Source organism: Pristiophorus japonicus, chromosome 6 (genome assembly GCF_044704955.1).
Source record: "Pristiophorus japonicus isolate sPriJap1 chromosome 6, sPriJap1.hap1, whole genome shotgun sequence".
Taxonomy (NCBI): Eukaryota; Metazoa; Chordata; class Chondrichthyes; family Pristiophoridae; genus Pristiophorus; species Pristiophorus japonicus.
In genome coordinates, this window is record NC_091982.1 from 122674667 (window position 1) to 122746755 (window position 72089).

The 72089-nt window shown below is 48.1% G+C and overlaps 2 protein-coding genes across 2 annotated transcripts in view; both read left to right on the plus strand.

Moving 5' to 3' along the window:
• Positions 1-2377, plus strand: part of LOC139265232 (interferon-inducible GTPase 5-like) — a 13887-nt gene extending 11510 nt beyond the window's left edge. The window contains exon 2 of the mRNA XM_070882159.1: positions 1-2377. This exon is cut by the window's left edge and continues 1567 nt beyond it. The gene's annotated coding sequence lies outside the window, so the exon portion shown is untranslated.
• Positions 2378-38639: 36262 nt separating this feature from the next.
• On the plus strand, positions 38640-52550 carry LOC139265233 (interferon-inducible GTPase 5-like). Its single transcript, XM_070882160.1, has 2 exons — positions 38640-38877; positions 48578-52550. The coding sequence occupies exon 2, from the start codon at positions 48585-48587 to the stop codon at positions 49773-49775; it is 1191 nt and encodes a 396-aa protein (XP_070738261.1). The 5' UTR covers positions 38640-38877; positions 48578-48584; the 3' UTR covers positions 49776-52550.
• The last annotated feature ends 19539 nt before the right edge of the window (positions 52551-72089 follow it).

Here is a 72089-nt window from a genome sequence, read left to right on the forward strand (position 1 = left end):
GATTCCACAGCCTCACAACGCTCTGTGTAAAGATGTTTCTCTTGGTCACTGTTCCAAATATCTCACATTTATACTTGTATCACTGGCTCCTCACCTTGACCCTTCAACCCCTGGAAACAGCCTGCTTCTATCTACCTAACCCATCTTTCACCATTTTAAACATTTCTATCATATCGCCCTGCAATATGTGTTGAATATGAGTAGGACGAGTCCCAATAGAAAGGGCACCAAGTCAGAATGGGCCTGAGACTGAGCCACCCACCTATCTGGACAGGTATACACCTGTCTTGTGTGACTTCCTGTATTCCTAACCTGTTGTACAACCACACCTGGCTGTCTCAGTGATTATTAGCGATAAACCACAGGCACATCACACTCTCTGCTGCACACACCTTGTCAGCATTATTTCTGCATCCTGCACACTGGGAGGAGAAAACTGCAAGAAGAGGGGAAAAGAGGAGCCCTTCCTCCCCCCGTCAATCTGTGTGCTTCACTCTAACTTCACTTTTCAAATAAAGTCTCTCCCTTCTGGCCTTTATCACGGTTACTTTGGAGGACATTTTGGCCCCTCCGTTCTGAGTGACTATTGACAATGCAACCAACCTGCATCATCGGTAACCTCACAATGACTATTGACACCACCGCATGGTCCTACTTCACCATAGAAAGATAGAAATTTACAGTGCAGGAGGAGGCCATTTCGGCCCATTGTGTCCACGCCGGCCGACAAAGAGCCGCACGGCCCTTGGTCAGCAGCCCTGAAGGTTACATATAAAACTATGAACAATGAACAATGGCGGAAAGGCAAAGAGCACCCAGTCCAACCAGTCCGCCTCACACAACTGCGACACCCCTTACACTGAAACATTCTACACTCCATTCCAACCGGAGCCATGTGATCTCCTGGGAGAGGTAAAAACAAGATTAAAAACCCAGACCAATTTAGGGAGAAAAAAATCTCGGAAAAATCCTCTCTGAACCATCTAGGTGACCGAAACTAGTCCAGGAAATCACCTTGGCCGTATTTGATTCCCTGTAATACTTACCATTATATCTGCACCGGCCAACAAAAGATTATCCAGTCTAATCCCAATTACCAGCTCCCTGTAACCCTGCAGGTTACTGCACTTTAAGTGCCCATCCAACCATCTCTTAAAAGTGGTGAAGGTGTCTGCATCCACCACTCTTCCAGGCAGCGAGTTCCAGATCCCAACAACCCATTGCATAAAGAAGCCCCCTCAAATCCTCTCTAAACCTTCCACAAACCACCTTAAAACTATGCCCCCTCATAATAGACCCCTCCACCAATGGAAATAGGGCCTTACTATCCACTATGTCCAGGCTTCTTGTACACCTCAATGAGGTCTCCTCTCAACCTCCTCTTCCAATGAGAACAAACCCAGCCTATCCAATCTGTCCTCATAACTAAGATTCTCTATTCCAGGCAGCATCCTAGTAAATCTCTTCTGCACCCTCTGTAGTGCAATCACATCCTTCCTATAATATGGTGGCCAGAACTGCACACAGTACTCCATCTGTGGCCTAACCAAAGTATACAATTTAAGCGTAACCTCCCTGCTCTTATATTCTGTGCCTCGGCCAATAAAGGAAAGCATTCCGTATGCCTTCTGTAAGGTTTACACATTTTCACAAAAGGAACAGGAAGAGGCCATGAACTAGAAATGTTTTAAGGAAACTTTTGGGACTCCCTGGGTGGGAAAAAGTGTGCCAGCCTGGTGCAGGTGGTGACTCATCACCGATCGATACAGTTTCTGCAATCAGGAGATAGACCTGATTGTATATCGGGACAAAGGGTTTGATACAATCGTGCAGAGGAGCCCCTGGATTGATTGGCCAGAGGGGGAAAAACAGTTCCCTCGGGAGACTACAAGTCTATGAAAAACCAGGACAACAAAGGATCCCACAAGGCGCATATTTTTGGATAACGTGGCACTAAAGATAAGGAGTTATCTTTTGCCCTGTCGACTCCGTATGCAAATTGTGGCCACCCAAACCCATCACCACAGCCAGTCAAACTGATCACCACAAACATCGAAACTGATCCAGACGCGTTAATGGAAAACCCAGCCCAGCAGGAGATTTATTCATAAAATGGATATATATATATATGCGAGCTAAGAGCAGCTCAATGGAACGGAAGGAAGAAAACAATGGAAGGAGAAGGAAGGGGTAGATCAGAAGGACAAGCAGGATGAGAAAGAGGGAACATCGAAGGGGAACAACCGTTCAAGGAACAAACAATCAGGAGCCGACAATTGACAAAATTAACTGGATGGGTGATTGTATGTCTTTGGTCAATTCTTGCAGAAGTCTTGTTCTGTAATTTTTAGTTGATTTTTGCATAATAAAACTAACAGTTGGGTTAAGCCTAAACTTTGCATTATGTGGAGTCCTTTCCTGGAATTCCCGAGATCTATGAATCAAAGTAGAGTGGAAAATGAACACCCTACACTTCTTAACCACCTTATCCACCTGGCCTGCTACTTTCAGGGATCTGTGGACATGTACTCCAAGGTCCCTTTGTTCATCAACATTATTAAGTGGCCTACACATAATGTGTATATCCTTTTCTTATTTGCCCTCTCAAAGTACATTACCTCACACTTCTCTGAATTAAATTCCATTTTCCACTGCTCTGCCCACCTGACCAATAGATTGATATCCTCCTGCAGCCCATGACTTTCTTCTTCATTCATCATAGGCAGTCCCTCAAACGAGGATGACTTGCTTCCACATGAGTTCACAGATGTTTCAATGAAGGACCGATGTTCCAGTCCTGAACTCCAATTGAGGGGGTGGAAGATGCCTGTGCGTGGATTTTTTTAACATGTGGTGACCGTTGCACACCACACGGGTTTGACAGAGCTCGGCCTTTATCCAGTGGCAAGGGTTAACCAGGACGACTGGAGACCTGCTCTGCTTCACGGACCTAGTGCGCACACATATCGCAGTGTGGGCAGGCCTGTGCTGCCCCTGAGCCATCGGCTCTTCTGGGCCCCGTACCCTCATTCGCCGCACCTCTGCCACAATTTCTCGCTGCTCCTCCGCCACAAATATTTGCCACACCACCGCCACGATCTCTTGCCGCTCATTCGCCACAAAAACACTCGCACCTCCGCCACGATCTCCTGCTGCAATTTCACACCAAACATTCGTCGAACCTCCGTCACGATCATCCATCAAATCTCTACCACGATCCCTCATCGCTCCTCCGCCCCAATCGCTCGTCGCAAGTCTGCCACGACCTTCCATGCTCCTCTGCCTTACCAGGGCCCAGCCGATTTCTCTGCCAATGTTCCAAACGGCGACCTGGGTCCTGGTCATTATCAACCACACAGCCAATTTTAGTGTCGTCTATAAACTTCTTAATCATACTCCTTATATTCAAATCTAATATATACCACAAAAAGCAAGGGACCCAGTACTGAGCCCTGCGGAACCCCACTGGAAACATTCTTCCAGTCACAAAAACATCCATCAAACATGACCCTTTGCTTCCTACCTCCAAGCCAATTTTGGATCCAACTTGCCACTTTGCCCTGGATCCCATGGGCTTTAACCTTCGTGACCAGTCTAACATGTAGGATCTTATCAAAAGCTTTGCTAAAGTCCATTCATATACACTACATCGTAAGCACTACCCTCATCAACCCTCCTCAAAAAATCAGATTAGTCAAACACGATCTTCCCTTAACAATTCCGTGCTGACTGTCCCGAATTAATCCTTGCCTTTCCAAATGTAGATTTATCCTGTCTTTCAGGACTTTTTCCAATAATTTTGCCACCACTGAGGTTAGGCTGACAGGTCTGTAATTATTCGGCCTATCCCTTTCTCCCTTCTTAAAAAGGGTACCACATTAGCAGTCCTCCAATTCTCCGACACCATGCCTAGATCCAAAGAGGACTGGAAAATGATGGTCAAGGCCTCTGCTATTTCCTCTTTCACTTCGCTCAACAGCCTCGGATGCATTTCATCCAGCTCTGGGGACTTATCTACTTTCAAAGCTGCTACACCCCTTAATAGTTCCTCTGTCACTATATTTATTGTATCCAGAATATCACACCCCTCCGATAGCAGTATCTGCATTGCCCCTTTCCTTTGTAAAAACAGATGCAAAGTATTCGTTAAGAACCTTACCAACACCTCATGGTCTCTAATAGGCCCTACCCTATCTTTAGTTACCCTCTTACTCTTAATATATTTATGGAACATCTTAGGGTTTTCCTTAATTTTACTAGCCAAGAACTTTTCGTGCTCTCTCTTAGTATTCCTAATATCCTTTTTAATTTTGCCTCTTACTTTTCTATATTCCTCTAAAGATTCTATAGTATTTAGCCATTGGTATATGACATGTGTCCCTTTTTTTCTTTATCCTCCCCTGTAAGTCCCTCGACATCCAGGGGGCTTTAGAATTATTATTCCCACCCTTTTTCTTTAAGGGCACATGTTTGGCCTGAGCCCTCCGGATCGCCTCCTTGAATGCCTCCCACTGTTCCGACACTGATTTACCCACAAGTAGCTGTTCCCAGTCCACTGTGGCCAAATCACTCCTTAACTTAGCAAAATTAGCTTTTCCCCACTTCGGGACTTTTATTCCAGGTCTATCCTTGTCCTTATACATAACCAACTTGAATCTGACTGAATTATGGTCACTGGCGCCCAAGTGCTCTCCCACTAATACCCCTTCAACCTGCCCAGCTTCATTCCCCAAAACTAAATCCAAAACTGCCCCCTCTCGAGTTGGGCTTGCTACATACTGACTAAAAAAGTTCTCTTAAAAACATTTCAAGAATTCCGCACCCTCTATACCCTTCACACTATATATATCCCTGTCATGTATGTATGCTTGGGTTTACTAGCCACCAGGTGGCGCCACTGTCGGAGGTCATTGGGTTGCGCGTATATGTCTGTGGGCCAGGTATAAAAGGCCAACCATCTTATAATGTAATCACATTGGACCCTAATAAAGTAGAGCCAGGTTTGTACCTGTTCGGAGTTTACAGTATTCAGTCTATTGAATTATTGCATACACAGCATTTTGCGACAAGGTAACAAGAACCTTCATATGCAAAAATGAGCACAATAGGAATTCTGGAGCGATTCGTGGAGGGAGAAGATTGGGCAGACTTTGTAGCCCACTTGAACCAGTACTTTGTGGCCAACATAATGGAGAAAGAGGCAGACGCAGTTTGGCGCAGGGCGGTCCTCCTCACGGTTTGCGGTCCGAAAATCTATGGACTCATTAAAGAATCTCCTCTCGGCTTTAAGTCCAATGGGCAAGGACTATGAAACATTGTGTATTCTGGTACATGACAATCTCAAACCAGATGAAGGCATCATCATCTCAAGATATCGATTCTGAGGGCCAGGGTCGGAATTCGTTGCTGACCTAAGATGTCGAGTTGGACCATGTAAGTTCGAAACTGCATTGGCAGACATGCTGCGGGACTTCTTTGTAATCGGCATCAACCACGAGGTGATCCTGTGTAAGCTACTGGTGGCGCAGACGCTGGATTTGAGCAAGGCCATCACGATTGTCCAATCATGCATGATGACGGACAAAAGCTTAAAGCAGATATCATTGAAAAATCGGAACTCGGCAACTACTGTAAACAAGATAGTATCGTCATTTGGCAGAGCTGCATATGGCAGGGCCTACCCGACTGCTACGCGAAACCTGTGGCTGCTCAAAGTCCGCCAATGAATCCGATATCACTGTGTTGGCGTTGTGGGGAAAATCATCGGCATCATCAGTGTCGATTTAAACAGTATATTTGTAAAGGCTGTTCGAGAGTAGGGCATCTCCAGCGCATGTGTCCGCAACTGCGTAAGTGTGCTGCGACACACCACATGGAGGATGATGACCAGTCTAGCATGGATTCGGTTATGTAATCCGAGTTACCAGAGGAGGAAGTGTATGGACTGTATTTGTTCCTAACAAAGAGCCAACCGATAATGATTAACGTAAAACTTAATGGTGTGCCGGTATCGATGGAATTGGACACGGGTTCGAGTCAATCAATAATGATGAGCCATTCGACAGGCTGTGGGATACGAAGGCTGTGAGACCTAAGCTGAGCCCAGTCAATGCCAATTGCGTACATACACGAAAGAAATAACGGTGATTGGCAGTGCAGTAATCAAGGTGTTGTATGATGGTGTGGTTCACGATTTACCATTATGGATTGTTCCAGGCAATGGTCCAACGCTGTTCGGCAGGAACTGGTTGGAAAAAATCAAATGGAACTGGAACGATATCAAAGCGTTGTCATCGGAGGAGGATACTCCATGTGCTCAAGTGCTGAGCAAGTTTCTCTCGCTGTTTGAACCAGGCATCAGCAATTTCACAGGAGCCAAGGTGCAGATCCACGTAGACTCAAATGCAAGACCCGTCCATGATAAAGCTAAGGCAGTTCCGCACATGATGAGGGAGAAGGTCGAAATCGAACTGCACAGACTCCAGCGTGAAGGGATCATATCACCGGTCGAAGTTAACAAATGGGCCAGCCCCATTATTCCCATGTTGAAAAGTGATGGCACTGTCAGGATTTGTGGCGACTACAAAGTTACGATTGACCGAGTTTCGAAACAGGGTCAATACCCATTATCGAAGGCTGATGACCTGTTCGCAACGCTAGCCAGGGAGATGTTGTTCACAAAACTAGATCTGACATCTGTAGTGTATGAATAAAGATTCTGACCAGATACTGTGAGCTCAAAGTAAAGTGTGACTGTAGTCTTTTATTGCAGGTCTCCAGAATGCCTCTCCACCCTATGAAGCCTCCTTAAGTACAGGTGCTCCCAAGGGATTGTGGGATCCCTTGGGACTCCAGGGGATGAGCCCTCTGGTGGTTAAACAAGGTATTTACAGGTTTACATACATAACAAAACTCCCCCCCCCCCGTCCCACCCCCTGCAAAGTCAGTAGCGTAACTATTTACAAGGTGAGTCGATCTGGGGCCTTTCTTTCCCTGGTTGATCGTCTCAGTGCAAATGCTGGTTTTGGTGAGTGGTTTGTTGGGCCCTTGCTGGGCTGCTGTGCAGCTGGCCTTGCTGGGGTGCCTGGAGTGGTGAGTTCTGCTGGGCTGCTGCGGGTGATGGGTTCTGCTTCCTGGTCAACCGCTGTGTCGGTTGCCACTGGTGTGTGTGTTGGGGGGTCAAAAAAGGTAAGGTCTAATGTGGGTTGCTCTGGATAGTACGTGAATCTGAGTTTGGTTTGGTCCAAGTGATTCCTGTAGATGACTCCATTTGAAAGTTTGACCCGAAACATCCTACACCCCTCTTTGGCCATGACAGTGTCGGGAAGCCGGGAAGCCACTTGGGACCTTGTCCATAGTTCAACACAAATATAGGATCATTAATCTCAATTTCGCATGACATATTTATGCTATCATGATATGTACTTTGTTGAAGCCGCCTGCTCTCTACCTGTTCGTGTAGATCAGGGTGGACTAACGAGAGCCTTGTCTTAAGTGCCCTTTTCATGAGCAGTTCAGCGGGTAGAATCCCAGTGAGCGAGTGGGCTCTCATGCGGTAACTAAGCAGGACTCGGGATAGGCGAGTTTGCAGTGAACTTTCAGTTACCCTCTTCAAGCTCTGCTTGATAGTTTGCACTGCTCTCTCTGCCTGACCATTGGATGTTGGTTTGAACGGGACAGATGTGACATGTTTGATCCCATTATGGGTCATGAACTCTTTGAACTCGGCAGTGGTGAAGCACGGCCCATTGTCACTCACAAGGACATCAGGCAGGCCGTGCGTGACAAACATGGCCTGCAGGCTTTCAGTGGTGGCAGCGGACGTGCTTGCCGACATTATCTCACATTCAATTTGGAGTACGCATCTACAACCACAAGGAATATTTTACCTAAGAACGGGCCTGCATGGTCAACATGGTCCCTAGACCACGGTTTGGAGGGTCAAGACCATAAACTTAGTGGCTCCTCCCTGGGTGCATTGCTTAATTGTGAACATGTGTTACATTTGTGCACGCAGGAATCTAAGTCCGCATCGATATCGGGCCACCACACGTGGGATCTGGCTATCGCTTTCATCATTACAATGCCTGGGTGGTTACTGTGGAGGTCACTAATGAAAGTGTCCCTGCCCTTTTTTGGTACCACTACGCGATTGCCCCACAGAAGGCAGTCTGCCTGTGAAGACATTTCATCTTTGCGCCGCTGGTACGGCTTTATTTCTTCCTGTATTTCTAATGGGACACTGGACCAGCTCCCGTGAAGCACACAGTTTTTTTACTAAGGACAGTAAGGGGTCCTGGCTCATCCATGTTCTAATCTGTCCGGCAGTAACAGGTGATTGCTCACTCTCGAATGCTTCCATTACCGTAACTAAATCTGCGGGCTGTGCCATTTCCACCTCCGTAGTGGGCAATGGCAGCCTACTGAGAGCATCGGTACAGTTTTCTGTGCCTGGCCTGTGGCAGATGCCGTAGTTGTATGCGGACAACGTGAGCACCCATCTCTGTATGTGGGCCGATGCATTTGTATTTATCCCCTTGCCTTCCGAAAAGAGGGATATTAGTGGCTTATGGTCAGTTTCCAATTCAAATTTGAGCACAGACAGATACTGATGCATTTTCTTTACCCCATAAACACACGCTAATGCATCTTTTTCAATCATGCTGTAGGCCCTCTCAGCCTTAGACAGACTTCTGGATGCATAAGCAACCGGTTGCAATTTCCCAAAATCATTAGCTTGTTGCAATACACATTCGACGCCGTATGACAACACATCACATGCTAGTACCAAACGCTTACATGGATCATACAACACAAGCAATTTGTTTGAGCATAACAATTTTCTTGCTTTTACAAAGGCATTTTCTTGGCTTTTACCCCATACCCATTCATCTCCTTTACGCAGTAAGGCGTGCAGTGGTTCTAACAGTGTGCTGAGACCCAGTAAGAAGTTACCAAAGTAGTTCAGGAGTCCTAGAAACGACCGCAGCTCCCTCACGTTCTGTGGCCTCGGTGCGTTCTCGATTACCTCCGTCTTCGAATCGGTGGGCCTGATGCCGTCTGCCGCGATTCTTCTCCCCAGGAACTCCATTTCAGGTGCCAGAAAAACACACTTTGAGCGTTTTAACCTGAGCCTCACGTGATTGAGCCGACTAAGAACCTCCTCCACATTCTGAAGATGCTCGATGGTGTCTCGACCTGTGACCAAGATGTCGTCCTGGTGCGCAGGACTGACTTCAGTAAGCTTTCCATGTTTCTCTGGAATATCGCCGCGGCTGATTGAATCCCAAACAAGCATCTGTTGTAAATGAAGAGACATTTGTGCATGTTGATGCAGGTGAGGCCCTTCGATGATTCCTCCAGCTCCTACGTCATGTAGGCCGAGGTGAAGTCCAGCTTCTTGAACGTCTTTCCTCCTGCCAACGTCGCAAATAAGTCATCTTTCTTTGGTAGCGGGTGTTGATCCTGCAGGGAGAAACGATTGCTAGTTACTTTGTAATCATTACAGATTCTGACGGTCCTCTGATAATGCTTGAGGACTGGAACAATCGGACTGGTCCACTCATTGAATTCGATCGGCGAAATGGTGCCCTCTCGTTGTAGCCGGTCCAGCTCAATTCAACCCTCGCTCTCATCATGTATGGTACTGCCCTCGCTTTGTGATGGATGGGTTGCGTCCCCGGAATTAGTTGGATCTGCACTTTTGCTCCTTGGAACTTCCCGACGCCTGGTTCGAACAGCGAGGGGAACTTATTTGGGACCTGGGCACACGAAGTGTCATCGACAGGCGAGAGCGCTCGGAGGTCGTCCCAGTTCCAGCGTATCTTCCCCAGCCAGCTCCAGACGAGCAGCGTGGGGCCATCGCCCGGTACCACCCAGTAACTTGTGCACCGCTCCATCGTTGGAGACCTTTACGGTAGCACTGCCAATTATGGAAATCAGTTCCTTTGTATAAGTTCTCAGTTTAGTGCGAATGGGAATCAGGACTGGCCTTGAGGCCTTGCTGCACCACAATTTAGCGAAAGTCTTTTTGCTCATAATGGACTGGCTCGCGCCCGTGTCCAGCTCCATTGACACCGGGAGTACATTTAATTCAACCTTCAGCATTATCGGGGGACACTTTGTGGTAAATGTGTGTACCCCATATATCTCTACCTCCTCGGTCTGAGGCTCTGGTTCGTTGTGATACACCGTGGATCTATCCTCCTCTGCAACATGGTGGTATGCAGGATTAGCAGGGTTTGCAGCTCGCCTGCACATACGTTGGAGGTGTCCCATTGTTCCACAGCCCTTGCAAACATATCTTTTGAAGCGGCATGAATGAAAACGATGATCACCCCCACAGCGCCAACAAGGTGTTAATGGCCTAGTATTCATCACCCTTGATGGTGGACTCTGAGTCATCCGCGGACGTGCAGCTGCAGGCATGTGAGGTCTACCCTGTATATTACGATTCGAAAACAACATTACTTTGTTCACTATACTTGTAGCAGCATTCGTATGCTGAGAGATTTGCTTGGTATTATCACTGGTGGTGATGAACGCCTGGGCTATTGCTATGGCTTTACTAAAGGTTGGAGTTTCTACAGTCAAGAGTTTGCGAAGTATTACTTCATGGCCAATGCCAAGTACAAAGAAGTCCCTGAGCATGTGCTCCAAATGTCCTTCAAATTCGCAATGTCCTGCAAGGCGTCTTAGCTCGTCAACATAACTTCCTGGCCTTCAGACCTCTTGCACGTGTAGAACCGATACCTCGCCATCAGAACGCTTTCCTTCGGGTTAAGATGCTCCCGCACTAGTGTGCACAAATCATCATATGATTTCTCTGTGGGTTTCGCTGGAGCAAGCAGATTTTTCACAAGGCCATACGTTGGTGCCCCGCAAACGGTGAGGAGAATTGCCCTTCATTTGGCAGAGTTTGCTTCTCCTTCCAGTTCATTGGCCATGAAGTATTGGTCGAGTCGCTCCACAAAGGTTTCCCAATCATCTCCCTCCAAAAATTTTTCCAGAATGCCCACTGTTCTCTGCATTGTTGCAGTGGGGTTTGTCATCTGTAACTCGTCGCCAGTTGCAGTGTATGAATAAAGATTCTGACCTGATACTGTGAGCTCAAAGTAAAGACCTTCGTCTTTTATTGCAGGTCTCCAGAGTGTCTCTCCACCCTGTGAGGCCTTCTTAAGTACAGGTGCTCCCAAGGGATTGTGGGATCCCTTGGGACTCCAGGGGGTGAGCCCTCTGGTGGTTAAACAAGATATTTACAGGTTTACATATATAACAACGTCGGCCTATATGACACAGAAGCTGGTCGACACTTCGAAGAAACTTACGTGCATCAACACTCACAAAGGACTGTTTATCTACAACAGGTGTCATTTTGGAATTCGCTCAGCTGCAGCCATATTTCAGAGGAACATGGAAAGTTTACTGAAGTCCGTCCCCAGAACCATCGTGTTCCAATATGACATCCTCATCACAGGTCGTGACTCCGCCGAACATCTGAACAACCTAGAAGAGGTTCTACATCGTCTGGACAAAGTGGGACTCAGACTGAAATGCTCGAAGTGCATCTTCATGGCACCAGAAGTCAAATTCCTGCGGAGGAAAATTGCTGCTGATTGTATCAGGCGTATGGACTCGAAAACCAACGCCATCAAAAATGCACCCAAGCCTCAGAATGTGACAGAGCTGCCTTCGTTCCTTGGTCTACTCAACTACTTTGGTAATTTCTTATCTAGATTGAGCACCTTATTAGAGCCACTGCACATGCTGCTAAGAAAAGGCGGCAACTCGATTTGGGGTGTGTCTCAAGATAGAGCTTTGGAGAAAGCTACTAATCTGCTTTGCTCTAACAAGCTGCTGATACATTATGATCCGTGTAAGCATCTAGTATTGGCCTGTGATGCTTCGTCATATGGAGTTGGTTGCATGCTCCATCAAGCTAATGAGTCGGGTAAATTACAACTTGTTGCATATGCTTCAAAAAGTTTGTCAAAGGCGGAAAGAGCCTACAGCATAGTAGAGAAAGAAGCACTAGCCTGTGTGTATGGGGTTAAAAAGATGCATCAGTACCTGTTTGGTCTTCAATTTGAACTGGAAACAGATCACAAGCCACTCATGTCATTGTTTTTGGTAAGCAAAGGTATCAATGCCAATGCATCGTCCCACAACCAGAGGTGGGCGCTGACATTATCTGCCTATGATTATGTCATTCGCCATAGACCTGGTACTGAGAATTGTGCCGATGCATTGAGCCGTCTGCCGTTGCCCACACCGGAGGTGGAAACGCCCCAACCGGCAGACTTACTGTTAGTCATGGATGCCTTTGAAATTGAAGGAACCCCTGTCACGGCCCAACAAGTTAAGGCCTGGATCAGCCAGGACCCGATATTATCGGTTGTGAAAAGTTTTATCCTTAGTGGTGATTGGTCTACCATATCCAAGCAAATGTGTGAGGAGACCAAACTTTACATTCGTCGCAAAGATGAACTATCCATTCAATCAGATTAAATACTGTGGGGTAATTGTGTTGTTATGCCCAAGAAAGGCAGAGAGAAATTTGTGCATGATCTACATAATACGCATTCCGGTATTGTCAAGATGAAAGCCATTGCCAGGCTTCATGTATGGTGGCCTAGAATTGACTCTGATCTGGAATCATGTGTGCATCAGTGCAACACTTGCATGCAGCTTAGTAAAGCACCAGCGGAATCGCCGCTGAGTCTGTGATCATGGCCATCTAAACCATGGTCCAGGATCCACATCGACTTTGCAGGTCCCTTCCTGGGAAAGATGTTCTTCGTTGTGGTGGATGCTTATTCCAAGTGGATAGAGTGTACAATCATGTCATCCAGCACATCCACAGTTACCATTGAGAGCTTTCGTGTCATGTTTGCTACACATGGTCTGCCTGACATCGTTGTAAGTGACAACGGATCTTGCTTCACCAGTATGGAGTTTCAAGAGTTCATGAAACTCAATGGTCTCAAACATGTGAGATCAGTACCATTCAAACCCGCAACTAATGGACAAGCAGAGCGCGTGGTCCAAACCATTAAGCAGAGTATGAAACGTGTAACTCAAGGTTCACTGCAAACTCACTTGTCACGCATATTGCTTAGTTACAGGAAAAGACCCCATACGCTTACCGGGGCACCCCCTGCTGAATTATTGATGAAGAGAGGTCTCAAGACCAAGCTCTCTCTTGTCCACCCTGACTTGAATAATCGTGTCGAATACAGACGTCAAAGTCAGCAAGAATATCATGATCGCGCTGCTGTGTCAGGCGACATATCGAACAAAGATCCTGTGTATGTACTGAATTATGGTCAAGGTCCCAAATGGATCGCTGATACTGTTACGACCAAGGAGGGTAACGGAGTGTTTATCGTTAAGCTCAAGAATGGGCAGACATGCAGGAAACATGTCGATCAGATAAACCTGCAGCACACGGATGAACTGGAACAGTCTGAGGAAGACACAATCAGTGACCAACCAACCTACCCTCAGTCATCAGAGGACTCCGCTATCATCAATGAATCTGGATTTTCAATTACTGACATGGTCAATGACTCTGGACTTTCAATCCCTGATGTGGTCATTGCCACTCCCATCAGATCGGCTACCCAGGCCCCAGTCATAACAGACATAGAACGCGCACCCAAGGCTAGAGTTGAACTGAGACGTTCAACTCGGGAGCGGAAAGCCCCGGACCATCTCAATTTGTAAAAAGACCATTGCTATATCTTAAAGGGGGATATTGTCATGTATGTATGCCTGGGTTTACTAGCCACCAGGTAGCGCCACTGTCGGAGGTCATTGGGCTGTGCGCACGTGTGTGCGGCCCAGGTATAAAAGGCCAGCCATCTTGTAATGTGATCACTTCAGGCCCCAATAAAGTAGAGCCAGGTTTGAACCTGTTCAGAGTTTACAGTATTCAGTCTATTGAATTATTGCATACACAACAGTCCCAATCAATATTTGGATAGTAAAATCCCCTACTATGACTATCCTATGGTTTTTGGACTTCATAGCAATTTGCCTACATATTTGCTCCTCGATCTCCCTCCCAGTGTTTGAGGATCTATAATACACGCCCAACATTGTGATTGCCCCTTTCTTATTTTTCAATTCGACGCATATGGCCTCATTTAATGATCCCTCTAACATATCATCCCTCCTCACTGCTGTAATAGTTTATTTAAACAGAACTGCGATGCCCCCCACCCCCCACCTTTTACCCCCCTCTCTGTCTTGTCGAAAAATCCTGTAACCAGGAATATTGATCTGCCAAACCTGCCCCTCTTTCTGCCATCTTTCTGTAATGGCTATAATGTCATACTTTCAAGTGTCAAATTGTGCTCTTAGCTTACTGTAAAGTATATACCATTTAGCACAGGAAGACCTCCTTGCTTATTATATACTAAGCCCTGTTTCCTCTGTCTTACAGATTCGCTTTCTAGATTCTTGCTATCCAACTTCTGCTTTACTTCCTTCCCTTTTGAATTTGTTCTCAGGTTCTCATCGCCCTGTCAAGCTAGTTTAAACTCTCCCCAACAGCACCAGCAAAACTCCCCGCGAGGATATTGGTTCCGGCGCCGTTGAGGTGCAACCTGTCCGGTTTGTACAGGTCCCATCTCCCCCAGAAGTGGTCCCAATGCCTCAAGAATTGAAAGCCCTCCCTCCTACACCAACTCTCCAGCTACGTTTTCATCCTCTCTATCCTTCTATTCTTGTACTCATTAGTACGTGGCACCGGAGATTACTACCTTTGAGGTCCTACCCTTTAATTTTTCTCCTAAGTCCCTAAATTCTGCCTGCAGGACCTCATCTCTCGTTTTATCTATGTCATTGGTTCCGATATGGACCATGACCTCTGGCTGGTCACCCTCTCCCCCCCCCCCCCCCCCGAATGCCCTGCATCCGTTCTATCAAATCCTTGACCCTGGCACCAGGGAGGCAATATACCATCCTGGAGTCACATCTACGGTCGCAGAAACGCCTGTCTGCTCCCCTAACTATTGAATCCCCTACCACTAAAGCTCTTTTATTCTTTGTTCCTCCCCCCTGTGTAGCCGAGCCACCCGTGTTACTCCCCAGAGGTATCATCGCCCTCACCGATGCTCAGAACAGAATATTGGTTGGAAAGGAAGATGGGCTCAGGGGGGAACTCCTGCAATACCTTCCTCTGTCTGGTAGTCGCCCACTTCCGCTCTGCCTGCATGGCTGGTGACCACCTCCTGAAACGTGCTATCCATGTGGCTCCCAACCTCGAGTCTCCTCACCATGAGCACACGACAATTTAAGCACCCCACCCACCCGCCCCTACAACCACCCATCTGCCCAACCTGTGACAGAGACTGTAGTTCCTGCATTGGACTCATGAGTCACCTGAGAACTCATTTTATTGTAGAAGCAAGTCACCCTCGACCCCGAGGGACTACCTAAGAAGAAGTATTATGCAGACTGTTCTCAAGTTCAATACTGGTAAATCGCTACCATTATTTTATTTGCTACGGAGGTAAGACTGCTTGGCCGGTGGGCCAGTTTCTATTTAAATACATCCTACATTAGCCCATTTCTAATTTAGCAGGATCTTCCCAACATTTATCACTCACTCCATCATCAGGATCACCAAGAGCTCCAGAATCTCATCCCTTGCCTCTCCTCGTGCTCGAGGGTATGTGCCATCCATCCTTGGAGATTGATTTATTTTTGCATCTGATGAATCATAGAATCATAGACATTTACAGCATGGAAGGAGGCCATTTTGGCCTATCGTATCCGCACTGGCCAACAAAGAGCTATCCAGCCTAATCCCACTTTCCAGCTCTACGTCCGTAGCCCTGTAGGTTACGGCACTTCATATGCTCATCCAAGTACTTTTTAAATGTAGTGAGGGTTTCTGCCACGACCACTCTTTTAGGCAGTGAGTTCCAGACCTCCACCACCCTCTGGGTGAAGAAATGTCCTCTAAAATCCCCTGTAAACCTCCTACCAATTACTTTAAATCTATGCCCCCTGGTTGTTGACCCCTCAGCGAAGGGAACTAGGTCCTTCCTATCCATTCTCTCCAGGCCCCTCATAATTTTATACACCTCAATCAGGTGTCCCCTCAGTCTCCTCTGTTCCAAAAAGAACAATCCCAGCCTATCCAATCTTTCCTCATAACTAACATTCTCCAGTCCAGGTCGTATCCTCGTACATCTCCTCTGTACCCTCTCTAGTGCAATCACATCCCTCCTGTAATGTGGTGACCAGAATTGCATGCAGTTCTCTCTACTCTAGCCTGTTTAAGATTTCCATCTCATTTAAGTCCATGTCATTAATTCTACTTTCATTACCGCTAGTTACAGAGGGTGTGTTTGTCTCATGCCTTCCCCGATATGTTGACTCTTTATGTTCATTCTCTTAAGATCATTCTGTGGTCACTTTTCCTCTGGTATGGCATGCCTTCCTCTTATCTTCTTCGAGGCTTCTCATCTGTTCTCTCATTTGTTCGTGACGGTTCTGTAATTGCACTGAAAGAATTTCTCACTGTTGAAGGCTTTGTTTGTTTTCTTGGTATATTGGCTGCCCATGTCCTAACTCGCACCAAGTCCCGCTCACCCATCAACCCCTGTGCTCACTGACCTACATTGGTTCCCGGTTAAGCAAAGCCTTGATTTCATCATTCTTATTTACAAATCCCTCCATGGCCTCGCCCTTCCCTATCTCTGTAATCTCCTCCAGCCCCACAACCCCCCGAGATGTCTGCACTCCTCGAATTCTGCTCTCCTGAGCATCCCTGATTATCCATTGGTGGGCATGTCCTTAGTTGCCTAGGCACCAAGCTCTGGAACTCCCTGCCTAAATCTCTCTGCCTCTCTTTTCTCCTTCAAGATGCTCCTTAAAACATACCTCTTGACCAAGCTTTTGGTCACCTGTGCTAATTTCTACTATTACGGTTCGGTGTCAAATTTTTATCGCACAATACTCCTGTGAAGCACCTTGGGTCGTTTCATCACGTCAAAGGCACTATATAAATGCAAGTTGTTATTGTATTTGCAAGTTAACCTTTGTAAAATTCTTTACTCGGTCGTTGATCCTTGGTATTCATGAATCCCAGATCTGTGGTCACTTTCATCACGGATGCCCCGGGCATGTAACGTTAGCCGGTCCACTCACCATGATAATGTCGCAATTTGGGCTTTCTCCCAACATGTTAGTTTCCCTCAACAGACCTGTACGGGCCGAAGCTTGCACCCTCAAGCATGACATGAGTGGGACCGCGCACCATAGAATTATACACATACTCCCCATTGCAGAATCCCGCCCAATCCAAAATGTAGTAAATATCACCATCAGGCTAAGTTAATAGATTTATTTACAAGTAAGATAATTTCACAGACGCAGAGACGCACAGCAAGAAGCCAGCAGCATAATACTTTGACTTACACAACAGATAAACTGTTTCAAACACAATAAAGAGTGTGGCACATTTATTGGTTCATTGAAGAACTTTGAACTGAGCCTGTGTGAGCTGTTGCATGGAGCACACGCCATGAGAAAGATGCAAGGCCTGGGGGAATTATTCCTCCTCCCTCTGGCTCGCAAAGAGTTCTGACAAAAGTAATGTTTTACAATTTACTGTCCTATTCTGTCAAGTCGGCACCTCTCCGTGGTTCTGCTGCCGGGCCCCCAGACCGGGTGGGACTCTCCCTGTTCAGGATATATTGCGGTGCCTATGACATCATCAGCAATATAAAGAAATAAGAAAGAAAGACATGCATTTACATAATGCCTTTCACTACCACTGGGTGACTCAAAACACTTTACAGCCAATGAAGTACTTTTGGAGTGTAGTCACTGTTACAATGTAGGAAATGCAGCAGCCAATTTGTAAACAGCAAGCTCCCACAAACAGCAATGTGATAACGACCAGATAATCTGTTTTTTGTTAAAACCTAAAGAGAGCATCCTCACAGCCAGACCCCGGTTCTATACACTGGCGGCCCGAAGGCCAAGAAATCGCAAAATATGCTGCAGACCTGAGACGATTGGCTGCACCGTGTGATTTTGGCGACCACCTCACCGAAGCACTGAGGGACATCTTTGTTATTGGAATTGGCCACGAGGGCCTCTGTAAGGGATAAATTTTAAGGTTGCAAATAGGGGGTCAGAATTATGCTGAAGGTAATGAACTTATAAATTGCCTATGTATGTACCACTTGCTTGTGTAGGTATAGCACACTTATACACATTAAACTATAGCTTAACCTTAGCAACACTTTAACAGCTGAAGTCAGCAGTTTTGTTTAAAAGTCCCTGAGGAAGAGATACAGAAGCCAGTACAACCACACTAGGCGTCGGATAGACTGGGGTCGAGGGCAAAATGGAACAAAACAATGATGAGAGATGGACAGTTGCATTTACCACTCAGAGCCCGTCGGAGAAGAGTCAACAAATCAATGTAACTTCACTGATAGCAATAGACCTTTCGATGATTTTGTAGGAGGTTAGCTCCTCTCCAGTTACTGTACGAGAGACGTAGCTCAGTTACTGTACGGGAGACGTAGCTCAGTTACTGTACGAGAGACGTGGCTCAGTTACTGTACGAGAGACGTAGCTCAGTTACTGTACGGAGACGTAGCTCAGTTACTGTACGGGAGACGTGGCTCAGTTGCTGTACGAGAGACGTAGCTCAGTTGCTGTATAGGAGACGTAGCTCAGTTGCTGTATGGGAGACGTAGCTCAGTTACTGTATAGGAGACGTAGCTCAGTTACTGTACGGGAGACGTAGCTCAGTTACTGTACGAGCGACGTAGCTCAGTTACTGTACAGGAGACGTAGCTCAGTTACTGTATAGGAGACGTAGCTCAGTTACTGTACGGGAGACGTAGCTCAGTTACTGTACGAGAGACGTAGCTCAGTTACTGTATGGGAGACGTAGCTCAGTTACTGTACGAGAGACGTAGCTCAGTTACTGTACAGGAGACGTAGCTCAGTTACTGTACGGGAGACGTAGCTCAGTTACTGTACAGGAGACGTAGCTCAGTTACTGTACGGGAGACGTAGCTCAGTTGCTGTACGGGAGACGTAGCTCAGTTGCTGTATAGGAGACGTAGCTCAGTTACTGTACGGGAGACGTGGCTCAGTTACTGTACGGGAGACGTGGCTCAGTTACTGTACAGGAGACGTAGCTCAGTTACCGTACGGGAGATGTGGCTCAGTTACTGTACGGGAGACGTAGCTCAGTTACTGTACGGGAGATGTAGCTCAGTTACTGTACGAGAGACGTAGCTCAGTTGCTGTACGGGAGACGTAGCTCAGTTACTGTACGAGAGACGTAGCTCAGTTACTGTATAGGAGACGTAGCTCAGTTACTGTACAGGAGACGTAGCTCAGTTACTGTACGGGAGATGTAGCTCAGTTACTGTACGAGAGACGTAGCTCAGTTACTGTACGGGAGACGTGGCTCAGTTACTGTACGAGAGACGTAGCTCAGTTACTGTACAGGAGACGTAGCTCAGTTACTGTACGAGAGACGTAGCTCAGTTACTGTATAGGAGACGTACTCAGTTACTGTACGAGAGACATGGCTCAGTTACTGTATAGGAGACGTAGCTCAGTTACTGTACGGGAGACGTGGCTCAGTTACTGTACGGGAGCCGTAGCTCAGTTACTGTACGAGAGACGTAGCTCAGTTACTGTACAGGAGACGTGGCTCAGTTACTGTACGGAGACGTAGCTCAGTTACTGTACGGGAGACGTGGCTCAGTTACTGTACGAGAGACGTGGCTCAGTTACTGTACGGGAGACGTAGCTCAGTTACTGTACAGGAGACGTAGCTCAGTTGCTGTACGGGAGACATGGCTCAGTTACTGTACAGGAGACATGGCTCAGTTACTGTACGAGAGACGTAGCTCAGTTACTGTACGGGACACGTAGCTCAGTTACTGTACGGGAGACGTAGCTCAGTTACTGTACGGAAGACGTAGCTCAGTTACTGTACGAGAGACGTAGCTCAGTTACTGTATAGGAGACGTAGCTCAGTTACTGTACGAGAGACGTGGCTCAGTTACTGTACGGGAGACGTGGCTCAGTTACTGTATAGGAGACGTAGCTCAGTTACTGTACGGGAGACGTAGCTCAGTTACTGTATGGAGACGTAGCTCAGTTACTGTACAGGAGACGTAGCTCAGTTACTGTACGGGAGACGTAGCTCATTTACTGTACAGGAGACGTAGCTCAGTTACTGTACGGGAGACGTAGCTCAGTTACTGTACGGAAGACGTAGCTCAGTTACTGTACGAGAGACGTAGCTCAGTTACTGTATAGGAGACGTAGCTCAGTTACTGTACGAGAGACGTGGGCTCAGTTACTGTATAGGAGACGTAGCTCAGTTACTGTACGGGAGACGTAGCTCAGTTACTGTATGGAGACGTAGCTCAGTTACTGTACAGGAGACGTAGCTCAGTTACTGTACGAGAGACGTAGCTCAGTTGCTGTACGGGAGACGTAGCTCAGTTACTGTACGAGAGACGTAGCTCAGTTACTGTATAGGAGACGTAGCTCAGTTACTGTACAGGAGACGTAGCTCAGTTACTGTACGGGAGATGTAGCTCAGTTACTGTACGAGAGACGTAGCTCAGTTACTGTACGGGAGACGTGGCTCAGTTACTGTACGAGAGACGTAGCTCAGTTACTGTACAGGAGACGTAGCTCAGTTACTGTACGAGAGACGTAGCTCAGTTACTGTATAGGAGACGTACTCAGTTACTGTACGAGAGACATGGCTCAGTTACTGTATAGGAGACGTAGCTCAGTTACTGTACGGGAGACGTGGCTCAGTTACTGTACGGGAGCCGTAGCTCAGTTACTGTACGAGAGACGTAGCTCAGTTACTGTACAGGAGACGTGGCTCAGTTACTGTACGGAGACGTAGCTCAGTTACTGTACGGGAGACGTGGCTCAGTTACTGTACGAGAGACGTGGCTCAGTTACTGTACGGGAGACGTAGCTCAGTTACTGTACAGGAGACGTAGCTCAGTTGCTGTACGGGAGACATGGCTCAGTTACTGTACAGGAGACATGGCTCAGTTACTGTACGAGAGACGTAGCTCAGTTACTGTACGGGACACGTAGCTCAGTTACTGTACGGGAGACGTAGCTCAGTTACTGTACGGAAGACGTAGCTCAGTTACTGTACGAGAGACGTAGCTCAGTTACTGTATAGGAGACGTAGCTCAGTTACTGTACGAGAGACGTGGCTCAGTTACTGTACGGGAGACGTGGCTCAGTTACTGTATAGGAGACGTAGCTCAGTTACTGTACGGGAGACGTAGCTCAGTTACTGTATGGAGACGTAGCTCAGTTACTGTACAGGAGACGTAGCTCAGTTACTGTACGGGAGACGTAGCTCATTTACTGTACAGGAGACGTAGCTCAGTTACTGTACGGGAGACGTAGCTCAGTTACTGTACGGAAGACGTAGCTCAGTTACTGTACGAGAGACGTAGCTCAGTTACTGTATAGGAGACGTAGCTCAGTTACTGTACGAGAGACGTGGGCTCAGTTACTGTATAGGAGACGTAGCTCAGTTACTGTACGGGAGACGTAGCTCAGTTACTGTATGGAGACGTAGCTCAGTTACTGTACAGGAGACGTAGCTCAGTTACTGTACGGGAGACGTAGCTCATTTACTGTACAGGAGACGTAGCTCAGTTACTGTACGGGAGACGTGGCTCAGTTACTGTATAGGAGACGTAGCTCAGTCACTGTACGGGAGACGTAGCTCAGTTACTATATGGAGATGTAGCTCAGTTACTGTACGGAGACGTAGATCAGTTACTGTACAGGAGACGTAGCTCAGTTACTGTACGGGAGACGTAGCTCAGTTACTGTACAGGAGACGTGGCTCAGTTACTGTACGGGAGACGTAGCTCAGTTACTGTACAGGAGACATGGCTCAGTTACTGTACGGGAGACGTGGCTCAGTTACTGTACGGGAGACGTAGCTCAGTTACTGTACGGGAGACGTAGCTCAGTTACTGTATGGAGACGTAGCTCAGTTACTGTACGGAGACGTAGATCAGTTACTGTACGGGAGACGTAGATCAGTTACTGTACAGGAGACATAGCTCAGTTACTGTACGAGAGACGTAGCTCAGTTACTGTGCGGGAGACGTAGCTCAGTTACTGTACAGGACACGTAGCTCAGTTACTATGCGGGAGACGTGGCTCAGTTACTGTATGGGAGACGTAGTTCAGTTACTGTACGGGAGACGTAGCTCAGTTGCTGTACGGGAGACGTAGCTCAGTTACTGTACAGGAGACGTTGCTCAGTTACTGTACGGGAGACGTAGCTCAGTTACTGTACGAGAGACGTAGCTCAGTTACTGTATAGGAGACGTAGCTCAGTTACTGTACGGGAGACGTGGCTCAGTTACTGTACGGGAGACGTAGCTCAGTTGCTGTACGGGAGACGTAGCTCAGTTACTGTACGGGAGACGTAGCTCAGTTACTGTACGGGAGACGTGGCTCAGTTACTGTACGGGAGACATGGCTCAGTTACTGTACAGGAGACGTAGCTCAGTTGCTGTACGGGAGACGTGGCTCAGTTACTGTACGAGAGACGTGGCTCAGTTACTGTACGGGAGACGTAGCTCAGTTACTGTACGAGAGTCGTGGCTCAGTTACTGTACGGGAGACGTGGCTCAGTTACTGTATGGGAGACGTAGCTCAGTTACTGTACGAGAGACATGGCTCAGTTACTGTACGGGAGACGTAGCTCAGTTACTGTACGAGAGACGTGGCTCAGTTACTGTACGGGAGACATAGCTCAGTTACTGTATGGGAGACGTAGCTCAGTTACTGTACGGGAGACGTAGCTCAGTTACTGTACGGGAGACGTGGCTCAGTTACTGTACGGGAGACGTGGCTCAGTTACTGTACAGGAGACGTGGCTCAGTTACTGTACGGGAGACGTAGCTCAGTTGCTGTACGGGAGACGTAGCTCAGTTACTGTACGGGAGAGGTGGCTCAGTTACTGTACGGGAGACGTAGCTCAGTTACTGTACAGGAGACGTGGCTCAGTTACTGTACGAGAGACGTGGCTCAGTTATTGTACGAGAGACGTGGCTCAGTTACTGTACGGGAGACGTAGCTCAGTTACTGTACGAGAGACGTGGCTCAGTTACTGTACGGGAGACGTGGCTCAGTTACTGTACGGGAGACGTAGCTCAGTTACTGTAGAGGAGATGTAGCTCAGTTACTGTACGGGAGACGTAGCTCAGTTGCTGTACGGGAGACGTGGCTCAGTTGCTGTACAGGAGACGTAGCTCAGTTGCTGTACGGGAGACGTGGCTCAGTTACTGTATGGGAGACGTAGCTCAGTTACTGTACGAGAGACGTAGCTCAGTTACTGTACGAGAGACGTAGCTCAGTTACTGTACGGGAGACGTAGCTCAGTTACTGTACGAGAGACGTGGCTCAGTTACTGTACGGGAGACGTAGCTCAGTTACTGTACGGGAGACGTGGCTCAGTTACTGTACAGGAGACGTGGCTCAGTTACTGTACGGGAGACGTGGCTCAGTTACTGTACGGGAGACGTAGCTCAGTTACTGTACAGGAGACGTAGCTCAGTTACTGTATGGGAGTCGTGGCTCAGTTACTGTACGAGAGACGTAGCTCAGTTACTGTACGAGAGACGTAGCTCAGTTACTGTACGGGGACGTAGCTCAGTTACTGTACGAGAGACGTAGCTCAGTTACTGTACGAGAGACGTGGCTCAGTTACTGTACAGGAGACGTAGCTCAGTTACTGTACGAGAGACGTGGCTCAGTTACTGTATAGGAGACGTAGCTCAGTTACTGTACGGGAGACGTAGCTCAGTTACTGTATGGAGACGTAGCTCAGTTACTGTACGGAGACGTAGCTCAGTTACTGTACAGGAGACGTAGCTCAGTTACTGTGCGGGAGACGTAGCTCAGTTACTGTACGAGAGACGTGGCTCAGTTACTGTACAGGAGACGTAGCTCAGTTACTGTACGAGAGACGTGGCTCAGTTACTGTACAGGAGACGTAGCTCAGTTACTATACGGGAGACGTAGCTCAGTTACTGTATGGAGACGTAGCTCAGTTACTGTACGGAGACGTAGCTCAGTTACTGTACAGGAGACGTAGCTCAGTTACTGTGCGGGAGACGTAGCTCAGTTACTGTATAGGAGACGTAGCTCAGTTACTGTACGGAGACGTAGCTCAGTTACTGTACAGGAGACGTAGCTCAGTTACTGTACGGGAGACGTAGCTCATTTACTGTACAGGAGACGTAGCTCAGTTACTGTACGGGAGACGTGGCTCAGTTACTGTATAGGAGACGTAGCTCAGTCACTGTACGGGAGACGTAGCTCAGTTACTATATGGAGACGTAGCTCAGTTACTGTACGGAGACGTAGATCAGTTACTGTACAGGAGACGTAGCTCAGTTACTGTACGGGAGACGTAGCTCAGTTACTGTACAGGAGACGTGGCTCAGTTACTGTACGGGAGACGTAGCTCAGTTACTGTACAGGAGACATGGCTCAGTTACTGTACGGGAGACGTGGCTCAGTTACTGTATGGGAGACGTAGCTCAGTTACTGTACGGGAGACGTAGCTCAGTTACTGTATGGAGACGTAGCTCAGTTACTGTACGGAGACGTAGATCAGTTACTGTACAGGAGACGTAGATCAGTTACTGTACAGGAGACATAGCTCAGTTACTGTACGAGAGACGTAGCTCAGTTACTGTGCGGGAGACGTAGCTCAGTTACTGTACAGGACACGTAGCTCAGTTACTGTGCGGGAGACGTGGCTCAGTTACTGTATGGGAGATGTAGCTCAGTTACTGTACGGGAGACGTAGCTCAGTTGCTGTACGGGAGACGTAGCTCAGTTACTGTACAGGAGACGTTGCTCAGTTACTGTACGGGAGACGTAGCTCAGTTACTGTACGAGAGACGGAGCTCAGTTACTGTATAGGAGACGTAGTTCAGTTACTGTACGGGAGACGTGGCTCAGTTACTGTACGGGAGACGTAGCTCAGTTGCTGTACGGGAGACGTAGCTCAGTTACTGTACAGGAGACGTAGCTCAGTTACTGTACAGGAGACGTAGCTCAGTTGCTGTACGGGAGACGTAGCTCAGTTACTGTACGGGAGACGTAGCTCAGTTACTGTACGGGAGACGTGGCTCAGTTACTGTACGGGAGACATGGCTCAGTTACTGTATAGGAGACGTAGCTCAGTTGCTGTACGGGAGACGTGGCTCAGTTACTGTACGAGAGACATGGCTCAGTTACTGTACGGGAGACGTAGCTCAGTTACTGTACGAGAGACGTGGCTCAGTTACTGTACGGGAGACGTGGCTCAGTTACTGTATGGGAGACGTAGCTCAGTTACTGTACGAGAGACATGGCTCAGTTACTGTACGGGAGACGTAGCTCAGTTACTGTACGAGAGACGTGGCTTAGTTACTGTACGGGAGACGTAGCTCAGTTACTGTACGGGAGACGTAGCTCAGTTACTGTACGGGAGACGTGGCTCAGTTACTGTACGGGAGACGTGGCTCAGTTACTGTACAGGAGACGTGGCTCAGTTACTGTACGGGAGACGTAGCTCAGTTGCTGTACGGGAGACGTAGCTCAGTTACTGTACGGGAGAGGTGGCTCAGTTACTGTACAGGAGACGTAGCTCAGTTACTGTACAGGAGACGTGGCTCAGTTACTGTACGAGAGACGTGGCTCAGTTACTGTACGAGAGACGTGGCTCAGTTACTGTACGGGAGACGTAGCTCAGTTACTGTACGAGAGACGTGGCTCAGTTACTGTACAGGAGACGTGGCTCAGTTACTGTACGGGAGACGTAGCTCAGTTACTGTAGAGGAGATGTAGCTCAGTTACTGTACGGGAGACGTAGCTCAGTTGCTGTACGGGAGACGTGGCTCAGTTGCTGTACAGGAGACGTAGCTCAGTTGCTGTACGGGAGACGTGGCTCAGTTACTGTATGGGAGACGTAGCTCAGTTACTGTACGAGAGACGTAGCTCAGTTACTGTATGACAGACGTAGCTCAGTTACTGTACGGGAGACGTAGCTCAGTTACTGTACGAGAGACGTGGCTCAGTTACTGTACGGGAGACGTAGCTCAGTTACTGTACGGGAGACGTGGCTCAGTTACTGTACAGGAGACGTGGCTCAGTTACTGTACGGGAGACGTGGCTCAGTTACTGTATGGGAGACGTAGCTCAGTTACTGTACAAGAGACGTAGCTCAGTTACTGTACGGGAGACGTGGCTCAGTTACTGTACGAGAGACGTAGCTCAGTTACTGTACGAGAGACGTAGCTCAGTTACTGTACGGGAGACGTAGCTCAGTTACTGTACGAGAGACGTAGCTCAGTTACTGTACGAGAGACGTGGCTCAGTTACTGTACAGGAGACGTAGCTCAGTTACTGTACGGAGACGTGGCTCAGTTGCTGTACGGGAGACGTAGCTCAGTTACTGTATAGGAGACGTAGCTCAGTTACTGTATGGGAGACGTAGCTCAGTTACTGTATAGGAGACGTAGCTCAGTTACTGTACGGGAGACGTAGCTCAGTTACTGTACAGGAGACGTAGCTCAGTTACTGTACGAGAGATGTAGCTCAGTTACTGTACGAGAGACGTAGCTCAGTTACTGTACAGGAGACGTAGCTCAGTTACTGTACGGGAGACGTAGCTCAGTTACTGTACGAGAGACGTAGCTCAGTTACTGTACAGGAGACGTAGCTCAGTTACTGTACGGGAGACGTAGCTCAGTTACTGTACAGGAGACGTGGCTCAGTTACTGTACGGGAGACGTGGCTCAGTTACTGTACAGGAGACGTGGCTCAGTTACTGTACGAGAGACGTGGCTCAGTTACTGTACGGGAGACGTGGCTCAGTTGCTGTATTGGAGACGTAGCTCAGTTACTGTACAGGAGACGTGGCTCAGTTACTATACAGGAGACGTAGCTCAGTTACTGTACAGGAGACGTGGCTCAGTTACTGTACAGGAGACGTAGCTCAGTTACTGTACGGGAGACGTGGCTCAGTTACTGTACGGGAGACGTGGCTCAGTTACTGTACGAGAGACGTGGCTCAGTTACTGTACAGGAGACGTGGCTCAGTTACTGTGCGGGAGACGTAGCTCAGTTACTGTACAGGAGACGTGGCTCAGTTGCTGTATAGGAGACGTAGCTCAGTTACTGTACGGGAGACGTGGCTCAGTTACTGTACGGGAGACGTGGCTCAGTTACTGTACGGGAGACGTGGCTCAGTTGCTGTACAGGAGACGTAGCTCAGTTACTGTACGAGAGACGTAGCTCAGTTACTGTACGAGTGACGTAGCTCAGTTACTGTACAGGAGACGTAGCTCAGTTACTGTACGAGAGACGTAGCTCAGTTACTGTATGACAGACGTAGCTCAGTTACTGTACGGGAGACGTAGCTCAGTTACTGTACGAGAGACGTGGCTCAGTTACTGTACGGGAGACGTAGCTCAGTTACTGTACGGGAGACGTGGCTCAGTTACTGTACAGGAGACGTGGCTCAGTTACTGTACGGGAGACGTGGCTCAGTTACTGTATGGGAGACGTAGCTCAGTTACTGTACAAGAGACGTAGCTCAGTTACTGTACGGGAGACGTGGCTCAGTTACTGTACGAGAGACGTAGCTCAGTTACTGTACGAGAGACGTAGCTCAGTTACTGTACGGGAGACGTAGCTCAGTTACTGTACGAGAGACGTAGCTCAGTTACTGTACGAGAGACGTGGCTCAGTTACTGTACAGGAGACGTAGCTCAGTTACTGTACGGAGACGTGGCTCAGTTGCTGTACGGGAGACGTAGCTCAGTTACTGTATAGGAGACGTAGCTCAGTTACTGTATGGGAGACGTAGCTCAGTTACTGTATAGGAGACGTAGCTCAGTTACTGTACGGGAGACGTAGCTCAGTTACTGTACAGGAGACGTAGCTCAGTTACTGTACGAGAGACGTAGCTCAGTTACTGTACGAGAGACGTAGCTCAGTTACTGTACAGGAGACGTAGCTCAGTTACTGTACGGGAGACGTAGCTCAGTTACTGTACGAGAGACGTAGCTCAGTTACTGTACAGGAGACGTAGCTCAGTTACTGTACGGGAGACGTAGCTCAGTTACTGTACAGGAGACGTGGCTCAGTTACTGTACGGGAGACGTGGCTCAGTTACTGTACAGGAGACGTGGCTCAGTTACTGTACGAGAGACGTGGCTCAGTTACTGTACGGGAGACGTGGCTCAGTTGCTGTATTGGAGACGTAGCTCAGTTACTGTACAGGAGACGTGGCTCAGTTACTATACAGGAGACGTAGCTCAGTTACTGTACAGGAGACGTGGCTCAGTTACTGTACAGGAGACGTAGCTCAGTTACTGTACGGGAGACGTGGCTCAGTTACTGTACGGGAGACGTGGCTCAGTTACTGTACGAGAGACGTGGCTCAGTTACTGTACAGGAGACGTGGCTCAGTTACTGTGCGGGAGACGTAGCTCAGTTACTGTACAGGAGACGTGGCTCAGTTGCTGTATAGGAGACGTAGCTCAGTTACTGTACGGGAGACGTGGCTCAGTTACTGTACGGGAGACGTGGCTCAGTTACTGTACGGGAGACGTGGCTCAGTTGCTGTACAGGAGACGTAGCTCAGTTACTGTACGAGAGACGTAGCTCAGTTACTGTACGAGTGACGTAGCTCAGTTACTGTACAGGAGACGTAGCTCAGTTACTGTACGAGAGATGTAGCTCAGTTACTGTACGGGAGACGTGGCTCAGTTACTGTACGGGAGACGTAGCTCAGTTACTGTACAGGAGACGTGGCTCAGTTGCTGTACGGGAGACGTGGCTCAGTTACTGTACGAGAGACGTAGCTCAGTTACTGTACAGGAGACGTAGCTCAGTTACTGTACGAGAGATGTAGCTCAGTTACTGTACGAGAGACGTAGCTCAGTTACTGTACGAGAGACGTGGCTCAGTTACTGTACAGGAGACGTGGCTCAGTTACTGTACAGGAGACGTGGCTCAGTTACTGTACGGGAGACGTGGCTCAGTTACTGTACGAGAGATGTGGCTCAGTTACTGTACGAGAGACGTAGCTCAGTTACTGTACGAGAGACGTGGCTCAGTTACTGTACAGGAGACGTGGCTCAGTTACTGTACAGGAGACGTGGCTCAGTTACTGTACGAGAGACATGGCTCAGTTGCTGTACGGGAGACGTGGCTCAGTTACTGTACGGGAGACGTAGCTCAGTTACTGTACGAGAGACGTGGCTCAGTTACTGTACGAGAGACGTAGCTCAGTTACTGTACAGGAGACGTAGCTCAGTTGCTGTATAGGAGACGTGGCTCAGTTACTGTACAGGAGACGTAGCTCAGTTACTGTACAGGAGACGTGACTCTTTTTTTAAATTTCAAAATATACTTTATTCATATCAAAATTTGTACAGTACATTCAAAAGCAGTTCAGTACATTTAGCTGCGGTCAGCAATCCCATACACTGCATCTGGTGCTGACGGCAGTTCCGTTCGATACATTTCCTTGCTTTTCATTTCTAGTACAATTCGGTCCAATATGGGATACATTGTAGTACATTCAACAAATTACATTACATGTGCCACTATACAGTATACGGAAAGGGTGGCGGTACATTTACATTTTTTCTTTTCAACGTGCATTACGAAACAGACCTTGCATTGTGCATGGCACTACATAGGTGTTTACAGATCATGGTGCTCCATGTACACAAAAAAGAAGTTACAAGTACAGACCGAGGGGAGTTTTGTACTGATTCCTGCCCCTGGGTTTACCGTGGCAGAAGGGCTTTAAACTGTGGCACTTCCCCACCATGCCTTTGCGGCGACTGCACCAATTTTAAGTTTATCCCTCAGCACATAATCCTGGATCTTGGATTGCGCCAGTCTGCATCTCCTTGCAAGTTTCGGCAAGACCAAAGAGCGTCTTTGACCGAGTTGATGGCCCTCCAGCAGCAGGTGATGTCTGTCTCGGTATGTGCCCCTGGGAACAGCCCGTGGAGCACAGAGTCCTGTGTTACGGAGCTGCTCGGGATGAACCTCGACAGCAACCACTGCATCTCTTTCCAAACCTGCCTTGTGAAGGCGCAATCCTGAAGGAGATGGGTGACAGTCTCGTCCGCCCCGCAGCCGGCTCGGGGGCACCGTGCCGTGTTGCTGAGACGTCGACTGTGCACGAACGCTCTGACGGTTAAGGCCCTCCTCACCGCCAACCAAGCTACGTCTTGGTGCTTGTGTGAAAGCTCTGGCGATGAGACTTTCTGCCAAACGAGTTCGACAGTCCGCTCAGGGAACCACCCGACAGGGTCCACCCTCTCCTTCTTTCGTAGGGCGTCCAGGACATTACGTGCTGACCACTGTTTTATGGCCTTGTGGTCAAAGGGTTTTTTTTGTGAAACCACGAAGGACAGGTGGACAGGCATGGTCCAGCTGGTGGGGGCGTTTCGTGGCAGCATGGCCAGGCCCATCCTTCGCAATACCGGGGACAGATAGAACCTCAGCACGTAGTGACACTTGGTGTTTGCGTACTGGGGGTCTGTGCACAGCTTGATGCAGCTGCACACAAAGGTGGCCATCAGGATGAGGGCCACGTTCAGAACATCCTTCCCTCCACTGTCCAGAGATTTGTACATCGTGTCTCTGCGGACACGATCCATTTTGGACCTCCAGACAAAGTGGAAGACGGCCCAGGTGACTGCCGCGGCACAGGAGCGAGAGATGGACCAGACCTGTGCCACATGCAGCAACCCCGAGAGCACCTCACTCCTGATGACCAGGTTCTTTCCTGCCATGGAGAGGGAGCGCAGCTTCCATCATCCCAGTTTTTGCTTCACTTTGGCGATACGCTCTTCCCAGTTTTTGGCGCATGCCCCGTCCGCTCCGAACCATATTCCCAACACCTTCAGGTAATCTGGCTTAACAGTGCAGGGGATAAAGGATCGGTCGGCCCAGTTGCCAAAGAACATGGCCTCGCTTTTGCTGCGATTGACCTTTGCTCCCGAGGCCAGTTCAAACTGGTCGCAGATTGTGAGCAATCTGCGGACCGACTGCGGATCCGAGCAAAAGATGGCCACGTCGTCCACGTACAGGGAGGTCTTGACCTGAGCGCCTCCGCTGCCTGGGATCGTCACCCCTCTAATGCCCGCATCCTTCCTGATGGACCCGGCAAAGGGGTCGATACAACACACAAACAAGACAGACGAGAGAGGACAGCCTTGCCTGACTCCAGATATGATCGGAAAGCTTTCAGTTTCCCACCCGTTGATTAGAACTGCGCTACTGATGTCTCTGTAGAGCAGTTGGATCCAATTGCGGATACCCTCCCCAAATCCCATTTTGGAGAGCATGTCCATCAGGTACATGTGCGATATCCTGTCAAAGGCCTTCTCCTGGTCTAAGCTGATTAAGCAGGTGTCTACCCTCCCCGTCCCGCACGTAGGCGATCGTATCCCTGAGTAGCGCCAGGGTATCAGAGATTTTCCTGCCGGGGACAGCGCAGGTCTGGTCCGGGTGAATCACCAGCTCAAGAGCAGACTTGACCCTGTTGGCGATGACCTTTGACAGGATCTTGTAGTCCACATTGAGCAGCGAAATGGGCCGACAGTTTTTGATTTCCTCCCTCTCCCCCTTCTGCTTGTAGATGAGGGTGATGATGCCTTTCCTCATTGATTCTCACATGCTGCCAGCCAGAAGCATACCCCCGTACACTTCCAGCAGGTCTGGGCCCATCCAGTCCCACAGAGCCGAGTACAACCCGACCGGTAAGCCGTCGCTTCCGGGAGTTTTACTCGTCGCAAGGGACCGGACGGCCTTTGTCATCTCGTCCAGAGTTAACGGGTGGTCCAGACTCTCATGCTCACTGTCGTTTAGGACCTCTGTGATAGACGACAGGAATGATTGGGAGGCCGCGCGGTCTGTGGGCTTGACATCATACAGCCTGGCATAGAAGGATTTGCTGATTCTCAGCATGTCAGGCTGCAAAGACGTCACAGAACCGTCTTCTTCCTTTAGGCTGGTGATCACAGAGCTCCCCCTGTGTACCTTTTGGAAGAAGAAGCGCGAACACGTCTCATCCTGCTCGACGGAGCGGACTCTGGAGCGGAAAATGATTTTGGAGGATTCTGAGGCAAAGAGCGAGGCATGCTGGCCCTTCACTTCTTCGAGTTACTCCGCGACATCGACCCCCATCGACTGCAGCAGGAGCAGGTTTTGCATGCTCTTCTGGAGTTGGGACAATTCCCTCTGTCTCCCTCTCGCCTCCTGAACACCTTTAAGGATGAAGAACCTCTTGATGTTTGTCTTGATTGTTTCCCACCAGTGTATCGGAGAATCGCAGAGGGATTTTACGGTTCTCCAACCTTTGTAATCCCTCTTGAGTTCCTCCACGTTTTCCGGAGTCAACAGTTTCACGTTCAGCTTTCATATCCCTCTGCCAACTTTCTGGTTTTCCTGTGGGCGACAGTCGGCCAGTAGGAGGCAGTGGTCAGAGAAGAACACCAGCGTGACGTCGGTGGATCTGACCTTGAGCGTGTGGGACACAAACAGGAAGTCAATTCTGGAACGGACGGACCCGTCTGGTCTCGACCAGGTGTATCTGCGCGGTGCTCCGTCTGCAGGGTTGCTGAAGACGTCGCACAGCTTGGCATCTTTTACCGCATCCATCAGGAGTCTGGACGTGGCGTCCAGTTTGCTGTCGGCTCTGCTGGATCGTCCAGCCACATCGATGATGCAGTTGAAGTCACCGCCCAGAATGACCGGCCTGGACGTCGCCAGCAGCAGTGGGAGCTGCTGGAAGAGGGCCAGCCGCTCGCTTCTGAGAGGCGAGGCATACACGTTAATTAGCCTTAGAGGGGAGTTTTTGTATATTACGTCTGCTACGAGGAGGCGGCCGCCCACCACCTCCTTAACTTCGGTGATGGTGAAGTGGCCTCCCCGCAGCAGAATGCCTTGGCCGGAAGCCCGGCAGTCATTGCCTCCTGACCATATGGATGGTCCAAGGTCCCACCATCGTGACCACTGCCGGTAACTGCTGGAGTGCGGCAGACCGCACTCCTGCAAGAACAGCAGGTCCGCTTTGACCTTGGTGAGGTACCCCAAGGTGGAAACACATCACGTAGTAGATTTTACGCTACGCACATTAATAGTAGCAATTTTTAAATCCATTTTAAAGCTATTTTTTACAGTTACAAACATTACACTTCAGATAAATCGTTCTTTGAGGCCGCGATCTGCTCAATGGCCAGTTCCAACATGCGTAAGTTATTACTAGAAACGTCTACTGCACCTGGGTGGCATGGTCGTCGTCCTCTGCCGTGGGGATGTTTCGACCAGGGGACTGCTGCAGTTCTGTCATTAAGTCCGATATGTCCTCTGCACTGTCCTCGCCTGGTGTTGGTGGTTCCCTCTTTTCCTCAGTCGCGGCGGTCTCAAGCTGGTGTGCTTCAATCGCTGCGTCGCTCCTGGTATTCCGGAGGTGGGGTGTGCTGGGCACTTCGCTGCTCCCGTTATCCCGGAGCTGGTCTGCGTTGGTCGCTGGTTCGCTCTCGGTGTTCCGGAGCTCGCGGGTTCCTGGAGCAGGGCTGTGCTGGTCGCTTCACTGCTCCCGGTCACCTGTGGCTGTGGGTTGGCGTATTGCCTCTTGTTTTGGTGTCGGTGGCGAGAGGCTTTTTCTCGCCTTTCCTCATCAGACGAGCTGCTGCCGCTGCTGTCTGTCGAGGTTGCTAGTCGCCTCTTCCCTGTCGTTTCCGCAGGGGCCCTTGCTTGCCTGTTCTCCTTACGCTTGCAGGCCTTTTTCTTGACGGTCTCCCATCCCGCTTCATCGTCTGCTGTCTCCTCGTTTCTGCACTCAGTGTGCTGGGGGAGAGCTTCACTGCTGGCGTCTTGCAGCTCGCCATGGCAGGCTTCTCTTCCTCGTCGACTTGTTCCAAGTCCGTTGGTCGGGGGGAGGGTGTGGCTCTCCTCTGGAGCGTTGTGTTCCTCAGCTTCCTCCTCCTCTGGTGCAATGTTCTTTGCTGCCTGCGCATAGCTGAAGTTGCGCTTGGGGCAGTTTTTGTAAAGGTGCCCGGCCAGACCACACAGGTTGCAGCACTTGGTCTCCTGACAGTCCTTTGTCTGGTGGCCTTCATTCTTGCAGTTTCGGCAGATGAGAGTTTTGCAGTTTGCCGCCACATGGCCTGCCTTCCCGCAGGTGCGGCACACGTTGGGTTGGCCAGCGTGCACCATGTAGCCCCGACTTCCTCCGATAGCAAAGCTGGAGGGGGGGTGCAGGATGGTTCCGCTGGCGTCCACCTTCATGGTGACCTGGATCTGGCGCTTGCTGGTCCATATCCCGTGCAAGTCTTTCACGTCGCTGCTGTTTCCTGCCCCATCGACGTACCTGGCGAGGAAAGTCAGCACACCGGGATGTGGGGGTTGTACATCTGCACTGTGATAGTGCGTCTTCTCTGCGACGGGAGGGTGAACAGTGGTTCCCAAGTCAGCATTGAGCGCAGCGGCTCACTCGCCTCCTTCAAACCCTTCAGGAACTTCAGGCAGAGGGCGACGGTTCTGAAGGTCACGTCGAAGTAACTTCTCTTCGGGAGGTCCTGCAAGGCGAAGATGTCAGCGACTTTCATGCCTCATGTTCCAAGCAGGATTTGCTTCATGAACAGGTCCCGGTTGATCGTTGTCTGACCTTTCACTTTCTTCACCGTCACTCGGATAGTGTTTCGGATGGTGTAAGGAGACGTGGCTCAGTTACTGTACGGGAGACGTGAGCCGTGGCTGCAGAGGGTAGACCTGGTCTCCCAGGAAACATCCCTACCCCAATCCATCCCTTTCAACTAAAGGTGGTGCTGATCATTGGCTTAAAATGAAGACATTATGGCAGCTGCTGGACAAGCGATCACGGATCTTGTTAATTCCGTGATGGTGCTCACATTCCATCATCCCTGAAGGTTGCCGTCGAGCACAGAATTGTGCATATGACCACTTGACCTCCTTGTTTTATTGATGGACATTGAAATAAGTTGTCCCTTCTGACCAAAACGATAAAAGGTTGAGGATCGGATATGATGGCCAGTCGCAGTGCCTTCAGGATATTAGATCTTATCGGGAAATCTTCCTGAAGGAGCTGACACAGCTCTGGAAATGGTTGCCTCAGAAATCTTAGTCGCTTTCGGAATATATTTTCTGTAATTCCCCAGACACCGATTTCCTGTATGAAAGACCCACCGTGTTGCACAGCGGTGTGGGAGATACCATTCTTATCTATCTAATCATAGCCAGAGAATCACTTGCAACAGCTTCTCTTCCCGCCCCCACACTGTTACCTCTGGTGTCCCCCAAGGATCTATCCTTGGCCCCTCCTATTTCTCATCTACATGTTGCCCCTCCGCGACATCATCAGGAAGCACCGCGTCAGTTTCCACGTGTACGCTGAAACACCCAGCTCTGCCTCACCACCATTTCTCTCGACCCCTCCACTGGCCCTACATTGAATGCTTATCTGACATCCAGTACTGGATGAGCAGAAATTTCCTCCAACTAAATATTGGGAAGACCGAAGGCAATGTCTTCAGTCCCTGCCATAAACTTTGTTCCCTAGCTACCGACTCCATCCCTCCCCCTGGCAACTGTCTGAGGCTGAACTAGACTTTTCACAACCTTGGTGTCATTTTAGCCCTGAAATGACCTTCCGACCACATATCTGTGCCATCGCTGAGACCACGTAATTCTACCTCTGGGACATTGCCCGACTCTCCCCCTCTCAGCTCACAGAATCATAGAATCATAGAAATTTACAGCACGGAAGGTGGTCTTTTTGGCCCATCGTGTCCGCGCCAGCCGACTAAGAGCTATCCATCCTAATCCCACTTTCCAGCTCTTGGTCCATAGCCCTGTAGGTTACAGCACTTCAAGTGCACATCCAAGTATCTTTTAAATGTGGTGCGGGTTCCTGCCTCTACCACCCTTTCAGGCAGTGAGTTCCAGACTCCACCACTCTCTGGGTGAAGACATTTCCCCTCATATCTGCTCTAAACCTCCTACCCATCACTTTAAATCTATGCCCCCTGCTTGTTGACCCCTCGGCCAAGGAAAACAGGTCCTTCCTATCCACTATATCTAGGCCCCTCATAATTTTATACACCTCAATCAGGTGTCCCCTCAGCCTCCTGTGTTCCAAAGAAAACATCTCCAACCTTTCCTCATAGCCAAAATTCTCCAGTCCAGGCAACATTCTTGTAAATCTCCTCGGCATCCTTTCCCGTGCAATCACATCTTTCCTGTAATGTGGTGATCAGAACTGCACACAGTACTCCAGCTGCGGCCTAACCAGTGTTTTATACAGTTCAAGCATAACCTCCCTGCTCTTGCATTCAATGCCTCAGCCAATAAAGGCAAGTATTCCATATGCCTTCTTCACCACCTTATCTACCTGGCCTGCTACCTTCAGGGATCTGTGGACCTGCACTCCAAGGTCCCTTTGTTTATCTACACTTTTCAGTGTCGTACCATTTAATGTGTATTCCCTTGCCTCTTTAGACCTCCCAAAATGCATTACCTCTCACTTATCTGGATTGAATTCCATTTGCCACGTTCTTCACACCTGACCAGTACATTGATATCTTCCTGCAGTCCACAGCTTTCTTCTTCATTATCAACCACACAGCCTATTTTAGTGTCATCTACAAACTTCCTAATCATACCCTCAACGTTTAAGTCCAAGTCATTGATATATACCACAAAAAGCAGGGGACCCAGCACTGAGCCCTGCGGAAGCCCATTGGACACAGCCTTCCAGTCACAAAAACACCCATCATGTTTTGCTTCCTGCCTCCGAGCCAATTTTGGATCCAACTTGCCACTTTGCCCTGGATCCCATGGGCTATTACTTTTGTGACCAGTCTGCCATGTGGGACCTTATCAAAAGCTTTGCTAAAATCCATATACACTACATCATATGCACTGCCCTCATTGACCCTCCTGGTTACCTCCTCGAAAAATTCAATCAAGTTAGTCAGACACGACCTTCCCTTGACAAATCCATGCTGACTGTCCTTGATTCATCCATGTCTTTCCAAATTGAAGACTTTTATCCTGTCCTTAAGAATTTTTTCCAATAATTTTCCCACCACCGAGGTTAGGCTGATTGGCCTGCAATTACTCAGTCTATCCCTTTCTCCCTTTTTAAACAAGGGTACATTAGCAGTCCTCCAGTCCTCTGGCACTACACCTGTAGCCAGAGAGGATTGGAAAATGATGGTCAGAGTCTCTGCTATTTCCTCTTTTGCTTCTCTTAACAGCCTGCGATACATTTCATCCAGCCTGGGGATTCACTTTCAAAGCTGCTAGGCTCCTTAATACTTCCTCTCTCACTAGAGTTATCTCGTCTAATATTTCACACTCCTCCTCCCTCATTGTAAAGTTTGCATCACCCCTCTCATCTGCTGCTGCAATCCTCATTCATGCCTTTGTGACCTCTAGACTGGTCTATTAGAATGCACTCCTGGTTGGCCACCCATGTTCTTCCCTACGTACACTTGAGGTCATCCAAAACTCTGCTGCCTGTGTCCTAACTTGCACCAAGTCCCGTTCCCCTATCACCCCTGTGCTCCCTGACCCACATTGGCTCCAAGTCAAGCAATGCCTTGATTTTAAAAGTCTCATCCATGTTTTCAAATCACTCCATGGCCTCGCCCCTCCCTATCTCTGTAATCTCCTCCAGCCCAACCCTCTAAGATATCTGTGTTCCTCTAATTCTGCCCTCTTGAGCATCCCTGATTATAATCGCTCCACCATCGGTGGCCGTGCCTTCTGTTGCCTCGGCCCCAAGCTCTAGACTTCCCTCCCTAGTCCTCTCCACCTCTCTATCTCTCTTTCCTCCTTTAAGACGCTGCTTAAAACCTCCCTCTTTGACTGAATGTTTGGTCATCTGCCCCAATCGCTCCTTATGTGGCTCAGCGTCAAACTGTGTTGGGTGCCGCTCTTGTGAAGCACCTTGGGCCCTTTTACTATGTTAAAGGCGCTACATAAATACAAGCTGTTGTTGCTTTTCTCTCTTCTTAAAAACTGAAACTATTGAACGGATACTTGTCAAGCTCTTGTTTTGACCTCTGTTTTGGCCTGGATTTTTTCTGGCATAACCTGTGCAGCACGAGATGTTATGGAAAGGAAAATGAGGCAGAGAGACACTCCACCAAAACCTACCACAAAATTATGGTCAGCAGAATTTCCCCGACCCACCACATTTAAATGGCCTTCCTCTCCAAGATCGAACTGAATGGAGGAGCAGGCCAGAGGGGCCGAATGGCCTCTTCCTGTCCCTCATGTCCTGATGAAACTTCAGTAACGGTGCTTGCTGACAAGTAATTTCTGATAGCTGGATAGCACCACCTGGTGCAGGTTATTGGTACTACAGCCACTGCAACATTCCCATTTAAAACCGGGTCTGCTGGAGATAGCCCAACATCTGACAATGATCAGGGTCTGGGCACTTCTCTGGGAACACGCTGAGGGATTGTGAAGGTTGTGTGAAGTGTTTGCAGTGAGTTGTTCTGTTGCTGTCTCTGTATTGACTCGAACTTCACCTCCAGTTGGAATAAAGTTCACAGCCTGCCCTTGTTACACACCCCTCCCCCGTTCCCATCAAAGGCCCGCCCCTTGACATTCAGTTTCAGTTTCACAGGAACCTCTTGCAGCTGCCGAACCCTCACAGAAACACCCTAATTTCAGGAGTTTGTGTTTCAAACACATCCAGAACCTGAAGAGAAATAGAGATTGCAGGCAGTGAAGGAACTACACAATGTAAGTACCTCCAATACAACCCCTGTCTCGCTGGTAGGGCCAGCCACAGGTCTCTGAAGGTTGAATGTCTGTGTCTGCAAGTTATACCCAGCAGGGAAGGTGAACAGGCTGGGTCCCTTTTCCCTTGGAGAGAAGACCTAATAGAAGTCTTTAAAATGATGAAAGGTTTCGATAGAGTAAATACACAGAGAGGGTTTCCACTTATGGGGAGGAGCAAAACTAGAGGCCATCAGTATAAAATAGTCACCAAGCAATCCCGAGGGAATTCACGAGAAACTCTTTACCCAGAGAGTGGGGAGAATGTGGAACTCACCACCACAGGGAGTGGTTGGAGCAAATAGTATCGATACACTTAAGGAGAGGCTAGATAAACATGAGGGGAAGGGAATAGAGGGTTATACTGATAGAGAAGAAAGACGGGAGGAGGCTCGAGTGGAGCATAAAAGCTGGCATGGACAGGTTGGGCCGAATGGCCTGTTTCTGTGCTGTATATCCTGTGTAATGAATTAGTTTAATAACTGGTGCCATCACAATTCTGAAGCCCAGACCCAGTGAATGTGGTGTTCAGTATCTGAAGTGGGACACAGAGTGGGGGAAGGGTACAAGATGTCATCATTGGGCCTTCTGCAAACTGACCCTTTAAATCTGCAGCCATTTAAAGCTGAGGAGGAGTGGGACATACTTTGCACCCAAGATATTAATACTCAGTGAGGCAGTAAAGGAGCATTTTATTAATGCAGGTTGCTTTATCTTGCAGTAAAATAATCTCATGTACTGGGTCACTGAGCTGGAACAGAAGTGGATCCGGCTCCCCGGGGAGGGGAGGGTCTAGGTCCCTGAGGAGGGAAGGGTCCCAGTCCCCGAGGAGAGGTGTGGGTCCGGGGTCCCCGAGGAGGGGAGGGTCCGGATCCCCGAGGAGGAGAGGGTCCGGGGTCCACGAGGAGGGGAGAGTCGGGGTCCCCGAGGAGGGGAGGATCTGGGTTCCTGAGGACGGAAGGATCTGGGTTCCTGAGGAGGGGAGGGTCCCGGTCCCCAAGGAGGGGAGGGTCGGGGTTCCCGGGGAGCGGAGGGTCCGGGGTCCTCGAGGAGGGGAGGGTCCGGGGTCCCCGAGGAGGGGAGGATCTGGGTTCCTGAGGAGGGGAGGATCTGGGTTCCTGAGGAGGGGAGGGTCCCGGTCCCTGAGGAGGGGGATCTGGGTTCACGAGGAGGGGAGGGTCCAGATCCCCGGGGAGGGTCCCGGTCTCCGAGGAGAGGAGGGTCCCGGTCCCTGAGGAGGGGAGGATCTGGGTCCACGAGGAGGGGAGGGGAGGGGTCCCCAAGGAGTGAGGGTCCGGGGTCAGATGTTAATTGGTGCGGTAGGATTGTTGGTTAAAGATCGAAAGAGATCCTTGCAGCGCTGCCTCCCTGCTCCCAATGTACACACTTGGGATACCTTTAGGAAACCTTTGGCATTGTTGCCAAATTAAGTTAATCTAAGGGTTAAGTCATGGCAGGAGAGCCCAGAGACATGTCATGCTCCTCCTGTGCTATGTGGGAAGTCAGGGTGACTGTGTGTGTGGGAAGTGTGTCCAGCTGCAGCTCCTGAGAGACTGCATTGCAGGACTGCAGCTGCGCATGGATTCACTCTGGAGCATCCACGATGCTGAGGACGTCGTGAATAGTACGTTTAGTGAGCTGGTCACACCGCAGGTAAAGGTTACACAGGCAGATAGGTAATTGGTGACCATCTGAAAGAGCAAGAGAAGGAAGGTAGTGCAGGGGTCCCCTGCGGTCACCTCCCTCCAAAACAGATACACCATTTTGGATACTGTTGAGGGAAGTGGCTCATCAGGGGAAAGCAGCAGCAGCCAAGTTCATGGCACTGGGGGTGACTCTGCTGCATAGGAGGGCAGGAAAAAGAGTGGGAGAGCTATAGTGATAGGGGATTCTATTGTAAGGGGAATAGATAGGTGTTTCTGCGGCCGTAAACGAGACTTCAGGATGGTATGTTGCCGCCCTGGTGCAAGGGTCAAGGATGTCCCGGAGCGGCTGCAGGTCATTCTGGCAGGGGAGGTGGAGGGTGACCAGCCAGTTGTCATGGTGCATATAGGTACCAACGATATAGGTAAAAAATGGGATGAGGTCCTACAAGCTGAATTTAGGGAGCTAGGAGTTAAATTAAAAAGTAGGACCTCAAAGTTAGTAATCTCAGGATTGCTACCAGTTCCACGTGCTAATCAGAGTAGGAATAGCAGGATTGTTCAGATGAATACGTGGCTTAAGGAATGGTGCAAGGGGGAGGGATTCAGATTTCTGGGACATTGGAACCGTTTCTGGGGGAGGTGGGATCAGTACAAACCGGATGGTCTGCACCTGGGCAGGACCGGAACCGATGTCCTCGGCGGAATGTTTGCGAGTGCTGTTGGGGAGGGTTTAAACTAATATGGCAGGGGGATGGGAATCTATGCAGGGAGACAGAGGGAAGTAAAAAGGAGGCAGAAGCAAAAGTAGGAAGGAGAAAAGTAAGATTGGAGGGCAGAAAAATCAAGGGCAAAATATCAGAAAGGGCCACATTACAACATAATTCTAAAAGGAAAAAGAGTGTTGAATAAAACAAGCCTGAAGGCTCTGAGTCTCAATGCGAGGAGCATTCGTAATAAGGTGGATGAATTAACTGCGCAGATAGCTGTTAACGGATATGATGTAATTGGGATTACGGAGATATGGCTCCAGGGTGACCAAGGCTGGGAACTCAACATCCAGGGGTATTCAATATTCAGGAAGGATAGACAGGAAGGAAAAGGAGGTGGGGTAGCATTGCTGGTTAAAGAGTAGATTAACACAATAGTAAGGAAGGACATTAGCTTGGATGATATGGAATCTGTATGGGTAGAGCTGTGAAACACCAAAGGGCAGAAAACGCTAATGGGAGTTGTGTACGGGCCACCAAACAGTATTAGTGAGGTTGGGGATGGCATCAAACAGGAAATTAGGGACACATGCAATAAAGGTGCAGCAGTTATCATGGGTGACTTTAATCTACATATAGATTGGGCTAACCAAACTGGTAGCAATACTGTGGAGGAGGATTTCCTGGTCTGTAAGGGATGGTTTTCTCGACCAATATGTCGAGGAACCAACTAGAGAGCTGGCCATCCTAGACTGGGTCTTGTGTAATGAGAGAGGTTTAATTAGCAATCTTGTCGTGCGAGGCCCCTTGGGGAAGAGTGACCATAATATGGTAGCATCCTTCATTAAGATGGAGAGTGACCCAGTTAATTCAGAGACTAGGATCCTGATCTTAAAGAAAGGTAACTTTGATGGTATGAAACGTGAATTGGCTAGGATAGACTGGCGAATTATATTTAAAGGGTTGACGGTAGATAGGCAATGGCAGATATTTAAATATCACATGGATGAACTACAATAATTGTACATCCCTGTCTGGCGTAAAAATAAAATGGGAAAGGTGGCTCAACCGTGGCTAACAAGGGAAATTAAGGATAGTGTTAAAACCAAGGAAGAGGCATATAAATTGGCCAAAAAAAGCAGCAAACCTGAGGACAGGTGAAATTTAGAATTCAGCAGAGGAGGACTAAGGATTTAATTAGAAGGGGGAAAATAGTATACGAGAGTAAGCTTGCAGGGAACATAAAAACTGACTGCAAAAGCTTCTACAGATATGTGAAGAGAAAAAGATTAATGAAGACTAATCAATGATGAAGACAGAATCAGGTGAATAATGGGGAACAAGCAAATGGTAGACCAATTGAACAAATACTTTGGTTCTGTCTTCACTAAGGAAGACACGAATAACCTCCCGAAAATACGAGGGGACCAAGGGTCGAGTGAGAAGGAGGAACTGAGGGAAATCCTTATTCGTCAGGAAATGGTGTTCGGGAAATTGATGGGATTGAAGGCCAATAAATCCCCAGGGCCTGATAGTCTGCATCCCAGACTACTTAAGGAAGTGGCCCTAGTAATAGTAGATGCATTGGTGGTCATTTTCCAACATTCCATGGACTCTGGATTAGTTCCTATGGATTGGAGGGTAGCTAATGTAACACCACTTTTTAAAAAAGGAGGGAGAGAGAAAACAGGGTATTATGGACCGGTTAGCCTGACATCGGTGGTGGGGAAAATGTTGGAATCAATTATTAAAGATGTAATAGCAGCGCATTTGGAAAGCAGTGACAGGATTGGTCCAAGTCAGCATGAATTTATGAGAGAGAAATCATGCCTGACAAATCTGGAATTTTTTGAGGATATAACTAGTAGAGTGGATAAGGGAGAACCAGTGGATGTGGTGTATTTGGACTTTCAAATGGCTTTTGACAAAGTCCCACACAAGAGATTAGTGTGCAAAATTAAGGCACATGGGATTGGGGGTAATGTATTGACGTGGATAGAGAACGGGTTGGCAGACTGGAAGCAGAGAGTGGGAATAAACGGGTCCTTTTCAGAATGGCAGGCAGTGACTAGTGGGGTACCGCAAGGTTCAGTGCTGGGACCCCAGCTATTTACAATATATACTAATGATTTGGATGAAGGAATTGAGTGTAAAATCTCCAAGTTTGCAGATGACACTAAGCTGGGTGGCAGTATGAGCTGTGAGGAGGATGCTAAGAGGCTGCAGGGTGACTTGGACAGGTTAGGTGAGTGGGAAAATGCATGGCAAATGCAGTATAATGTGGATAAGTGTGAGGTTATCCACTTTGGTGGCAAAAACAGGAAGGCAGATTATTATCTGAATGGTGACAGATTAGTAAAAGGGAAGGTGCAACGAGACCTGGGTGTCATGGTACATCAGTCATTGAAAGTTGGCATGCAGGTACAGCAGGCAGTTCAGAAAGCAAATGGCATGTTGGCCTCCATAGCGAGATGATTTGAGTATAGGAGCAGGGAGGTCTTGCTGCAGTTGTACAGGGCCTTGGTGAGACCACATCTTGAGTATTGTGTGTGGTTTTGGTCTCCTAATTTGAGGATGGACATTCTTGCTATTGAGGAGGTGCAGCGAAGGTTCACCAGACTGATTCCGGGATGGCAGGGCTGACAAATGAAGAAAGACTGGATCGACTTGGCTTATAATCACTGGAATTTAGAAGAAGGAGAGGGGATCTCATAGAAACATATAAAATTCTGACGGGATTGGACAGGTTAGATGCAGGAAGAATGTTCCCGATGTTGGGGAAGTCCAGAACCAGGGGTCACAGTCTAAGGATACGGGGTAAGCCATGTGGGACTGAGATGAGGAGAAATGTTTTCACCCAGAGAATTGTGAACCGTGGAATTCTCTACCACAGAAAGTTGTTGATTCCAGTTTGTTGCATATATTCCAAAGGGAGTTAGATGTGGTCCTTACGGCTAAAGGGATCAAGGGGTATGGAGAGAAAGCAGGAATGGGGTACTGAGGTGAATGATCAGCCATGATCATATTGAATGGTGGTGCAGGCTCGAAGGGCCGAATGACCTACTCCTGCACCTATTTTCTATATTTCTATGTTTACACTTTGTAGCATAGATAATCGACAAAAGAACCCGAGGGGAGATGAGAAGAAATGTTTTAATGCAGTGAGTTGTTATGATCTGGAATGCATTGCCTGAAAGGGCGGTGGAAGCAGATTCAATATTCATTTTCAAAAGGGACCTGGATAAACACTTGAAAAGGAGAAAATTGGCGGGCTATGGGGAGAGGAGAGTGGGTCTAATTGGATCGCTCTTTCAAAGAGCCGGCACAGGAATGATGGGCCGAATGGCCTCCTGCTGTGTTGTGAGATTCTCTGAATGAAGAGCTTGGTATGGTTCTTACTCTATCATTGTTATACAAAGCTGCACTGTAACTGCGGACTTTTACTGATATTATAAATTGTTTCAATAATATTTGAGAATAAAGAAGTTGCCTGCACTGCTGCAAGAAATGAATGTGACCCATGTAACAGGCGGATAGTCCTGCTTATCTCCATCGCCTGTCAGTTCAGTACATCAATGTTTCATTCCATTCATCTGATACAACTTTTAACTTCACTCCCCGTTCTATCCGTATTAAGAGTTGTGGGTCTGTGAACAATTAATTCTTCCATTTCAGTGCATGTGAGCAGGCAGTGTGTTGTGTCCATGGGTGAGGGACTGTCCATAGAGAGAGTCTCCCCCTAAAATCACTGCTGCTTCTGTCAGTGTTCTGCTACAACCTGAATCTTTCGCTCCATTCACACAATCTCCTCTCAGACACGCCTGTGAGCAGTGATTCCAGCCTGTGTGCTTATCCCAGGCTGAGTTGGGTTTTACCACCACTGGCCTTTAACAAGTACTGAACGCTCTTTATTTTGGGTGGACTAACTTTAACCAGCAGAGTTTAACATGGGAGCAAGATGGAGCAGTAAAAATGGAAGTCCCAACATGTGTCATACCAGCCTTGTCCAACTACTTACTCAATGCACCTTTCTGTTAAACTTTGCCACACACAGTAACGTGGGGCTAGATGGCACCCTCCGAAAGACCTGAAACTTCTCAAACATTATACTTTCTCAGCTTTTGAACACCTTGCCTTATTCCACCCCTCTCATTCAAAATTCTCGTTCTCTACTGCCCACCCAAGTATGATCATTTTATCACGGATATATTCTCACTGCTTTCCTCCCTCAGCCTATGCACCGAGCGACTTCCCATCCTCGGTGACTTCAACCTCCATCTTAATTCATCATGCTCTCTCTCCTCTGAGGTCCTTACCCTCCTGTCCTCTCTTAATCTCTCCCTCCATGTAAATTCCTCAGCCCATATTCACGGCCAGCCCCTTGACCTTGCAGTCTCTCGTGGCCTTGCTATTCCAACCCTGTCAATTAAAGATAAAGCCATCTCTGACCATTTCCTTGTATCACTCTCGACCCACATCCCCCTTCCCCAATCCAAACCTACTTCCTTCTGCATCCGCCCCTGGAAAAAACGCTCTCCAAACTCTCTTAAAACTGCACTTATCAACTCAAAACAGTCCAATCTCTGGCGCTCTTAACAATGACATTCCTGCAGCCACCGATCTGCTGAACCACACCCTCAACACCACCTTTGATGCCCTAGTCCCTATTAAAAAGATTACTCTCTGCCATGCTAGTCATTCCCACTGGTTCCCTCAAGTCAAAAGAGCGCAGACTTGAGCGGATGTGGTGGACAACTGGTTTAGCCATTCACCACCTCATCTGTCTCGAACATTATCGGTTCCTACTCTTGTCTACAACAACTGCTCACTATTGCAGGATCATTCTGAATTGCAAAACTAACCCCCGGCTATTGTTCTCTACTGCTAACCGTCTCCTTAAACCTCTCTCCCCTGTCTCCACCACACTCACCTCCAACAACAAGTGTGAGGAGCTCATGGACTTCTTTGTCTCAAAGATTAAGAACATCCGATCAGCTGCCTCTGCGAGTTCCCTTCCTTCCCCGAGCCCACCAGGCCAAACTTCATCTGAGGCTCCCACCTGCCCTAGCCCTAAACTCCCATCTTTCTCTAGTTTCTCTTTGCTTTCCGCTCTGGATCTCTCTAAGCTCATCTTGTCCATAAGACCCACTTCCTGCTCCCTTGAATCTATTCCCACTAAACTGCTGACCTCCCAACTTCTTTTTCTGGCTCCCATGTTAGCCGACATTGTTAACGGTTCTCTCTCCTCAGGTACTGTTCCCCTCTCCTTCAAACCTGCTGTCATCACCCCTTTCCTCAAAAATACAACATTTGACCCCACTTTGCACGCTAGCTATCGCAATCGCCAACTTCCCTTTCCTGTCCAAAGTACTTGAACGTGTTGTTGCCTCCCAAATCTGTGACCATCTTTCCATGACTTCAATGTTTGAATCCCTTCAATCTGGTTTCCGCGCCTGCCACAGTACTAAAACGGCTCTCATCAAAGTCACAAATGACATCCTTTGTGACTGTGACAAAGGTAAACTATCCCTCCTCATCCTTCTGGACCTGACTGCAGCCTTTGACACAGTTGACCACTCCATCCTCCTCCAACGCCTGTCCACCATCGTCCAGCTGGGTGGGACTGCACTCGCCTGGTTCCATTCTTATCTATCTAATCGTAGCCAGAAAATCTCCTGTAATGGCTTCTCTTCCCACTCCCTCATCGTTACCTCTGGTGTTCCCCAAAGATCTGTCCTTGGTCCCCTTTTATTTCTCATCTATATGCTGCCTTGTGACTATATTATCCGAAAACACGGAGTCAGTTTCCACGTGTACGCTGACGACACCGAGCTCTACCTCTCCACCACTTCTCTCGACCCATGCTTGGTATCTACATTGTCAGATTGCTTGTCAGACATCCAGTACTGGATGAGCAGAAATTTTCTCCAATTAAATATTGGGAAGACCGAAGCCATTATCTTTGGTCCTCGCCACAAACTGCGTTCCCTAACCACGGACTCCACCACTCTCCCTCGCATCAAGCTGAAGGTGAACAAGACTGTTTGCAACCTAGGTGTCATATCCGCAACATAACTAAAACCGTCTGTTTTCACCTCCGTAACATTGCCCGCCTCCGCCCCTACCTCAGCTCTTCTGCTGCTGAAACCCTCATTCATGACTGTTAGCTCTAGACTTGACTATTCCAACTCACTGCTGGCTGGCCTCCCATATTGTATACCGTGTAAACTTGATTTTGGCCAAAACTCAGCAGCCCGTGTCCAAACTCGCACCAAGTCACGACTACCCATCACCCCTGTGCTTTCTGACCTACATTGGCTCCTAGTTAAACAACGCCTCGATTTCAAAATTCTCATCCTTGTTTACAAATCACTCCATGGCCTTGCCCCTTCCTATCTCTTTAATCTTTTTCAGCCTCACAACCCCACAAGATGTCTGTGCTCCTCAAATTCTGCCCTCTTGAATATCCATCATTAGAACTGCTCAACCATCGGTCGCCGTGCCTTCAGCTGCCTGGGCCCGAAGCTCTCAAACCTCCCTAAACCTCTCTACCTCTCTTTCCTCGTCTAAGACGTTCCTTAAAACCTACCTCATTAAACAAGCTTTTGGTCATCTGCCTTAATTTCTTCTTTTGTGGCTCGGTGTCAAATTTATCTGTTTTGTTTTGTAACACTGCTGTGAAACGCCTTGGGACGTTTTACCACGTTAAAGGCACTATATAAATAAAAGTTATTATTATTATTAACATTAGAAATAGGAGCAGGAGTAGATCCTACAGGCCTTTGAGCCTGCTCCACCATTCAATAAGATCATGGCTGATCATCGACCTCAACTTCACTTTCCCGCCCGATCTCCATAATCCCTTGATTGCCCTAGACTCCAAAAATCTATCCATCTGGGCCTTGAAAATATTCAGAGACTCAGCATCCACAGCCCTCTGGGGCAGAGAATTGCAAAGATGTACAACCCTCTGAGTGAAGCAATTCCTCCTTACCTCTGTCCTAAATGGCCTACCCCTTATCCTGGTTCTAGGCACTCCAGCCTGGGGAAACATCCTCTCAGCATCTACCCTGTCAATCCCCTTCAGAATTTTGTATGTTTCAATGAGATCACCTCTCATTCTTCTAAATTCCAGAGACTATAGACCCATTCTAACAATCTCTCCTCATAAGACAGCCCTCTCATCCCAGGAATCAATCTGGTGAACCTCCGTTGTACCGCCTCCAAGGCAACTATATCCTTCGTTAGATAAGGAGACCCAAACAGTGCACATTCCTGATGTGTAACATTTGTGCATTGATGTTATTTCAGAGATTAAATGGCCCAGTCTACACTCTCCAAGTTCTTCACTGCTGAGGAGAGCAGGAACCTGCGATCTATGTATAGCGCTGGTGATTTGGAAGCAGTGATTCTTCAGATAAAGAGGAGGTCAGGCAATTTAGACAACATGCAGCTGAACATTGCAGTGATGGGTGATGTGGGCTCGGGGAAATCCACCTTCATCAATGCTATGAGAGGTCTTCGGAGCAAAGATCAGGGAGCTGCTCCAACTGGGAATGAAGAAACCGGGATGGAGCCAACCAGATATCCCTATCGAGCTCTGTCTAATGTTCATCTCTGGGATCTTCCCGGAACAAATTCCTTTGGTTTTGAAATCAATAATTACCTAAAGAAGGTGAAGTTTGAAAGCTATGACTTTTTCATCGTTGTGTCCCAGTCACGATTCAGAGAGAATGACGCAGAGCTTGCCAAAAGGATTCAAGAACAGGGCAAGGAGTTGTACTATGTGCGGTCCAAGATAGACAATGATGCCCATGCACTGAGCATGCAAGGTGTTGACTTTAGTGAAGGGCGGAGGACAATCCTCAGGGACTGTGTCAGCAACTTCCAAAGTGTTGGAGTTACACCACCAGCCATTTTTCTGATCTCTAGTTTTGACCTGGCCAAATATGACTTTCCTGACTTAAAGTCCAGCCTCGTCAGTAATCTCTGCAGTATAAAATCAAACGCTTTCTCGCTCTCACTCCCAAAGATTATGATGGAAATTATAGAAGCAAAAATAAGAATGATGAAGAAGAGAGTCTGGCTGATGGCTGTTCTCGCTGGAGCACTGGGTGCAGTGCCAGTGCCAATGCCAGGGTTGTCTTCCATTACAGGCTTTGTGTTGACAGTTGCTGGGCTGATCTACCTCCAGAAACAGGTGGGACTCAATGACAAGTTTCTGCAAAGCCTGGCCAGCAAAGTCAGTAAGCCCACTTCAGTTCTGAAAACTGAAATGAATCGTCGAGTGCCAAGCAAGATACCACCAGTAATTCCCAGGGTGCTGTTGGGTATCACCATCGTCACTTGCATGATAGCTGGGTTCAATTACAGCTTCAATCCGGTGACCCTCTCTATCTTTGGGGCAGTGTCGTCCTTTGCTTTTACCTACAAGTCACTGAAGGATTCACTGGAAGACCGTTCGGAAGCTGTACAACAGCTGGTGAAGAGTGCACTTGGATCAGATTGACATGATCCCCTGTACGCCAGGCCTGTCAACATTACTCCTCAGTTTGTAGAGACTGTAGTGATGTTTGATCTAGAGTGTGACAGATTTACCTGCAGGGTGTCAAACTCATTCTCTATGGTGGGCCTGATTGGATATCCAAGCAGTTATTAGTAAAAGTTATTAAAATAGCAATAGATGAAGATAAACAATTGACACTTGCTCGCATTTAGATTTTATTTACTGTTTACTGCTGCTCCCTGATACCTGCAGCTCTCGAATCATTGCAGCAACATTTGGAGCAAATGACTGGGCTGAGGCCTGCCTTGGATAAAAGCACAAGGACCACTTGTCACTACAGAACTTAGTGCCCCAACCACTAACCCTGGGAGTGATTCCACAGCCTCACAACGCTCTGTGTAAAGATGTTTCTCTTGGTCACTGTTCCAAATATCTCACATTTATACTTGTATCACTGGCTCCTCACCTTGACCCTTCAACCCCTGGAAACAGCCTGCTTCTATCTACCTAACCCATCTTTCACCATTTTAAACATTTCTATCATATCGCCCTGCAATATGTGTTGAATATGAGTAGGACGAGTCCCAATAGAAAGGGCACCAAGTCAGAATGGTCCCGAGACTGAGCCACCCACCTATCTGGACAGGTATACACCTGTCTTGTGTGACTTCCTGTATTCCTAACCTGTTGTACAACCACACCTGGCTGTCTCAGTGATTATTAGCGATAAACCACAGGCACATCACACTCTCTGCTGCACACACCTTGTCAGCATTATTTCTGCATCCTGCACACTGGGAGGAGAAAACTGCAAGAAGAGGGGAAAAGAGGAGCCCTTCCTCCCCCCGTCAATCTGTGTGCTTCACTCTAACTTCACTTTTCAAATAAAGTGTCTCCCTTCTGGTCTTTATCACGGTTACTTTGGAGGACATTTTGGCCCCTCCGTTCTGAGTGACTATTGACAATGCAACCAACCTGCATCATCGGTAACCTCACAATGACTATTGACACCACCGCATGGTCCTACTTCACCATAGAAAGATAGAAATTTACAGCGCAGGAGGAGGCCATTTCGGCCCATTGTGTCCACGCCGGCCGACAAAGAGCCGCACGGCCCTTGGTCAGCAGCCCTGAAGGTTACATATAAAACTATGAACAATGAACAATGGCGGAAAGGCAAAGAGCACCCAGTCCAACCAGTCCGCCTCACACAACTGCGACACCCCTTACACTGAAACATTCTACACTCCACTCCAACCGGAGCCATGTGATCTCCTGGGAGAGGTAAAAACAAGATTAAAAACCAGACCAATTTAGGGAGAAGAAAATCTCGGAAAAAATCCTCTCTGTACCATCTAGGTGACCGAAACTAGTCCAAGAAATCACCTTGGCCGTATTTGATTCCCTGTAGTACTTACCATTATATCTGCACCAGCCAACAAAAGATTATCCAGTCTAATCCCAATTACCAGCTCCCTGTAACCCTGCAGGTTACTGCACTTTAAGTGCTCATCCAACCATCTCTTAAAAGTGGTGAAGGTGTCTGCATCCACCACTCTTCCAGGCAGCGAGTTCCAGATCCCAACAACCCATTGCATAAAGAAGCCCCCTCAAATCCTCTCTAAACCTTCCACAAACCACCTTAAAACTATGCCCCCTCATAATAGACCCCTCCACCAATGGAAATAGGGCCTTACTATCCACTATGTCCAGGCTCCTTGTACACCTCAATGAGGTCTCCTCTCAACCTCCTCTTCCAATGAGAACAAACCCAGCCTATCCAATCTGTCCTCATAACTAAGATTCTCTATTCCAGGCAGCATCCTAGTAAATCTCTTCTGCACCCTCTGCAGTGTAATCACGTCCTTCCTATAATATGGTGGCCAGAACTGCACACAGTACTCCAGCTGTGGCCTAACCAAAGTATACAATTTAAGCATAACCTCCCTGCTCTTATATTCTGAGCCTTGGCCAATAAAGGAAAGCATTCCGTATGCCTTCTGTAAGGTTTACACATTTTCACAAAAGGAACAGGAAGAGGCCACGAACTAGAAATGTTTTAAGGAAACTTTTGGGACTCCCTGGGTGGGAAAAAGTGTGCCAGCCTGGTGCAGGTGGTGACTCATCACCGATCGATACAGTTTCTGCAATCAGGAGATAGACCTGATTGTACATCGGGACAAAGGGTTTGATACAATCGTGCAGAGGAGCCCCTGGATTGATTGGCCAGAGGGGGAAAAACAGTTCCCTAGGGAGACTACAAGTCTATGAAAAACCAGGACAACAAAGGATCCCACAAGGCGCATATTTTTGGATAACGTGGCACTAAAGATAAGGAGTTATCTTTTGCCCTGTCGACTCCGTATGCAAATTGTGGCCACCCAAACCCATCACCACAGCCAGTCAAACTGATCACCACAAACATCGAAACTGATCCAGACGCGTTAATGGAAAACCCAGCCCAGCAGGAGATTTATTCATAAAATGGATATATATATATGCGAGCTAAGAGCAGCTCAATGGAACGGAAGGAAGAAAACAACGGAAGGAGAAGGAAGGGGTAGATCAGAAGGACAAGCAGGATGAGAAAGAGGGAACATCGAAGGGGAACAACTGTTCAAGGAACAAACAATCAGGAGCCGACAATTGACAAAACTAACTGGATGGGTGATTGTATGTCTTTGGTCAATTCTTGCAGAAGTCTTGTTCTGTAATTTTTAGTTGATTTTTGCATAATAAAACTAACAGTTGGGTTAAGCCTAAACTTTGCATTATGTGGAGTCCTTTCCTGGAATTCCCGAGATCTATGAATCAAAGTAGAGTGGAAAATGAACACCCTACACTTCTTAACCACCTTATCCACCTGGCTTGCTACTTTCAGGGATCTGTGGACATGTACTCCTTTGTTCATCGACATTATTAAGTGGCCTACACATAATGTGTATATCCTTTTCTTATTTGCCCTCTCAAAGTGCATTACCTCACACTTCTCTGAATTAAATTCCATTTTCCACTGCTCTGCCCACCTGACCAATAGATTGATATCCTCCTGCAGCCCATGACTTTCTTCTTCATTCATCATAGGCAGTCCCTCAAACGAGGATGACTTGCTTCCACGAGTTCACAGATGTTTCAATGAAGGACCGATGTTCCAGTCCTGAACTCCAATTGAGGGGGTGGAAGATGCCTGTGCGTGGATTTTTTTAACGTGTGGTGACCGTTGCACACCACACGGGTTTGACAGAGCTCGGCCTTTATCCAGTGGCAAGGGTTAACCAGGACGACTGGAGACCTGCTCTGCTTCATGGACCTAGTGCGCACACATATCGCAGTGTGGGCAGGCCCGTGCTGCCCCTGAGCCATCGGCTCTTCTGGGCCCCGTACCCTCATTCGCCGCACCTCTGCCACAATTTCTCGCTGCTCCTCCGCCACAAATATTTGCCACACCACCGCCACGATCTCCTGCCGCTCATTTGCCACAAAAACACTCGCACCTCCACCACGATCTCCTGCTGCAATTTTACACCAAACATTCGTCGAACCTCCGTCACGATCATCCATCAAATCTCTACCACGATCCCTCATCGCTCCTCCGCCCCAATCGCTCGTCGCAAGTCTGCCACGACCTTCCATGCTCCTCTGCCTTACCAGGGCCCAGCCGATTTCTCTGCCAATGTTCCAAACGGCGACCTGGGTCCTGGTCATTATCAACCACTTTTAGTGTCGTCTATAAACTTCTTAATCATACTCCTTATATTCAAATCTAATATATACCACGAAAAGCAAGGGACCCAGTACTGAGCCCTGCGGAACCCCACTGGAAACATTCTTCCAGTCACAAAAACATTCATCAAACATGACCCTTTGCTTCCTACCTCCAAGCCAATTTTGGATCCAACTTGCCACTTTGCCCTGGATCCCATGGGCTTTAACCTTCGTGACCAGTCTAACATGTAAGATCTTATCAAAAGCTTTGCTAAAGTCCATTCATATACACTACATCGTAAGCACTACCCTCATCAACCCTCCTCAAAAAATCAGATTAGTCAAACACGATCTTCCCTTAACAATTCCGTGCTGACTGTCCCGAATTAATCCTTGCCTTTCCAAATGTAGATTTATCCTGTCTTTCAGGACTTTTTCCAATAATTTTGCCACCACTGAGGTTAGGCTGACAGGTCTGTAATTATTCGGCCTATCCCTTTCTCCCTTCTTAAAAAGGGTACCACATTAGCAGTCCTCCAATTCTCCGACACCATGCCTAGATCCAAAGAGGACTGGAAAATGATGGTCAAGGCCTCTGCTATTTCCTCTTTCACTTCGCTCAACAGCCTCGGATGCATTTCATCCAGCTCTGGGGACTTATCTACTTTCAAAGCTGCTACACCCAATACTTCCTCTGTCACTATATTTATTGTATCCAGAATATCACACCCCTCCGATAGCAGTATCTGCATTGCCCCTTTCCTTTGTAAAAACAGATGCAAAGTATTCGTTAAGAACCTTACCAACACCTCATGGTCTCTATTAGGCCCTACCCTATCTTTAGTTACCCTCTTACTCTTAATATATTTATGGAACATCTTAGGGTTTTCCTTAATTTTACTAGCCAATAATTTTTCGTGCTCTCTCTTAGTATTCCTAATATCCTTTTTAATTTTGCCTCTTACTTTTCTATATTCCTCTAAAGATTCTATAGTATTTAGCCATTGGTATATGACATGTGTCCCTTTTTTTCTTTATCCTCCCCTGTAAGTCCCTCGACATCCAGGGGGCTTTAGAATTATTATTCCCACCCTTTTTCTTTAAGGGTACATGTTTGGCCTGAGCCTTCCGGATCGCCTCCTTGAATGCCTCCCACTGTTCCGACACTGATTTACCCACAAGTAGCTGTTCCCAGTCCACTGTGGCCAAATCATTCCTTAACTTAGCAAAATTAGCTTTTCCCCACTTCGGGACTTTTATTCCAGGTCTATCTTTGTCCTTATACATAACCAACTTGAATCTGACTGAATTATGGTCACTGGCGCCCAAGTGCTCTCCCACTGATACCCCTTCAACCTGCCCAGCTTCATTCCCCAAAACTAAATCCAAAACCGCCCCTCTTGAGTTGGGCTTGCTACATACTGACTAAAAAAGTTCTCTTAAAAGCATTTCAAGAATTCCGCACCCTCTATACCCTTCACACTATATATATCCCTGTCATGTATGTATGCTTGGGTTTACTAGCCACCAGGTGGCGCCACTGTCGGAGGTCATTGGGTTGTGCGTATATGTCTGTGGGCCAGGTATAAAAGGCCAGCCATCTTATAATGTAATCACATTGGACCCTAATAAAGTAGAGCCAGGTTTGTACCTGTTCAGCGTTTACAGTATTCAGTCTATTGAATTATTGCATACACAGCATTTGGCGACAAGGTAACAAGAACCTTCATGTGCAAAAATGAGCACAATAGGAATTCTGGAGCGATTCGTGGAGGGAGAAAATTGGGCAGACTTTGTAGCCCACTTGAACCAGTACTTTGTGGCCAACATAATGGAGAAAGAGGCAGACGCAGTTTGGCGCAGGGCGGTCCTCCTCACGGTTTGCGGTCCGAAAATCTATGGACTCATAAAGAATCTCCTCTCGGCTTTAAGTCCAACGGGCAAGGACTATGAAACATTGTGTGTTCTGGTACGTGACAATCTCAAACCAGATGAAGGCATCATCATCTCAAGATATCGATTCGATACGCACGGTCGTTCTGAGGGCCAGGGTCGGAATTCGTTGCTGACCTAAGATGTCTAGTTGGACCGTGTAAGTTCGAAACTGCATTGGCAGACATGCTGCGGGACTTCTTTGTAATCGGCATCAACCACGAGGTGATCCTGTGTAAGCTACTGGTGGCGCAGACGCTGGATTTGAGCAAGGCCATCACGATTGTCCAATCATGCATGATGACGGACAAAAGCTTAAAGCAGATATCATTGAAAAATCGGAACTCGGCAACTACTGTAAACAAGATAGTATCGTCATTTGGCAGAGCTGCATATGGCAGGGCCTACCCGACTGCTACGCGAAACCTGTGGCTGCTCAAAGTCCGCCAATGAATCCGATATCACTGTGTTGGTGTTGTGGGGGAAATCATCGGCATCATCAGTGTCGATTTAAACAGTATATTTGTAAAGGCTGTTCGAGAGTAGGGCATCTCCAGCGCATGTGTCCGCAACTGCGTAAGTGTGCTGCGACACACCACATGGAGGATGATGACCAGTCTAGCATGGATTCGGTTATGTAATCCGAGTTACCAGAGGAGGAAGTGTATGGACTGTATTCGTTCCTAACAAAGAGCCAACCAATAATGATTAACGTAAAACTTAATGGTGTGCCGGTATCGATGGAATTGGACACGGATTCGAGTCAATCAATAATGATGAGCCATTCGACAGACTGTGGGATACGAAGGCTGTGAGACCTAAGCTGAGCCCAGTCAATGCCAATTGCGTACATACACAAAAGAAATAACGGTGATTGGCAGTGCAGTAATCAAGGTGTTGTATGATGGTGTGGTTCACGATTTACCATTATGGATTGTTCCAGGCAATGGTCCAATGCTGTTCGGCAGGAACTGGTTGGAAAAAAGCAAATAGAACTGGAACGATATCAAAGCGTTGTCATCGGAGGAGGATACTCCATGTGCTCAAGTGCTGAGCAAGTTTCCCTCGCTGTTTGAACCAGGCATCAGCAATTTCACAGGAGCCAAGGTGCAGATCCACGTAGACTCAAATGCAAGACCCGTCCATGATAAAGCTAAGGCAGTTCCGCTCATGATGAGGGAGAAGGTCGAAATCGAACTGCACAGACTCCAGCGTGAAGGGATCATATCACCGGTCGAAGTTAACAAATGGGCCAGCCCCATTATTCCCATGTTGAAAAGTAATGGCACTGTCAGGATTTGTGGAGACTACAAAGTTACGATTGACCGAGTTTCGAAACAGGGTCAATACCCATTATCGAAGGCTGATGACCTGTTCGCAACGCTAGCCAGGGAGATGTTGTTCACAAAACTAGATCTGACATCTGTAGTGTATGAATAAAGATTCTGACCAGATACTGTGAGCTCAAAGTAAAGTGTGACTGTAATCTTTTATTGCAGGTCTCCAGAATGCCTCTCCACCCTATGAAGCCTCCTTAAGTACAGGTGCTCCCAAGGGATTGTGGGATCCCTTGGGACTCCAGGGGATGAGCCCTCTGGTGGTTAAACACGGTATTTACAGGTTTACATACATAACAAAACTCCCCCCCCTCCCCGTCCCACCCCACGCAAAGTCAGTAGCGTAACTATTTACAAGGTGAGTCGATCTGGGGCCTTTCTTTCCCTGGTTGATCGTCTCAGTGCAAATGCTGGTTTTGGTGAGTGGTTTGTTGGGCCCTTGCTGGGCTGCTGTGCAGCTGGCCTTGCTGGGGTGCCTGGAGTGGTGAGTTCTGCTGGGCTGCTGCGGGTGATAGGTTCTGCTTCCTGGTCAACTGGTGTGTGTGTTGGGGGGTCAAAAAAGGTAGGGTCTAATGTGGGTTGCTCTGGATAGTACGTGAATCTGAGTTTGGTTTGGTCCAAGTGATTCCTGTAGATGACTCCATTTGAAAGTTTGACCCGAAACATCCTACACCCCTCTTTGGCCATGACAGTGTCGGGAAGCCGGGAAGCCACTTGGGACCTTGTCCATAGTTCAACACAAATATAGGATCATTAATCTCAATTTCGCATGACATATTTACACTATCACGATATGTACTTTGTTGAAGCCGCCTGCTCTCTACCTGTTCATGTAGATCAGGGTGGACTAACGAGAGCCTTGTCTTAAGTGCCCTATTCATGAGCAGTTCAGCGGGTAGAATCCCAGTGAGCGAGTGGGGTCTCATGCGGTAACTAAGCAGGACTCGGGATAGGCGAGTTTGCAGTGAACTTTCAGTTACCCTCTTCAAGCTCTGCTTGATAGTTTGCACTGCTCTCTCTGCCTGACCATTGGATGCTGGTTTGAACGGGACAGATGTGACATGTTTGATCCCATTATGGGTCATGAACTCTTTGAACTCGGCAGTGGTGAAGCACGGCCCATTGTCACTCACAAGGACATCAGGCAGGCCGTGCGTGACAAACATGGCCCGCAGGCTTTCAGTGGTGGCAGCGGACGTGCTTGCCGACATTATCTCACATTCAATTTGGAGTACACATCTACAACCACAAGGAATATTTTACCTAAGAACGGGCCTGCATAGTCAACATGGTCCCTAGACCACGGTTTGGAGGGTCAAGACCATAAACTTAGTGGCTCCTCCCTGGGTGCATTGCTTAATTGTGAACATGTGTTACATTTGTGCACGCAGGAATCTAAGTCCGCATCGATACCGGGTCACCACACGTGGGATCTGGCTATCGCTTTCATCATTACAATGCCTGGGTGGTTACTGTGGAGGTCACTAATGAAAGTGTCCCTGCCCTTTTTTGGTACCACTATGCGATTGCCCCACAGAAGGCAGTCTGCCTGTGAAGACATTTCATCTTTGCGCCGCTGGTACGGCTTTATTTCTTCCTGTATTTCTAATGGGACACTGGACCAGCTCCCGTGAAGCACACAGTTTTTTTTACTAAGGACAGTAAGGGGTCCTGGCTCATCCATGTTCTAATCTGTCCGGCAGTAATAGGTGATGGCTCACTCTCGAATGCTTCCATTACCGTAACTAAATCTGCGGGCTGTGCCATTTCCACCCCCGTAGTGGGCAATGGCAGCCTACTGAGAGCATCGGTACAGTTTTCTGTGCCTGGCCTGTGGCGGATGCCGTAGTTGTATGCGGACAACGTGAGCACCCATCTCTGTATGCGGGCCGATGCATTTGTATTTATCCCCTTGCCTTCCGAAAAGAGGGATATTAGTGGCTTATGGTCAGTTTCCAATTCAAATTTGAGCACAGACAGATACTGATGCATTTTCTTTACCCCATAAACACACGCTAATGCATCTTTTTCAATCATGCTGTAGGCCCTCTCAGCCTTAGACAGACTTCTGGATGCATAAGCAACCGGTTGCAATTTCCCAAAATCATTAGCTTGTTGCAATACACATTCGACGCCGTATGACAACACATCACATGCTAGTACCAAACGCTTACATGGATCATACAACACAAGCAATTTGTTTGAGCATAACAATTTTCTTGCTTTTACAAAGGCATTTTCTTGGCTTTTTCCCCATACCCATTCATCTCCTTTACGCAGTAAGGCGTGCAGTGTGCTGAGACCCAGTGTGCTGAGACCCAGTAAGAAGTTACCAAAGTAGTTCAGGAGTCCTAGAAACGACCGCAGCTCCGTCACGTTCTGTGGCCTCGGTGCGTTCTCGATTACCTCCGTCTTCGAATCGGTGGGCCTGATGCCGTCTGCCGTGATTCTTCTCCCCACTGGAGTTCAGAAGAATGAGAGGGGACCTCATCGAAACGTTTAAAATTCTGACGGGTTTAGACAGGTTAGATGCAGAAAGAATGTTCCCAATGTTGGGGAAGTCCAGAACCAGGGGTCACAGTCTGAGGATAAGGGGTAAGCCATTTAGGACCGAGATGAGGAGAAACTTCTTCACCCAGAGAGTGGTGAACCTGTGGAATTCTCTACCACAGAAAGTAGTTGAGGCCAATTCACTAAATATATTCAAAAGGGAGTTAGATGAAGTCCTTACTACTCGGGGGATCAAGGGTTATGGCGAGAAAGCAGGAAGGGGGTACTGAAGTTTCATGTTCAGCCATGAACTCATTGAATGGCGGTGCAGGCTAGAAGGGCTGAATGGCCTGCTCCTGCACCTATTTTCTATGTTTCTATGAACTCCATTTCAGGTGCCAGAAAAACACACTTTGAGCGTTTTAACCTGAGCCTCACGTGATTGAGCCGACTAAGAACCTCCTCCACATTCTGAAGATGCTCGATGGTGTCTCGACCTGTGACCAAGATGTCGTCCTGGTGCGCAGGACTGACTTCAGTAAGCTTTCCATGTTTCTCTGGAATATCGCCGCGGCTGATTGAATCCCAAACGAGCATCTGTTGTAAATGAAGAGACATTTGTGCATGTTGATGCAGGTGAGGCCCTTCGATGATTCCTCCAGCTCCTACGTCATGTAGGCCGAGGTGAAGTCCAGCTTCTTGAACGTCTTTCCTCCTGCCAACGTCGCAAATAAGTCATCTTCCTTTGGTAGCGGGTGTTGATCCTGCAGGGAGAAACGATTGCTAGTTACTTTGTAATCATTACAGATTCTGACGGTCCCCTAATAATGCTTGAGGACTGGAACAATCGGACTGGTCCACTCGTTGAATTCGATCGGCGAAATGGTGCCCTCTCGTTGTAGCCGGTCCAGCTCAATTCAACCCTCGCTCTCATCATGTACGGTACTGCCCTCGCTTTGTGATGGATGGGTTGCATCCCCGGAATTAGTTGGATCTGCACTTTTGCTCCTTGGAACTTCCCGATGCCTGGTTCGAACAGCGAGGGGAACTTATTTGGGACCTGGGCACACGAAGTGTCATCGACAGGCGAGAGCGCTCGGAGGTCGTCCCAGTTCCAGCGTATCTTCCCCAGCCAGCTCCAGACGAGCAGCGTGGGGCCATCGCCCGGTACCACCCAGTAACTTGTGCACCGCTCCATCGTTGGAGACCTTTACGGTAGCACTGCCAATTATGGAAATCAGTTCCTTTGTATAAGTTCTCAGTTTAGTGCGAATGGGAATCAGGACTGGTCTTGAGGCCTTGCTGCACCACAATTTAGCGAAAGTCTTTTTGCTCATAATGGACTGGCTCGCGCCCGTGTCCAGCTCCATTGACACCGGGAGTACATTTAATTCAACCTTCAGCATTATCGGGGGACACTTTGTGGTAAATGTGTGTACCCCATATATCTCTACCTCCTCGGTCTGAGGCTCTGGTTCGTTGTGATACACCGTGGATCTATTCTCCTCTGCAACATGGTGGTATGCAGGATTAGCAGGGTTCTTAGCTCGTCAACATAACTTCCTGGCCTTCAGACCTCTTGCACGTGTAGAACCGATACCTCGCCATCAGAACGCTTTCCTTCGGGTTAAGATGCTCCCGCACTAGTGTGCACAAATCATCATATGATTTCTCTGTGGGTTTCGCTGGAGCAAGCAGATTTTTCACAAGGCCATACATTGGTGCCCCGCAAACGGTGAGGAGAATTGCCCTTCATTTGGCAGAGTTTGCTTCTCTTTCCAGCTCATTGGCCACGAAGTATTGGTCGAGTCGCTCCACAAAGGTTTCCCAATCATTTCCCTCCAAAAATTTCTCCAGAATGCCCACTGTTCTCTGCATTGTTGCAGTGGGGTTTGTCATCTGTATCTCGTCGCCAGTTGCAGTGTATGAATAAAGATTCTGACCTGATACTGTGAGCTCAAAGTAAAGACCTTCGTCTTTTATTGCAGGTCTCCAGAGTGTCTCTCCACCCTGTGAGGCCTTCTTAAGTACAGGTGCTCCCAAGGGATTGTGGGATCCCTTGGGACTCCAGGGGGTGAGCCCTCTGGTGGTTAAACAAGGTATTTACATATATAACAACGTCGGCCTATATGACACAGAAGCTGGTCGACACTTCGAAGAAACTTACGTGCATCAACACTCACAAAGGACTGTTTATCTGCAACAGGTGTCATTTTGGAATTCGCTCAGCTGCAGCCATATTTCAGAGGAACATGGAAAGTTTACTGAAGTCCGTCCCCAGAACCATCGTGTTCCAATATGACATCCTCATCACAGGTCGTGACTCCGCCGAACATCTGAACAACCTAGAAGAGGTTCTACATCGTCTGGACAAAGTGGGACTCAGACTGAAATGCTCGAACTGCATCTTCATGGCACCAGAAGTCAAATTCCTGCGGAGGAAAATTGCTGCTGATGGTATCAGGCGTATGGACTCGAAAACCAACGCCATCAAAAATGCACCCAAGCCTCAGAATGTGACAGAGCTGCCTTCGTTCCTTGGTCTACTCAACTACTTCGGTAATTTCTTATCTAGATTGAGCACCTTATTAGAGCCACTGCACATGCTGCTAAGAAAAGGCGGCAACTCGATTTGGGGTGTGTCTCAAGATAGAGCTTTGGAGAAAGCTCTAACAAGCTGCTGATACATTATGATCCGTGTAAGCATCTAGTATTGGCCTGTGATGCTTCGTCATATGGAGTTGGTTGTATGCTCCATCAAGCTAATGAGTCGGGTAAATTACAACTTGTTGCATATGCTTCAAAAAGTTTGTCAAAGGCGGAAAGAGCCTACAGCATAGTAGAGAAAGAAGCACTAGCCTGTGTGTATGGGGTTAAAAAGATGCATCAGTACCTGTTTGGTCTTCAATTTGAACTGGAAACAGATCACAAGCCACTCATGTCATTGTTTTTGGTAAGCAAAGGTATCAATGCCAATGCATCATCCCACAACCAGAGGTGGGCGCTGACATTATCTGCCTATGATTATGTCATTCGCCATAGACCTGGTACTGAGAATTGTGCCGATGCATTGAGCCGTCTGCCGTTGCCCACACCGGAGGTGGAAACGCCCCAACCGGCAGACTTACTGTTAGTCATGGATGCCTTTGAAATTGAAGGAACCCCTGTCACGGCCCAACAAGTTAAGGCCTGGATCAGCCAGGACCCGATATTATCGGTTGTGAAAAGTTTTATCCTTAGTGGTGATTGGTCTACCATATCCAAGCAAATGTGTGAGGAGACCAAACTTTACATTCGTCGCAAAGATGAACTATCCATTCAATCAGATTAAATACTGTGGAGTAATTGTGTTGTTATGCCCAAGAAAGGCAGAGAGAAATTTGTGCATGATCTACATAATACGCATCCCGGTATTGTCAAGATGAAAGCCATTGCCAGGTTTCATGTATGGTGGCCTGGAATTGACTCTGATCTGGAATCATGTGTGCATCAGTGCAACACTTGCATGCAGCTTAGTAAAGCACCAGCGGAATCGCCGCTGAGTCTGTGATCGTGGCCATCTAAACCATGGTCCAGGATCCACATCGACTTTGCAGGTCCCTTCCTGGGAAAGATGTTCTTCGTTGTGGTGGATGCTTATTCCAAGTGGATAGAGTGTACAATCATGTCATCCAGCACATCCACAGTTACCATTGAGAGCCTTCGTGTCATGTTTGCTACACATGGTCTGCCTGACATCGTTGTAAGTGACAACGGATCTTGCTTCACCAGTATGGAGTTTCAAGAGTTCATGAAACTCAATGGTATCAAACATGTGAGATCAGCACTATTCAAACCCACATCTAATGGACAAGCAGAGCGTGTGGTCCAAACCATTAAGCAGAGTATGAAACGTGTAACTCAAGGTTCACTTCAAACTCACTTGTCACGCATATTGCTTAGTTACAGGAAAAGACCCCATACGCTTACCGGGGCCCCCCCCCTGCTGAATTATTGATGAAGAGAGGTCTCAAGACCAAGCTCTCTCTTGTCCACCCTGACTTGAATAATCGTGTCGAATACAGACGGCAAAGTCAGCAAAAATATCATGATCGCGCTGCTGTGTCAGGCGACATATCGAACAAAGATCCTGTGTATGTACTGAATTATGGTCAAGGTCCCAAATGGATCGCTGATACTGTTACGACCAAGGAGGGTAACGGAGTGTTTATCGTGAAGCTCAAGAATTGGCAGACATGCAGGAAACATGTCGATCAGATAAACCTGCAGCACACGGATGAACCGGAACAGTCTGAGGAAGACACAATCAGTGACCAACCAATCTACCCTCAGTCATCAGAGGACTCCGCTATCATCAGTGAATCTGGATTTTCAATTACTGACATGGTCAATGAATCTGGACTTTCAATCCCTGATGTGGTCATTGCCACTCCCATCAGATCGGCTACCCAGGCCCCAGTCATAACAGACATAGAACGCGCACCCAAGGCTAGAGTTGAACTGAGACGTTCAACTCGGGAGCGGAAAGCCCCGGACCATCTCAATTTGTAAAAAGACCATTGCTATATCTTAAAGGGGAATATTGTCATGTATGTATGCCTGGGTTTACTAGCCACCAGGTAGCGCCACTGTCGGAGGTCATTGGGCTGTGCGCACGTGTGTGCGGCCCAGGTAAAAAAGGCCAGCCATCTTGTAATGTGATCACTTCAGGCCCCAATAAAGTAGAGCCAGGTTTGAACCTGTTCAGAGTTTACAGTATTCAGTCTATTGAATTATTGCATACACAACAGTCCCAATCAATATTTGGATAGTAAAATCCCCTACTATGACTATCCTATGGTTTTTGGACTTCATAGCAATTTGCCTACATATTTGCTCCTCGATCTCCCTCCCAGTGTTTGAGGATCTATAATACACGCCCAACAATGTGATTGCCCCTTTCTTATTTTTCAATTGGACGCATATGGCCTCATTTAATGATCCCTCTAACATATCATCCCTCCTCACTGCTGTAATAGTTTATTTAAACAGAACTGCGATGCCCCCCACCCCCCACCTTTTTACCCCCCTCTCTGTCTTGTCGAAAAATCCTGTAACCAGGAATATTGATCTGCCAAACCTGCCCCTCTTTCTGCCATCTTTCTGTAATGGCTATAATGTCATACTTTCAAGTGTCAAATTGTGCTCTTAGCTTACTGTAAAGTATATACCATTTAGCACAGGAAGACCTCCTTGCTTATTATATACTAAGCCCTGTTTCCTCTGTCTTACAGATTCGCTTTCTAGATTCTTGCTATCCAACTTCTGCTTTACTTCCTTCCCTTTTGAATTTGTTCTCAGGTTCTCATCGCCCTGTCAAGCTAGTTTAAACTCTCCGCAACAGCACCAGCAAAACTCCCCGCGAGGATATTGGTTCCGGCGCCGTTGAGGTGCAACCTGTCCGGTTTGTACAGGTCCCATCTCCCCCAGAAGCGGTCACAATACCTCAAGAACTGAAAGCCCTCCCTCCTACACCAACTCTCCAGCTACGAATTCATCCTCTCTATCCTTCTATTCTTGTACTCATTAGTACGTGGCACCGGAGATTACTACCTTTGAGGTCCTACCCTTTAATTTTTCTCCTAAGTCCCTAAATTCTGCCTGCAGGACCTCATCTCTCGTTTTATCTATGTCATTGGTTCCGATATGGACCATGACCTCTAGCTGGTCACCCTCCCCCCCCCCCCCCCCCCGCCTGAATGCCCTATCAAATCCTTGACCCTGGCACCAGGGAGGCAATATACCATCCTGGAGTCACATCTACGGTCGCAGAAACGCCTGTCTGCTCCCCTAACTATTGAATCCCCTACCACTAAAGCTCTTTTATTCTTTGTTCCTCCCCCCTGTGTAGCCGAGCCACCCGTGTTACTCCCCAGGGGTATCATCGCCCTCACCGATGCTCAGAACAGAATATTGGTTGGAAAGGAAGATGGGCTCAGGGGGGAAACTCCTGCAATACCTTCCTCTGTCTGGTAGTCGCCCACTTCCGCTCTGCCTGCATGGCTGGTGACCACCTCCTGAAACGTGCTATCCACGTGGCTCCCAACCTCGAGTCTCCTCACCATGAGCACACGACAATTTAAGCACCCCACCCACCCGCCCCTACAACCACCCATCTGCTCAACCTGTGACAGAGACTGTAGTTCCTGCATTGGACTCATCAGTCACCTGAGAACTCATTTTATTGTAGAAGCAAGTCACCCTCGACCCCGAGGGACTGCCTAAGAAGAAGTATTATGCAGACTGTTCTCAAGTTCAATACTGGTAAATCGCTACCATTATTTTATTTGCTACGGAGGTAAGACTGCTTGGCCGGTGGGCCAGTTTCTATTTAAATACATCCTACATTAGCCCATTTCTAATTTAGCAGGATCTTCCCAACATTTATCACTCACTCCATCATCAGGATCACCAAGAGCTCCAGAATCTCATCCCTTGCCTCTCCTCGTGCTCGAGGGTATGTGCCATCCATCCTTGGAGATTGATTTATTTTTGCATCTGATGAATCATAGAATCATAGACATTTACAGCATGGAAGGAGGCCATTTTGGCCTATCGTGTCCGCACTGGCCAACAAAGAGCTATCCAGCCTAATCCCACTTTCCAGCTCTACGTCCGTAGCCCTGTAGGTTACGGCACTTCATATGCTCATCCAAGTACTTTTTAAATGTAGTGAGGGTTTCTGCCACGACCACTCTTTTAGGCAGTGAGTTCCAGACCTCCACCACCCTCTGGGTGAAGAAATGTCCTCTAAAATCCCCTGTAAACCTCCTACCAATTACTTTAAATCTATGCCCCCTGGTTGTTGACCCCTCTGCGAAGGGAACTAGGTCCTTCCTATCCATTCTCTCCAGGCCCCTCATAATTTTATACACCTCAATCAGGTGTCCCCTCAGCCTCCTCTGTTCCAAAAAGAACAATCCCAGCCTATCCAATCTTTCCTCATAGCTAACATTCTCCAGTCCAGGTCGTATCCTCGTAAATCTTCTCTGTACCCTCTCTAGTGCAATCACATCCCTCCTGTAATGTGGTGACCAGAATTGCATGCAGTTCTCTCTACTCTCGCCTGTTTAAGATTTCCATCTCATTTAAGTCCATGTCATTAATTCTACTTTCATTACCGCTAGTTACAGAGGGTGTGTTTGTCTCATGCCTTCCCCGATATGTTGACTCTTTATGTTCATTCTCTTAAGATCATTCTGTGGTCACTTTTCCTCTGGGATGGCATGCCTTCCTCTTATCTTCTTCGAGGCTTCTCATCTGTTCTCTCATTTGTTCGTGACGGTTCTGTAATTGCACTGAAAGAATTTCTCACTGTTGAAGGCTTTGTTTGTTTTCTTGGTATATTGGCTGCCCATGTCCTAACTCGCACCAAGTCCCGCTCACCCATCAACCCCTGTGCTCACTGACCTACATTGGTTCCCGGTTAAGCAAAGCCTTGATTTCATCATTCTTATTTACAAATCCCTCCATGGCCTCGCCCTTCCCTATCTCTGTAATCTCCTCTAGCCCCACAACCCCCCGAGATGTCTGCACTCCTCGAATTCTGCTCTCCTGAGCATCCCTGATTATCCATTGGTGGGCATGTCCTTAGTTGCCTAGGCACCAAGCTCTGGAACTCCCTGCCTAAATCTCTCTGCCTCTCTTTTCTCCTTCAAGATGCTCCTTAAAACATACCTCTTGACCAAGCTTTTGGTCACCTGTGCTAATTTCTACTATTACGGTTCGGTGTCAAATTTTTATCGCACAATACTCCTGTGAAGCACCTTGGGTCGTTTCATCACGTCAAAGGCACTATATAAATGCAAGTTGTTATTGTATTTGCAAGTTAACCTTTGTAAAATTCTTTACTCGGTCGTTGATCCTTGGTATTCATGAATCCCAGATCTGTGGTCACTTTCATCACGGATGCCCCGGGCATGTAACGTTAGCCGGTCCACTCACCATGATAATGTCGCAATTTGGGCTTTCTCCCAACATGTTAGTTTCCCTCAACAGACCTGTACGGGCCGAAGCTTGCACCCTCAAGCATGACATGAGTGGGACCGCGCACCATAGAATTATACACATACTCCCCATTGCAGATTCCCGCCCAATCCAAAATGTAGTAAATATCACCATCAGGCTAAGTTAATAGATTTATTTACAAGTAAGATAATTTCACAGACGCAGAGACGCACAGCAAGAAGCCAGCAGCATAATACTTTGACTTACACAACAGATAAACTGTTTCAAACACAATAAAGAGTGTGGCACATTTATTGGTTCATTGAAGAACTTTGAACTGAGCCTGTGTGAGCTGTTGCATGGAGCACACGCCATGAGAAAGATGCAAGGCCTGGGGGAATTATTCCTCCTCCCTCTGGCTCGCAAAGAGTTCTGACAAAAGTAATGTTTTACAATTTACTGTCCTATTCTGTCAAGTCGGCACCTCTCCGTGGTTCTGCTGCCGGGCCCCCAGACCGGGTGGGACTCTCCCTGTTCAGGATATATTGCGGTGCCTATGACATCATCAGCAATATAAAGAAATAAGAAAGAAAGACTTGCATTTACATAATGCCTTTCACTACCACTGGGTGACTCAAAACACTTTACAGCCAATGAAGTACTTTTGGAGTGTAGTCACTGTTACAATGTAGGAAATGCAGCAGCCAATTTGTAAACAGCAAGCTCCCACAAACAGCAATGTGATAACGACCAGATAATCTGTTTTTTGTTAAAACCTAAAGAGAGCATCCTCACAGCCAGACCCCGGTTCTATACACTGGCGGCCCGAAGGCCAAGAAATCGCAAAATATGCTGCAGACCTGAGACGATTGGCTGCACCGTGTGATTTTGGCGACCACCTCACCGAAGCACTGAGGGACATCTTTGTTATTGGAATTGGCCACGAGGGCCTCTGTAAGGGATAAATTTTAAGGTTGCAAATAGGGGGTCAGAATTATGCTGAAGGTAATGAACTTATAAATTGCCTATGTATGTACCACTTGCTTGTGTAGGTATAGCACACTTATACACATTAAACTATAGCTTAACCTTAGTAACACTTTAACAGCTGAAGTCAGCAGTTTTGTTTAAAAGTCCCTGAGGAAGAGATACAGAAGCCAGTACAACCACACTAGGCGTCGGATAGACTGGGGTCGAGGGCAAAATGGAACAAAACAATGATGAGAGATGGACAGTTGCATTTACCACTCAGAGCCCGTCGGAGAAGAGTCAACAAATCAATGTAACTTCACTGATAGCAATAGACCTTTCGATGATTTTGTAGGAGGTTAGCTCCTCTCCAAAACCTGTATAAATTATGCTTGAACATGCTTGTATTTCGGAGGTTCCACGACTGAACCTTCCCTTGCAATTGCTCGTAATAAAAGTCGGTTGAACCTGGGATTTCGTGTGTCCACTTCCATGGTCGTTATACACTGGGAGCTGGGTGAAGTGTCGATTATCTTTATCAATTAGTCCACCCCGAGGTAGAGAAGCCTCCTTTTTTACCCCAACAGCTTCCTCCACAGGCTGCTCTCTGCGGACACCACGGTCACCCTGCAGAAGGAAATTAACATCAGCCAGGCGTTCATGGCCTCGGCCTGTGATTCCAAGAGGATGATGACTCACCCCCAGGATTCTAACCCGGCAAGTACCGTGAACCAATTGCCGCCCTTTAGAGGCAAGACTGCTACCCTGAGTCCGCCATATGGGGCCAACCAGCCAACTGGAGGAAATCACAGGGCCCACCAGTGCCACTACAAAGACTAGACTTGCAAAGGCTGTAACACAAAAAGCCATCTCCAGAAAATGCGTAGAGAAATTTTACTCACCGAGGAGCTGTAGAGTTGGCCGATCACCCGGGCTCCAGCGCTGATGAAGAGGAAATGAGAGTCCATGAGGCAACTCAGCCCCATGAAGAGGTGTACGGAGTGTTTACCTGCTCCACTGAGAGGTTTCCATTGAAAATGGAAGTTGAAATCAACGGTGTCCCAGTCTCGATGGCGGTTGACACAGGAGCGAGCCAATCGCTGATGAATCAGACGGCCTTCGAGAAACTCTGGGACAATCCAATCAAATGACCTAAAATGCTCCCGATCCAGGTGAAGCTGCTCACCTACACAAACAACACCATCCCAGGCGTTGGCAATGTGGATGTCCAGGTGTCCCACGGCAGCACAATGCACAAGCTTCCTTTGTGGATCATTGCCGGTGATGGTCCAACGCTGCTAGGAAGAAGATGGATGAAACAAATCCAAATCTGTTGGAGCTGGGAAAGCCTCCAGGCCCCGGCGATCGACGTCCTATGTGGCCCCAAATTTGGATCCATCACAGCACCTGAAAATCCAACCGTCCAACTCGACTGCGTGGCGACGACACAGACCGCTCAACCTAACGGCGAGATGATCCAACCCAAATGACCAGACCTCACCTTCCGGGCTCCGGTGGCAGGACTCCGGAGGAAGAAGATCAGCACAGAGGGTAAATCCCCGTCCTCCGTGGCAGAACCTGGGGAGAAAAGGATCACCGCAGCCTACCTCGTGGAGAGAAAGAAGATGGCGCACACACCACAAGGTGAAGCACCTCAAGATGGCCGCGACCTGACCACGAGGGTCAGCGTTGAGGGAGCAACACGTGATGCCGAGCAATGAACCCGATTGGGGTAAAGATTGCAAGGCCCTCTTAAAGGAGACTGGCAACCCAGCACAATTAAAGGGACAGTTACACTCTTTGTACAGCGATGCCGGTGATACACATGTAAAAGATGTAATTAACAAATGCAAATATCTAAATGTACCTATGAACAACGATGCTGGTAGTATACATAGAAAATATGTAATTGACAAATGCGAATATCTAAATGTAACCTTGTACAGCGATGCCAGTAGTACACAGGGAAAAGATGTAACTGACAAATGCAAGGAAGTAATTGACAAATGCGAATATGTAAAGACAACTAACGATGTCGAGTCGGGTGATTGCGGTCGGAGCCAATGTATTATGACTGTAAATGAAGAAATGATGTGCGATGCCGGGTTCTCCATGTACGCTGAAAATAGCAAGGGCAACCTCCTGTCGGAAGTATCAAGGTCCAGCGAGCTACCCAATCATGTAGTCTGTGCCTCCGGGACCAATGTGATGCCCCAGGGAGTGTGCCACACACAGAGGGAGCATACCCACTGCAGAGCCAGTGATCAGCGGACGGCAAAGGCACCACTACTGGCACCCTGCCCCAGATCGGCCCTAACTCTCTAGCCACCAGGGCCAGTACTGGGAGCAAGAGGCAAGCATCCTCCAGCCCTCTCGACGGGACCTGGGATGACCAGGCTCCCACTACCGCTGAAGGGCAGCAGGGAGACCTCAAAGGAGGACAGGGAGGCCACACATTCCTGTGGTTCTGTCCACCACTAGGCAACGGCAAAGGCCCTGAAACTCAGCCAGGTGAGCAATCCGAGCCCACCCAACTGGCAGGGGACACAGTCCGGTTACTCTGAAACTAGCGTCCTCACCCACATGTACCTACACCCCAGGGTCAAGACTGTACTACCACGTAAAATGTACTTGTTCCACCACTGCAAAACCCCAACAGTGATGTAACTAATCCTAATTTTTATTCTCTTTACATGTATGCACATGCAGATGTTGAGCCACACACATGGTCTCTGTATGGGGGGGGGGGGCGGTGGGAAATGGATGTATGTAGCCATGGACACACATAGATCACACCAAGAACCCACACAACCATCACTGAAACCTCCAACCGTCCACTGCTGACCATTTCCCAATGTTGTGGCAATAAGGACTTGGGGGTCCACAGGGAGAGAGCCATTCCCAAGCACAGACAAGGTGCAAGGGCTTTGGGCACTCAAGTCGAGGGCCAGAGCACACAGTGGAAAGGCCAGTGGCACAAGACTTAGGGGGAAGTGACGTTGTGTTATGTATAATATAAGGATACTCCCTGCACACTCAATGTACAGTTACATAAGGCCACTGAATGTATCTTCACACTGTATACACTATGCCTGTAACACCTGGTGGAACTGGCGGAGACCTAGGGGTCACCTGTACACAGCAGGTAACCAGGTATAAAAGGGAGCTCACCTTACTGTATTCTCATTCAGGAGCTGCAATAAATGGACTAAGGTCACCACAGTTCAAGTGCAATACCTTGCCTTGTGGAGTCGTTACTAGAGTGCTTACAGACACAATAGTAACACGTGCATTACCTGGCAAAACATCCGTGTCATTATAAAATGGGGAGACCTCCAACTCACGGGGAGCAACACCACGGGAGATCTGCTGTCCTTCAGAGTCTGAGCAGCAATGTAACCGAACGCACGCACCTGACCAAAACACGGCTGCCCATGTCCTAACTCGCACCAAGTCCTGCTCACCCATCACCCCTGTGCTCACTGAACTACATTGGCTTTAGGTTAAGCAACGTCTCAGTTTCAAAATCCTCATCCTTGTTTTCAATTCCCTCCATGCCTCGCCCCTCCCTATCTCTGTAATCTCCTCCAGCCCCACAACCCCCCGAGATATCTGCACTCCTCTAACTCTGCCCTCCTGAGCATCCCTGATTGTAATTGCTCCACCATCGGTGGCCGTGCCTTCTGTTGCCTGGTCCCCAAGCTCTGGAACGCCCTCCCTAAACCTCTCCGCTTTCCTCCTTCAAGACGCTCCTTAAAACCGACATCTTTGACCAAGCCTGCGCTAATTTCTACTTATGAGGTTCAGTGTCAAAATTTTATTGCATAATACTCCTGTGGAGCGCCTTGGGACGATTCACTATGTTAAAGGCGCTATATAAATACACGTTGTTGTTGTT

Coding starts and splice junctions, on each gene's coding strand:
- LOC139265233 (XM_070882160.1), top strand. CDS start 48,585: ATGGCCCAGTCTACACTCTCCAAGTTCTTCACTGCTGAGGAGAGCAGG.